The sequence below is a fragment of the Tasmannia lanceolata genome, unplaced genomic scaffold, assembly GCF_043159265.1.
Source record: "Tasmannia lanceolata isolate RefF3 unplaced genomic scaffold, GAP_Taslan_0.1 ptg000023l, whole genome shotgun sequence".
NCBI lineage: Eukaryota > Viridiplantae > Streptophyta > Magnoliopsida > Canellales > Winteraceae > Tasmannia > Tasmannia lanceolata.
In genome coordinates, this window is record NW_027518700.1 from 7,943,198 (window position 1) to 8,015,286 (window position 72,089).

The 72,089-nt window shown below is 39.7% G+C and overlaps 2 protein-coding genes, 1 long non-coding RNA gene and 1 pseudogene across 7 annotated transcripts in view; all 4 read left to right on the forward strand.

Moving 5' to 3' along the window:
• The first annotated feature begins 501 nt into the window (after positions 1-501).
• LOC143856378 (calmodulin-binding protein 60 D-like) lies at positions 502-42,103 on the forward strand. 4 transcript variants are annotated; one of them, XM_077366579.1, is made up of 9 exons: positions 502-638; positions 1,490-1,610; positions 4,695-4,770; positions 34,967-35,025; positions 38,914-39,407; positions 39,823-39,983; positions 40,069-40,272; positions 40,454-40,685; positions 41,064-42,103. In XM_077366579.1, the coding sequence occupies exons 2-9, from the start codon at positions 1,525-1,527 to the stop codon at positions 41,669-41,671; spliced, it is 1,920 nt and encodes a 639-aa protein (XP_077222694.1). In that variant the 5' UTR covers positions 502-638; positions 1,490-1,524; the 3' UTR covers positions 41,672-42,103. The 4 variants fall into 4 exon arrangements, with proteins under 4 accessions (XP_077222694.1, XP_077222692.1, XP_077222691.1 ...); XM_077366577.1 differs by lacking the exon at positions 502-638 and adding an exon at positions 1,163-1,312; XM_077366576.1 differs by lacking the exon at positions 502-638 and adding an exon at positions 1,166-1,324.
• LOC143856598 (uncharacterized) lies at positions 19,588-25,041 on the forward strand. The gene is made up of 5 exons (XM_077366862.1): positions 19,588-20,353; positions 20,438-23,704; positions 23,802-24,177; positions 24,266-24,597; positions 24,685-25,041. Exons 2-5 carry the CDS (start codon positions 22,042-22,044, stop codon positions 24,735-24,737), a joined length of 2,424 nt encoding a protein of 807 aa, XP_077222977.1. The 5' UTR covers positions 19,588-20,353; positions 20,438-22,041; the 3' UTR covers positions 24,738-25,041.
• A 15,815-nt stretch (positions 42,104-57,918) lies between the features above and the next one.
• On the forward strand, positions 57,919-59,361 carry LOC143855659 (uncharacterized). The gene is made up of 3 exons (XR_013238027.1): positions 57,919-58,203; positions 58,313-58,383; positions 58,575-59,361. It is a non-coding gene; the product is annotated as an uncharacterized LOC143855659 (long non-coding RNA).
• A 3,170-nt stretch (positions 59,362-62,531) lies between these two features.
• LOC143855724 (uncharacterized) overlaps positions 62,532-72,089 on the forward strand; it is a 12,308-nt pseudogene continuing 2,750 nt past the window's right edge. Inside the window, exons 1-7 of the transcript XR_013238074.1 lie at positions 62,532-62,925; positions 63,013-63,236; positions 65,665-65,979; positions 66,366-66,477; positions 66,654-66,676; positions 70,359-70,441; positions 71,074-71,145. The product of XR_013238074.1 is annotated as an uncharacterized LOC143855724 (transcript). The remainder of the gene's footprint in view (positions 62,926-63,012; positions 63,237-65,664; positions 65,980-66,365; positions 66,478-66,653; positions 66,677-70,358; positions 70,442-71,073; positions 71,146-72,089) is intronic.

Here is a 72,089-nt window from a genome sequence, read left to right on the forward strand (position 1 = left end):
TGTGTGAAATGGATGTAGACAGGTGATAACGGAATGTGCACCCTCCCTCTAACGTCTAGCTTTTAGGGGTGAGTTCTACCTGATTAAATTCCCTACACAAAACATAAACCAACCTTATCCTCCTAAGTACGAAGCTTTCTCCATCTCTCCTTGCATGAAGCCAACCTTATCCTCCTTGCACGAAGCTCTCTCCTTCATTTGATTTGGAGAGTTAACATGAGATTTTTAGGGCTGCAACTTGGGTTGGATCAGGTTGAGGCCAACCCAACTAGACCCCAACCCGAATTCCAACCCAGGAGGTTCAACCCATCTCGACCCGAGGAACCTTTTTTCCTACCCGAGCCCGACCCGACCTAAGTTTTTAAGCTTATAAAAAAATATCATAAAAAAGTCGGGTTTCACTCAGGTCGGGTTCCCCCAAAGCCTCAACCTGAACCTGACCTGAACTCAACCTGGGATGGGAAAACTCAACCCGAAAAGACTTAGGGTTACAAAATAGGCGAATTTCATTTTTTTTTAGTTTTTTTTACCCACCCCAATACGAGAGACTCTTTTCCTCTCTTCTTCTTTGCCAATGTCTCTCTACTTCTCACCAACGCTTCTCCCTGACGCTTCTCGCTGGCGGCTCCCCTCGTCTGGTACTCTCCCTCTCTCTCTCCCTCTCCCTCTCCCTCTTTCTCTCTATATCACTCCCTCTCTCTATTTATCTCTCTCTCAGTTTACCCTTGGGTTTACCCAACCTGCACCGGGTGGGGTCTAGGTTCATGAAAAGACTAGCTGTAGAATTGCGGGTATTTTTTATAGGTACTCGCCGGGTCTGTACCTCGTACTGCGCAGATTACCCGTTTGCCGGGTCTACCCTCCTCTACTGATGAAATTAGCTACGGCCGGGTACACCAGTACGTACGGGTGCCATTTTGCCGGGCCTAGTAGAGGGACTGCACATTATAGAAACCTTTATATGTTGGATGGTTAGGAACATCCTAAGGAGATGATATATAAGGTACAACCTATTTACGGCCCCACAAATTAACGGGTTGGATCATCCTGTTAAGTGGGCCCCACTAACCCTCCATAAAAGGATTGGATTTCACGCACACTCGCAGTATAAAATCTCTCAGAATAAACGGCTATGACACGACAATTATCCACTCGCGACAATCTCGGCAGAAATATTTATATACACAGCTCATAGTCCACCAGTAAGGCATAAAAAAAAATGTAAGAGAGATTGTGGCATCAGCATGCTTATGTTCTAGAACTCTCTTCGACTGAATTTACGCGATTCGAAGCTTCTTAGTTGAGAAAGACAGTTGAGAAACTCGTATATCTCTTCCTTTCTTTTTTTGCCCTCAAAATTTGAAATCTGAGAATCAGAAAAGCATTTTTAGATCTTTGGAGAAGAATCTTCTACATGATATTCGTTATTTTGAGGTTTTGATTGGTTCTTTTGGTTAGAAATGTTTTTGATTTCGGAAATTTCTTTCAGAACTTGGAATCTTTTGTTTTTCTTGAGGCAATTCGATGGAGAGAGAGAAACGAGGATTAGATCGTAGCGAGATCGAAGAACATTCAGATTCGAAGAAGCAGAAAGTTCCTGCGCTCGCCAGGTGATTTTCTTCCCTTTTCTTTTGATTTTTTTTTCATCATGTAATAAAAATGTAATTCTTGAAAAAAAAGCTTGCAATGAGGAAACATGTATTCTGATTTCTGAGTTAGCTCATTATTATTTTCCTTTTGTGTTGTTTCATTAAGATTTTTCAGTTTAATTTGGAATTTTTGTTTTGATTTCTTCAATAACTAGAAGTAGCTGTAAATTTAAGTTAACAAATCTAGTATAGAAGATTGATGCTTTATGTGTTTAGTATTGGAGATTTTCTGTGATGTTGTAATAAATTCGAGAGAAAAAAAAGAAACGAAGGTGAGGCAAATTCATTGTAAATGAAAGTAGGTGGTATTTACTATGTGTAATTGAATCGTTGATTCTGCTTAAGGGAGACTTGGGAAAGCTTTTGCGTAATTCATCGTAGAGTATGGAAAGCCATTGCTCTTTGGTCATAGTGTATGGAAAGCCATTGGTCTTTGGTGTGGGAGAGTCTTGAGAAGGATGTAACAAAGTTTATCTAATTTTTGTCAACCATCTTTTAGAGTCCTTTTATTCTCTCTTTCTCATGGGATTAGGGTGGCTTGCTAATGGTATTAGAGGGAAGGAATGAGGAAAGATGGTAATATATGAAAAACAATTTCCGGAAGCATAATCCTATTAGGGAAAAAGAACTGTAAATTATTCCACCAATATTTAGCCCTTAATGAACAGTAATCAACGATTTACCATAAGGTTCTCAAATAAAAGCACAACAATAAAATTGTCGCAGTAAAGCCACTTGAAAATAAGCAAAAATCTCCAACTATTTCACTTGGATGATTTGACAGACCTCAACCAGAAAATTGAAATATAACAGAAGCAAATTTAAAGTAGTTGAAGAGTGTCACACCATTCCACTAGGTCCACACCATACATAGCTTTGAGAATCACTTCTAAAATAAAAGTGATGGAATTCTTCTTTCTATGTAATTGAACTGATGAAATTAGAGCATAAAAGAGCTTAAATATCACTCACAGTCCTTCCCTAACCATGGGCTATCCTAGACCTTGATCTTGCTACCCTAAACACAAGAATCAAATAAGGAACCTCCAAACCCATCTTTTATGAAATCCATGAAACCCATTTAATTTTTATCCATTCAATTGAAATACAGTGGTTATATATAGATAGAAACATTTTTTTTGGTATGTAAACTGGGGTAGAACCTGCAACCTCAAGGTTGAGAAACAAAACCTCAATCATTGAGCTATAGGCCGAACCCCATATAGATAGAAACACAATGGGACTTGATCCTTAAAAAGGGAACTTTCCTTGTTAGAAGGTGCGCGTGTGATTATATAGTCATCTAAGCTATTGTAAAACCTACACATATATCAATCACACATCCTCTAATGGGGGGTCTATAGTAGTAAGGCTGCTATTTGTAACTTCTCATTGGCCACAATCACCTGTCTTCACTGGTAAGCTCCCCATAACTGAAAGAGAAGCATCTTTCAACGTGTTATTATGACAAGTTCTCATTCCTTTTTCACAGGGCATTGTACGGGTCTACGGACCGTGTGGTGAGCCCACATATGAAGTAGGCCTGGTGTCTTTACCGATTGGTAGGATTGTAATTTTTTTTTTTTTTTGGAATATAAAGTGTTTTTTAGGAATAAGAATCAAATGCGTAGAATTTATCTTGAACAACCTATTCTGAAGCACAAAGTAGCCTAAGATAAGGTTTTGTCTGTGAAAATCTATCATATGATCATACAACTTCCCTTACGGTTCTGACCCAATCCCATTAAAACACTCACACAACTTAAGCTTTTAACTTTGCACAGATGTTCCTACATCAATCATCACCCTCCCTCTACCCAAGTTGGGAGAAAGTTCGTCCCTCTTGAATTTGATTGATCTGGCAATTCACCATTATTCTCTTTTGCTGAACCATCCAGTCATTGAACCAAATAGCTTGCTTTATTTTCCGTGGCATTTGCTTGTGCTTGAGGTTGCATTGACTTTGTCCTTAATTTCTTGCCTCCCTGTTGAAAAGTGTGCATGTTGTCCTTTATAGAGTGCCTAATGTATTTATTGAAATGTGCAATAGGATGTGGCTATATCAATTGGAAGGATGTGCAACAACACCTTGCGTATATTATCTTTCTTGACTAGGGGTTCAATCCCATCTTGCCTACCCAAAAAAAAAAAAATCTTGCTTGACTAGAAACTGGACAAGGCATCATGGGCTCAACCATTTGATAACTACGTGTATTCACTATTCCGTACACCCCCAATTAATACGTACTGATTTCTGATTGACATACAAAGTTTAAATCAAAAGCTAAAAAATAACTTTACTTACCTAAATTACCCATCAAAACAAAGAAACCCCTGTTTTTGACATGTACCCTCTTTTATTTTCTTCTTTTTTCTTTCTTCTCTTTTATCTTCTCCATTAGATGCTCTTCCATTAGGGAGTGATTGGGCTATGAGAACATCCTTTCTAGGCTTAGGCATGCCTTGTTTATTAGATCATGTTGGCACTCAGTGGACTTTAGAATATCTTGAACTTTTGATCATTTAATGTACGATGGACTGAGGAGATACTTTCCTTAGAGGGCTTGTGAAGCTGACATTTTCTTTTTTTGATGTTGCTTTAGTTGTTGTTTGCTCCATTTTGATTGAATGCACGATTTATAGGTTTGATGTTCATGGCCATATTTCTTTGGCATCGTTGTTCTATCTCAAGCCTTCCTTTTTTCTTTTATATTTTTCTCTTTTAAATAAATCCTGTTTTCAAACTTCTGTAGATATATCTTTTATTAGGATCCATGATCAAAATTTACTTTATTTTATTTTATCTCCTTATAATCTTTGTTTTGGAGTACTAATTTCTTTGTAAACGTTGCTGTGCTGTTGTGAGTTTCATGCAAAGGTTTCTGTCATTGTTCTTATAACTTGTAATATTATAGAGATGTCTTTAATCATCATTTGTGCTGTTCTAATGAGTTCTGTTATTTAGCTTGAAGCACTATTGTGTTTTTATATGTCATTAGTTTGTATATAAGTCTCTGCTTATTAAAAGACTAATATTTTGTGTAGTGTAATTGTGGAAGCTCTCAAGGTGGATAGTCTGCAAAAACTTTGCTCGTCGCTGGAGCCTATTCTTCGCAGAGTTGTAAGATATACGAACTTACTTGCTGGCCTCATATCCTCCCTTTTCTATGGAGAATTTTGGGATACATTATTGTTGGATGCTTAAGATCTCCTAGTGATGTGTCGCAAAACTCATTTTACTGAATTCTAATGGTAATTGAGAATTGAAACACAACACATAATTAAAACATCAACAGAAAACCTTCATACCTTCTTGTTCATGTTAGTGTTGCAGATTTATTGTTTATGATGAGAATCTTATGATTCTATCCGTACTTATTGTCTACAATTTGAATCATTATAATTTTTTTCATAAAATGGTAGAAAAATCACCTTGATCATGAGGTGAACCATGTAACTGTCACATGCATGTAGCTATGTGCCTAATGTATGTCTGTTTCCAACTCTGATGACAGTGTCAATGAGATGGGTAGTTGTGGCACTGGAGGATGTACGAGCAACTACCAGGAATCATGATTTCATTTTTTAATTTGGGGATTGTATGGTTGCAATATTTATCTTTGTTTTATGTAACTTAAAAACTGTGCCTTACAGTTCTATTTTTCTTTTCAACATTTTCTTACATTTAGAGTGGAGCGTGTTTAATAATTGGTGCTTTAGAATGAAAAAGAGCAGGAAATTGAAAAATTTATAACTTGAATCTGAACTTGAAATATAATGATGTAACAAATCAATCACATTTCTGTGGAGCATCATCAACAAGATGAGTAACAATAAGAGTCAAAAGTGGACCGTAGAGGCCATGGCTTGGGATGGAAATGGTAGGATGCTGTTGTTTTTTATTTATTAGAACATCTAGTGATTTTTATTTGGCTTTATGTTAAGGTTAAAATATAATGATGTAACAAATCAATCACATTTCTGTGGAGCATCATCAACAAGATGAGTAACAATAAGAGTAAAAAATGGACCGTAGAGGCCATGGCTTGGGATGGAAATGGTAGGATGCTGTTGTTTTTTATTTATTAGAACATCTAGTGATTTTTATTTGGCTTTATGTTAGGTTAAATAGAATTTTGTAGATCTATCATGTTAAAACAATTAATTTTTATGCTTACTTTCTAAATCTGACTTGGGCCATTTGGGGACTGTAATTAGGAGTTGGGTAGGGGTCCCGCAGTCAAAGTTAGGAGAAGAGAGATAATTGTGGATTAAAGATCTTGATTCTTTGAATTAAAAACTAATTTTTGAAATTCAAGATAGAGGGTTTGATGGGGAGCATCCACCAAAGAGAAAGTCCAAAGGAAGGTGGCCCACACCCATTAGGGCCTTAAAGCCCATTAGGCACAGTTAGCCACACGCCCATAAGTGGGGCCGATCATGCCATTTAAGTTGTAAGTAGGACGCCCATAGGTTACTAGTGTTGAAGGATGAAGAGGAGAGGAAGATGAGAGAAAGAGAGAGTTGGGGTGTTCTCCCCCTCACTTATGTATTTATATAAAGAGTGAAGGTACAATGACCACTATGCCCTTAGGCAACACATACACACACATATCTAACATTCCCCCTCAAGCTTGAACAGAAATATTGAGCATTCCAAGCTTGGTACAAATATCACTAAGTTTGGCCTTACTTAGGGGCTTGGTGAAAACATCTGCAAGTTGGTTTGCCGACCAGCAGTGCATATCTCTCTCCGCTGAATCCTGTGCCATATGAAGTGGCAGTCCACCTCTATGTGCTTCGTACGCTCATGGAAGACGGGATTGGTAGCAATGTGAATAGCTGCCTTGTTGTCACAATATACGTGAGCTGGGGATGATGAGGGAAATCCAATCTCAGATAGAAGTGATCGTAGCCAGATAAGCCCACTGCCAGTATGTGACATGGCTCGATATTCGGCTTCAACACTAGACTTGGGTACAACATTTTGCTTCTTACTTCGACAGGATACCAAATTACCTCCTACAAAGGTACAATAGCCAGTCGTGGAGCGTCTATTTGCTGGAGATCCTGCCCAGTCAGCATCATTGTATCCTTCTACCCTCTGATGGCTATGTCTTTTGAAAAGTAGCCTTTCCCTGGGGCACTTTTCAAATATCGAAGAATCTGACTCACAGCTGACAAGTGGGATGTACGAAGAGTACTCATAAACTGGCTAACAACTCCCACGACATAAGAAATATCTGGTCTAATTACTGTGAGATATATGAGCTTCCCCACAAGTCCTCAGTATCTATCCGGGTCATGTAACAAGTCACCTTCTTCTGGATGGAGCTTCGTATTTGGGACAATGGGAGCAGTGGCTGGTCTGTCTAAATACTGTGAGATATATGAGCTTCCCCACAAGTCCTCGGTATCTATCTGGGTCATGTAACAAGTCACCTTCTTTTGGATGGAGCTTCGTATTTGGGTCCATGGGAGCAGTGGCTGGTCTCTTACCCCACGACCCCGTCTCCTCTAGAAGATCCAACACATACTTTGTGAGAGGGAGAGGCTAGTGCTTGAGTAAGCTACCTCAATCCCTAAAAAATATCTAAGGTGGCCAAGATCTTTTGTGGAGAACTTTTTCTGTAGAAAAGTCTTCAACTGTTGAATGCCAACTGTGTCATTCCCTATGATCATAATGTAATCCGCATGTACTATAAGAAGAACATGACCAGCACCTGACTGATGGCTGAAAACTTAATGGTCAACTGCACACTGCCTCATGCCATATCTCATGAGAGCCTCATTGAACCGTCCAAACCAGGCTCGTGGGGACTGTTTGAGACCATACAATGATTTGCGAAGCCTACACACTGGGGAAGACATCTCCCCCTGAGCAACATAACTAGGAGGTTGCTCCATGTACACCTCCTCAGTCAAGTTTCCATGGAGGAAGGCATTTTTGACGTCTAGCTGACACAAGGGTCGGCCATGATTGACTGCAAGAGAAATTAAAACTCGCACTGATGGAATCTTGGCAACAGGAGATAAGGTCTCATGGTAATCAATCCCATATATCTTCATGTATCCTTTGGCAACCATGGCAACCAAGCACGCCTTAAGGCGCTCAACCATCCCATCTGGAAAATATTTGATGGCATAGACCCATCTACAACCAATAGGGTGAGCACCAGGAGGAGGGGAAACAATATCCTAATGCTCTGTTTGGTTGCCTATTTTTAAGAAGAATAGGGGGAGAACATCTTCTCGAGATCTACTGGAAGCTGTTTGGTTGGCTTTTTAGGTCTTCGACCACCGGCGTTGTCGGGCGATGTGGCACCCTCAAGAATTTCTTGCCAAATTTTGCAAAATCGGTGAAATTTCAAGAGAAGATCTCGGGGAGATCGATTTTCCTTCTTTTTCTCTTCCAAGAATAGACATTGGGGAGATCTCTCACAGATCTTCTAGCAACCAAGGAAATAGAAGACGAGGAGAAAAAAAAAGTACGAAATGATGGGGTAAGATGATCATGAGAAACATAAGATGAAATAGGGTGAGCAGTAGTAAGTGAATGAGTGCGTTAGGCAATAGGAGCATCTACAACTACATCACAAGAAGAAGAAGGTACCTGAGAGGTAGAGACCGGTATCTTCGGCTGAAGAGACGATGCCTCGAGTGGAGGTGGAGTAGGATCTGCTCGCAGACGCCACTGATAGACTCTCTGAGTAGCAAGCGGGGGAGGAAGCCCTCGACCCGCAACAGATAGAAGAGGATTTATTCAATCACATAGTTTGGGCTCCTAGAATATTGCGCCCTTGTGGCAATCTATTTGATTGTATTGAAAGGCCCAATGAATTGGGATTTCCCTATTGGGCCAGGTCATTTCGGACTGAGGTTTGTTTGTTTGTAAGTGGGTACGTAACTGAACGAGAAATTTCTTTACCTGTCCAATATCTAATGTTTCAAGATACCCATTCGCCCCAGTATAAATAGTAAGTATTTGTTCTTCCACCATGAGAGGGGCTGATTGAGATTGTTTGAGCAACTCACGTAATCGTTGACCTCTTGCCAATTGATTCTGAGTGGCTTTATCAATATCAGAAGCGAATTGTGCAAAGGCTTCTAACTCTGCGAATTAACAAACTACCCACCAAAGCACGAAAGCCAGGATCTTTCAGAAAATGGATTCCTATTCGAAGAGTGCATAACCGCATGGATAAGCTCATACCAACCCGTCAATTTTGGATCCAATTCGGGATTTTCCTTGAGAGGTATCGGGAAGGAATTGGAATGTAATAATATTGATTCATACAGAAGAAAAGGTTCTCTATTGATTCAAACGCTGTACCTATGGGATAGGGATAGAGGAAGAGGAAAAAACCCGAAGATTTCACATAGTACGTTTGATCGAAAAATCAATCAGATTGATTTCGTACCCTTCGCTCGATGAGAAAATGAGTCATATTCTACAGGATCAACCCTATGGGACTTAAGGAATGATGGAAGGGAATAGAAAGAAAAGTGAGGGAAAGAAAATCGAAATAAAGAATCAAAGAAAATAAATAAGTAAATAAATAATAAATAAGTAGAAGAACTCAGATTCCAAATGAAGAAATTAAAACTCGAAAAGGATTTTTCTGATTCTCGAAGAATGAGGGGCAAAGGGATTGATCGAGAAAGATCTCTTGTTCTTATTATAAGATCGTGATTTGATCCGCATATTTTGGTAAAAAGAATAATCTTCTCCTTTGATCATGAAACGATTAGGAAAAAAGAAAAAATATTTTTTCTACAACCATGAGAGGGGATTTCTATATTTTGCATCTAATTGAATTGTGGGAATATGATAATCTCGTTCATGAATTATTAGAACCCTCGACTCAAACTTTACTAAGAACTTTAGTTTCTAGTCCAAAGCCAATATTTGAAAACCTATACTACAGAAATTTGATCAATTTTTGATTGAATGACACGCGGTTCCGCAAGAACTTCCAGAAACATTTGGAACATTTCGTTTCTGAATAGAAGCACTGTTTTCAAGTAGTCTTCGATCGATTACGTATTAATCAATATTCGATTGATTGGTCTGAGGTTATCGACAAACAAGATTTGTCTAAGTCACTTCTCTTTTTGTCCTTTTGTAATTCTTTACATAAGGACTCGGAAAATACCGGATCCCCACCTACACAAGCAAATTGTTGTTAAAACTTCAAAATGGCATTTTCTCTTGACCCAATCTTTTTTTTCTCTTTTTCATTTGGGAAAGACAAGAAAATTTCAGGGTAACCAACGTTTATTGGAAAAAGCAACCCCAAAGATGATCAAATTCTATTGAATCTAATTCAGTGATCATTTATCAAAGAATGACTCTGGTTATCAAATGATTGAACAACTGGGATCAATTTACTTACGATACTTAATTGACAGCCTATATCTGGCCAGTTACTAGAGATTCGCGATTGTTCCATTTCCTGATGTTAGCAATGTACAACGATCAATTGGGATCATTTTCTTCTCGAGACCTTTTACTTTTTTTCATCATGTGGGAGTTAGAATTAATTCCTGTTTACCTACTTTTATCCATGTGGGGAGGTAAGAAACATCTGTACTCAGCTACAAAGTTCATTTTGTACACTGCGGGGGGTTCTATTTTTCTCTTAATGGGAGTTCCAGGTATGGGTTTATATGGTTCGAATGAACCAACATTAAATTTTGAAACATCAGCTAATTTATCGTATCCCGCGGCATTAGAAATAATATTCTATTTTGGCTTCATTATTGCTTATTCTGTCAAATCACCGATTATACCCTTACATACACGGTTACCAGATACCCATGGAGAAGCACATTACAGTACATGTATGCTTCTAGCTGGAATTTTATTAAAAATGGGAGCATATCGATTGGTTCGGATCAATATGGAATTATTACCCCATGCTCATTCTATATTTTCTCCCTGGTTGATGATAGTCGGAACGATTCAAATAATCTATGCAGCTTCAACTTCTCCCGGTCAATGCAATTTAAAAAAGCGAATAGCCTATTCCTCCGTATCTCATATGGGTCTCACAATTATCGGAATTGCTTCCATAACTGATATGGGACTCAATGGAGCCATTTTACAAATCATTTCTCATGGGTTTATTGGTGCTACACTCTTTTTCTTGGCAGGAACGAGTTACGATAGAATACGCCTTGTTTATCTCGATGAAATGGGAGGAATAGCTATCCCAATGCCAAAATTATTTACCATGTTTAGTAGCTTCTCGATGGCTTCGCTTGCACTGCCAAGAATGAGTGGTTTTGTTGCAGAATTGGTAGTCTTTTTTGGAATAATTACCAGCCGAAATACCTTTTAATGCCAAAAATACTAATTACTTTTGTAATGGCAATTGGAATGATATTAACTCCTATTTATTCATTATCTATGTTATGCCAGATGTTCTATGGATACAAACCATTCAATGTTACAAACTCCTACTTTGTGGATTCTGGACCATGAGAACTATTTGTTTCGATTTGTATCTTTCTACCCGTAATAGGTATCGGTATTTATCCCGATTTAGGGATACTACTAATGGAGTTGAGTAATCGAATTGTATCAATTGCTTACTAGATCATTCTGCGAAGCGTTTTCAAATAAAAATATCTCGATTTCGAAAAATCTACTGGAATCCAGTAATATATGAATAAGAACCTTTTGATCCAAAAAATATTTCAATGATTTGATTCCCATATTCGTATTTCGATTCTCAAAGTAATTCACATGATAGGAAATTTTTTCCAACCTAATTATTCCTAAATATTCTATTTCAATGAACCAGCTCTTGCCAAAATTATGGATATTACAATGAGGAGCAACCAACCCCATTTTTTTTTCATTTCTTTTCCTCTTTCTTTACTTTACTGTTCAAAGAGGAAGTCGTTATGTTATTATGTAGATACATACTTTATTCTACTGGAAACGACATAGACATAGTGGTTATCCAAAGAGGTACTACGCGTAATAAGATCTTGCTTTCGTTGGGTGATTCATGCACACTTCCGTTTTATACTTCTAGGAATCTTCTTTATGCTTTATCGACTCACCTCATGTCATGGTTCAAGAATGAAAAATAGGGGGGTCCGTTACTCCTTTTCCAAATCCGAAGAAGTAATTCATTGAGCCCATAACAGATGATCAAAGGAGTTCTATAGTTAGTTAGATTTTCAATATTCCTATTTACTTTACTATTTACAGCGACGAAGAATATAAATATCACTATATTTATTCCTTTTTCTACTACTTCTTCCAAGCGCAGGATAGCCCCAAGGGGTTGTGGGTTTTTTTCTACTAATTGGGGCCCTCCCTTCACCACCCCAATGGGGAAGCCGAAACCTGAGGAGGAGGAGAGTCTAAGACAGGTGGAGGGACAGGGACACCTACGGAAGGAATAGGTGGGGAAACCGGGTCGGGTAGAACTGGAAAAGGAAGAAAAGGCATAAAGGAGAGGGAGGAGATCCATGGGCAGAAGGAGAGAAGAAGGGAAGAGTCTCAAAGAACGTAACATCGGCAGAGACAAAAAGGGGACGGAGTCTGGGGCTGTAACACTTATAACCTTTCTGAGTACGAGACATGGTTTTAAATTTCGGTTTCGGTGGAAAATGAAACGAAATTCACGGTGAGTCGGAAAAGTACCAAACTTCGCCGAAATGTTTCGGAAATTTCGGCCGAAACGTTTCGTTTTGGTAAAATTTCGGTGAAATTTCGGAAATTTCGGTGAAACGTTTCGGAAATTTTCGAAATTTCAGTGAAATTTCGGTGAAATTTTTACAAGATTTCGTCCGAAATTTCGTACCGAAACCGAGATTTAAAACCTTGGTATGAGAGTATCCCAGAAAGACACACCGCTTAGCCCGTGGGTCTAACTTATCCAAACCCGGGGTAAGGTTGTGAACAATGGAGACACAACCAAATTCCCGTGGGGTAAGGGGAGGCCCTAAGGGTGTAAAACTGAGAAGGGAGGATGACAATCGAGAACTGAAGAGGGTAGACGGTTGGCTAGGAAAGAAGCCATAAGGATAGCGTCGCTCCAATACAATTTGGGAACATGCATCTGAAAGAGCATGGTGCGAGTCATATCAAGTAAATACCTCTCAGTTACTCTATTTTGCTGGGAGGTGTACTCTCGAGCATTATCTGTACGTAAACATTTAAGAGGAAAAGAGTATTGAGTAACAATCAGCATAGAAATGGCGAAAGCAGTAAAGACTTTAGATCTATCCTTTAATAAAAACAACCATGTCATTCGGGAATAATCATCCACAAAAACAATAAAGTATCTGTATCCAGCAAATGAGGTGATCCTTGAGGGACCCCATACATCAGAATGAACTAACTCAAAAGGACTAGACACTCGACTAATAGTCCGAGGAGGAAAGACACATGATGGTGTTTTCCGCGTTCACATGACTCGCACTGAAAGGGCTGAAGCGGTGAAGAGACAACAGAAGTCCGCTGGAGACACTGAAGAGAAGGATGGCCAAGACGGCAATGCCACTGATAGGCGTCCACCGAGCTATGGAAAATGGTAGGCGGGGGTGTGCACTGAAGCTAATAGAAACCATCCACCTCACATCTAGCCAATTGTCCTCCCAGTCGAGAGATCTTGAAACAGACAATAAGAAGGGAAAAAATGAGACAGAGCAATTAAGGGCTTTGGTAATTTGATTGACAGAAAGTAAGTTAAAAGGTGATTTGGGGACACAAAGAACAGAGGATAAAGTAAAGCTCGGATGGGGGGAAGAGCCCCAATATCAGAGATGAGAGCCCCAATACCAGAAAATGGTAGGCGGGGGTGTGCACTGAAGCTGATAGAGACCATCCACCTCACATCTAGCCAATCGTCCTCCCAGTCGAGAGATCTTGAAACAGACAGTAAGAAGGGAAAAAATGAGACAGAGCAATTAAGGGCTTTGGTAATTTGACTGACAGAAAGTAAGTTAAAAGGTGATTTGGGGACACAAAGAACATATGATAAAGTAAAGCTCGAATGGGGGGAAGATCCCCAATACCAGAGATGAGAGCCATAGTCCCATCAGCAAGAGTAACTGACCTAGATGTAGAGTGAAAAGGACGAAAAGAACTAAGTGATGAAGAATTACCAGTCAGGTGATTGGAAGCCCCAGAATCAATAATCCAGGGACTCGACCGAGTAAGAAGAGTAGTAGGTGAGCTACTTGCATGGGCAAAACCAGCAGTGGGTGGACGGTTGCTAAGACGAATACGCTAAAGCTCCTCATAGTCGGCTCTGGAGATGGTGAGAGTATCAGTCTGGGCAGATGGGGGTACACTGCCAAGGATGGAGGAAGACGACGACGCATCATCAGAAGCAGTAACGTGTGCAGATCGGGGAGGGCGATGCTGTGGATGAAGTGTGTAGCAAATATCAACATGATGACCCTCTCGTTGACAGTGCGTACAATAAGAGCGGCCTCGGCCACCGGAGCCTCTACCACTACCAAGATCACGGCCACTGCCACCATGGCCCCTACCATGGCCAACTTGGCCACCACCACGGCCAGAGTGGAAACCACCATCATAGGCAGCAAGGGCTGATCCCTCAGTAGGGAGGGCGGTAGAAGAGCCACCTGGGACGCACTGCTGGGCTCGTGAGTAGATCTCAATAAGGGAGGGAAGAGATTCTGATCCAAGAAGCTGTTGGTGAAAAGGTAAGAAATCCAGTCCCAAGGAGTGGAGGTAATGAATAGCTCAGAGCTGGTCCCGCTGGCGAGCAAGTACTGTGAGATTAGAGGTGATAGGCATGAAGGCATCCAACTGCTGGCAAAGAGAGGTGAAGCGGCTGTAGTGGGTGGACAGAGAGTCATCCTGATGGGGACATCAACAATGGGCATGGATTTAAGGTTTACAAGCGTAGGCGTAGACGAGACTGATGGCGGGGACTCTAGCATGGGTCACAGGCATTGTTGTCTTTTTTTTACTATTTACTTTCTATTTCCTTCATTTTATTTGTAGCCTACTTTTTAGGCATCAAATTTCATCCGTTTCTTGTGTTTTTGGTATTATTAGAAATATTTTTCAATTACCTATCTAATGAGCCCAAGATCATATGATTTGGATGTGTTTTGAGCAAGTTATGAGTGTTTTTAGGAAGTGATATATGTATATTACAGGATTATTATTTTAGGTAAGTTTTTATGTTTACTTAGTTTACTTTAGATTAGATGAATGGTTGAGATTAGTTTTTAACTTTAAGTTATCTTCTAGGGTTTCTTTTCTTATAAATACATCTTATGAAAGCAATGTAAAAGACTTGAATATTGAATAGAATTGAGATTTTTTTGTGAGCGCTATTGTGGCTTGGACTTCTTCTCTTCTCCTCTTTGTGGCTTGGAGCCATTCTTCTCTCATCTCCTCACATCTATGCTCTTCCATTATCTTCTATTTCTTCAATGAAATCAATACAAACAAAGTTAGTAAATCAGATTTTCTATTTTCTTTGTTCTTGAACCTTAAAACTAGAAAAACCCAAAATCCATAGATCTCCCTTGTTCTCCAAAATCTTGTTATGAGACTTTGAGAAATTGTTTTTATGATTAAACCTCAGCCTAAACACCCAAGAACCCTAACTTTAAACCCCTTTTGAGTCTTATCGCAATTTTCACCATTTCAAGCCTTAAAACTAGTTTTAGTGAACCCTAGCCTAAACCTACCATCAAATCAGAGCCTAAACCCTAGATTAACCTTTCTTTTACTTTCTAAACCTTAATCTAAGATTTGGACAGCAATATTAAATCAAAATCCCAGATCTGCCAAATTACCAAAATACCCCTACAGCCCAAAACTGGACCGTTTTGAGCTTTTTACTGCTTCTGGACATTTTTTTTCTTCATTGGATATTATTTTTCTCATGCTTACGTTACATCTATTTCATTGGTACTTATATTAGCTTTTAATTCTTTTAATTGGTTGCATGCATAGGCCCTGTTTCAGACTAATCTTTCTATTATCAATTCTTCTAACGAATCCTTATCGCTTTGATTGATTTGTATAAGGTTTACTTCATGCTAATTATGTTCCTTCTAATTATTGAATGCATTCTAAGCCTCGATATTGCTGGTGCCCATTAATTAAACCTTCATTAAATCAGCCCTAGGTTAGTCCCTTTAGAAGTTTTGAGTCTTCCGAGTTAACCCTAAGCCTTTCCTAAAACCATTATCCCATTAGGAGTGTAGGATTTTCTCTAGATTAGGTATTGTCCTACATCACTTCCCCACGCTCATGTCGAATCCACTCTGAATAAGTAGCAAAGATACGTGTGAGGTTATCAACCTCAGAGTACATCAGCGCAATGTGATCCCAAATAGCCTTGGCCGAGGGCAGGCTCATCATCGGTAGGGCAACAGCAGGAACCATACTCTGCCAGAGGAGGGTGTGGATCATAGCATCGTCCTGTCTCCATCGGTCATATGACATATCTGAAGAGGAAGGAGGATCACTCTCAATAAGGGACACCCGACCCTTAGCAAGGAGATAGGTCTTAATAGCCTGGTGCTAGCTGAGATAATTGGAGCCATCCAATTTCTCAGAGGTCATATGGGGAAAAGACTGCTCCAACGAGGGAGAATAAGACATAGGAGAGTAGCTTGAGGAAGGAGCCGTAGGTAGAGTGGAAACGATGTCAGCAATAGGTGGGCTGACAGGGGAATCCGTGACAACAAAGGGATCCATGATAACTAAAGGAAAGAGTGACTAATGGCCAACCCGGTGAGAAATAAACATGAGATGAGGACGGGATACAAATCATGTGAGAGGCCCACAAAGGAGACTGCGGCTCCGGTAGAGAGGGACAAAGAAGCAAGAAATAAATGTCCAAGACATTGTAAGAGAGATGAATCGAAGAGAATGGACCTAAACCGGGGCTGCGGACATGAGAAAGAAAGGATTTCGAAGATAATTTAGGCCATTAGGGCAAGGAGGGAGAAATGATAGAAAGGAGGAGTAGAGATTTAGAGGGAGAGAAGGGAAAGAGAAGAGCTAAAGAGTAAGAAGAAGAAGTTTAGAGGGAGGAGGTGAAGGAGGATGCCGAGAGGATGAGGGGCTGGTGGGGGGGAAGGGGGAGTGGGCGAGGGTTTGGGGAGGGAGGAGAGGGGGGCTGGGGAGGGGCGGGAAACAGAGGAGGGCTGTTGCGGGGGGTTGGAAGAGGGTTAGGGTCTGCCGGGGGGTGTTGGGGAGAGGTGGAGGGGCTGTCGAGGGGTTGGAAAGAGGGTTAGGGGCTTACGGGAGAGAAGGGGGTGCCGGGAGGTAGGAGTACCTCCCGAGCGTGGAGAGGGGTGGAGGTGCTGTGCGAGAAGGCTGGGAGGGTTTTGGAGTGGTGGCGAGGGGCAGGGAGGAGGGTGATGGAGTGGAGGTGGGGTGAGAGGGGCAGGGAGGAGGTCGCGGGAGGGGTGTGGGGGGGCAGGGAGGGATAGACAAGGGTCAGGGGTACTTGCGGGGATTTTTTTTTTTGTGGGTGGGGAGCTGGGGTAGGAGAGAGGTGCTGGTGGAGGGAGGGGCTGGCAGAGGTTGGAGGGGGGGCGAGGTGTAGGGGAGGGTTGGAGAGAGAGAGGTGCGAGAGTGGAGGTGGGGTGGGATTAGATTAGGGTGGAGATTAGGTTAGGGTTTTGGGTTGAGATTAGGTTTGGGTTTGGGTAGGGGGTGGAGACGAAGTGGAAGAGGTTGAGGATGGTCCTCAATGGGTCCGTAGGGTACTACAATCCTAGGGCTCTGATACCATGCTGAAAGATAAAGAGGAGAAGAAGATGAGATAAAGAGTGAGCTGGGGTGTTCTCCCCACTTATGTATTTATATAAAGAGTGAAGGTACAATGAACCAAGGAAGCCGGATTCGCACCCGGAGTTGGGGATTCGCGATTCCCCGAATCGCGAATCGGAATCGCAATTCGATTCGATTCCCCGATTCTGGGGAATCCCGAATCCATACTATCGGAATCGCGAATCGTAATTTGGGAATCGCGATTCTGTTTACACCGGAATCGCGATTCGGAAATAGTAAAAACGCGTTTTATGGAAATAAAATCCGCGATTTTTATTCATTTGGATTCGGGAATCACATAATTGGAAATCGCGATTCCCATAAGATCAAATCCGGTCTTTTAGTGATGGGAATCGCGAATCCCAACTTTTGATGTGAAATTACTTATATAGCCTATTTTAACAGTAAGGGTTTTTTTTTTAGTGGGGTTATTTTGGTAATTTCACTTTAAAACCTATAAAAGCTTAAAAAAAAACCGTAAAAAACGAAAAAATCAGAAAACCTAAAAATCTAAAATCCCTCTTCTCCTCCTCCTCACAGCCGCCCCTCTCCCCCATTCCTCTCTCGCCGCCGCCCCTCCTCGCCGCGATTCCCGCCGGCAAGAAGAAGAAGAAGAAGAAGAAGAAGGGAGTAAGGGTATGTATATTATTTTTTCTATTTTTTTTATAAATATTAAAAAAAACGGAAGGGTTTGAGAGGGTTTCTGTGTGGATGGTTTCTGTGAGAAACCATTCTCACACAGTTTATGTGAAATGCACAATTATGTTTTTGATTTTGAATTTTTGATTATGGTTTTGATTTTTGATGAGGGCACTCCTCACGGCATGGCCCGCACCACAGGATAATCCAAACCGTGGATTATCATCACGGTTTGGAACTTTGGAGTTTTGATTCTTTTGAATTTTGATAATCCATGATTTTTTATTTTTTGTATTTTTGATAATCACGGCATGGCCCGCACCAGAGGATAATCGAAACCGTCCATTAGATGGGTGGCCTAAAAATATTTTTTTTGCCCCAAAAATCATTTCCATAATTTGATCCTAAGTTCCTAAGTCTATGGATCCGAGTTAAACTGGGTTTTTTTTTCTGAATGGTTTAACTATCTGCAATACTTTATGTTCACAGATTCAAGCAAATCCATTTTATCCCATCTGTACACTCTACTTGCACATTAATTCATTAAATCAGCACCTATCATTTGTGAGGATAATTTAAAGTTAGTTTGAACATTTCATCTTCAACCTGAGGTTGCATCCCAATTTTTTGTGCAAAGTGGATCATGAATTACTGATACGTGTGTTATCTTAGCTTAAGAAATACTGTTATATTATGGGGTATTTACAAGGGATTTATTCTTCATATGTTGTTAATTTTACCTCCTGATTTTTATGGCTAATGTGTAAAGGGTGCTTGTGATTAGAGAAAAGGCTAATATAACTTGGTTTTCTTTATGGCTGTTCTTGTGTCATACTTTGGGAGTGTTGAAGAGGAAAGTGTATTTGAATTGGAACGCCAATAAGGAAAATTTGTGCTGACACATTGATTTAAATGTAGCTATTGTTATGTGACTTGAGATTTAGGTCCCTTTTCTGATTCTTTTATCACAGTTCATGTTGTTTATGTAGCCTCTAATGTAAGAATCAGACAGTAGGAGGAAATGTTCTGAAGGGGTTAGCTTTAACCCTAATCCTAATACCAATTCATTGTTTCTTGGCCCTCTAGAATAGTATCAGCACAATTTTGTTTGATAATTTCACAAGCTTTATCTGCTTCCATAGTGTCATTTTGAAGGGTTATAATTGTTGTAGTCTGTTGATATAAAGATAGTGAAGAAGTTGATGCAAATTGTCGGAGTGTGGTTAAGGGGACATTCATTCCATGAGTAGTGACATGGTGTATGCATCTGCGTGTGAGTGTGTTAGTGACATGGCGTGTGTATATGCGTGTGAGTGTGTGAGTAACATGGTGTGTGTATGTGTGTGTGAGTGTGTGAGTGTATGTTAGTATATATGTGTGTGTGAGTGTGTGAGTTTATATGTGTGTGTGTGTGAATATGTGCTAGAGCTGTGTGGTTCTTTACCTCAATATGGTTTGTATGTGATTGGATTTCTTTTATGTTATGCGTTTACTATCCACTTCATCAAGCTCGAATATTATGCACCTGTTTGAGCTAATAAGATATTGTTTATCATTTGCCATTCGATAATAGTACGAGACTACATAACGAGCCTACGTGGGGCCTTTATGAGTGATGGCGAGCGGAATGGCTGAAGTATCCAACAATGGTTTACTGGCATGGATCAATGGGTTGCATCAAGTGGAAGGAGTTAATCTTGGCACGGTGGGCTTATGCACCTTACGCAATATTGCCACTATCTGTGTCGATTGGGGTTTACTTCGTGCCGCAATTAGTTGTTGGGATCCAGATTCGCATGTGTTTCATTTTGGAATGCAAGAGCTTTGTCCGACTCATGAAGATATTTGCATGATGCTCTGCATTTCTCCAGATGGTCCCATATTCAAGCCTTCCTTTAAGGAAGGCTATGATAAGGCATTGAGCCGTCTGATTGGCGTGCCACAGAAGTCCCTACGTCACTACCGTCAGGCAAGTAGTATCTTCGTGCATAAGCTAGTACAAGTCTTTTCACCAAGTAGAGAACTGGATATGGAGTATCGTCGTTGCCGTGAAAATGCATTAGCATTGTGTGCTTATCTAATGTTTCTCTTTCCGGGCCGATCAGAGTCATCAGACTTGATTCCATTATATTTTGTAGACTTGGTTGATCAAGTTCGCCAAGGTGCAAATCTAGCTCCTACTGTCTTAGCGGAACTTTTTGATAGCCTAGATAGTGCTCGCCGATCTACTGGATCTGACTTCTTGGGAAGTTCCGTCATTCTTTATGTAAGTATTGGATGGTTTATTAAAAATGCTTGAATGATGTACTTGGTTATGGATAATTATTGTTTCTAACTTTTTTTTATTTAGGTTTGGCTAGTGGAGAGATTACGAATTTTGGCTCCACCACCTTTGCCAAGACGAGCCTAGACGAGGAGTTTTAATACTCGGGAAGTGTTTGTTTCATTCGATGATCACGACAGTTGGGCTATATGGCTTAAGGGTCGCGAAAGTAAGGACATTGAGTGGACTCTCCCATGGGCTCCCATTTCCTCTGCAGTCCTCGAGACTTCTGGCCAGAAGTGCGTTCGGATAATGGGTTTCCAGAACAGTTCCTTTTACTTGCCTCTTCGGATCCTCCGACAGTACTTTGGAGCCCAACATCACATAGCGATGATGAATGTTTCGGTACCAGACTCCATTCGCCCTCAATCCTTGAAGAAGATGACAGTGAATGCGATTGATAGAGACTGGAATCGGCGAACCATCGTTGTCGTTCAGAACAACCCCACCCCTGGAGAGGTGAACAACTATTTTTGGGAATGGTATGGGACCGGTGAGGCAAGTGATGCTCCTGAGTCAAGTGCTGCTTCTATGAGCGGTGCTTTTGAATTAGTTGATTGAGTGATTGACTGGTGAGGCACAGTCAAGTGCTGCTTCTATGACTGGTGAGGCAAGGGGGTGATTTATTTGTATTTTGATGATGTATTTTGTTGAATGGATATCAGATCTATGTAATAGTTAATTAGTTGATTACTATTTTGTATTCTCAAATACGGCTTATGTAATGGTAGTTGGATACAAATTCAATGGATTCGACACTGCGCCACGGGAAACCCAACCCTGACCCTACCCCTGCAAAATAGTGAACACCCTCCTCGGGAATTCCCACGTAAGACGGTCTGTTGGATATAAATCCAATGGATTCGACACTGCGCCACGGGAAACCCAACCCTGACCCTACCCCTGCAAAATAGTGAACACCCTCCTCGGGAATTCCCACGTAAGACGGTCTGTTGGATATAAATCCAATGGATTCGACACTGCGCCACGGGAAACCCAACCCTGACCCTACCCCTGCAAAATAGTGAACACCCTCCTCGGGAATTCCCACGTAAGACGGTCTGTTGGATATAAATCCAATGGATTCGACACTGCGCCACGGGAAACCCAACCCTGACCCTACCCCTGCAAAATAGTGAACACCCTCCTCGGGAATTCCCACGTAAGACGGTCTGTTGGATATAAATCCAATGGATTCGACACTGCGCCACGGGAAACCCAACCCTGACCCTACCCCTGCAAAATAGTGAACACCCTCCTCGGGAATTCCCACGTAAGACGGTCTGTTGGATATAAATCCAATGGATTCGACACTGCGCCACGGGAAACCCAACCCTGACCCTACCCCTGCAAAATAGTGAACACCCTCCTCGGGAATTCCCACGTAAGACGGTCTGTTGGATATAAATCCAATGGATTCGACACTGCGCCACGGGAAACCCAACCCTGACCCTACCCCTGCAAAATAGTGAACACCCTCCTCGGGAATTCCCACGGAAACCCAACCCTGAGCCTACCGCTGCATACCCTTGCATGCATGCATGTAAGAGTAAGACATTCACAGTAGAAAATATCTATCAGACTATTCTAATATTTTACAATTTGATTTTGTCAGAGGAAATTGAGGAAAGATGGATGAGACTGTCGACCAACAATTTCAAGGCCAAGGTGTAGGTGATGATGACATAGTTTTTGAAGGGGACCTGGAATACAACTATGAGGAAGAATATGTGAAAGAAGATTATGACGAGGACATAGTGTTGACTCCGAACGCAAGGTCAGCGACAATTTTATGGTCACACGTAGTCAAAGGAAAGAAAGCTAGCGAAGGACATGGGGGAACCAAAAAGTGGAAATGTAAGCACTGTAAGAAGGTTTACACTGGGACTTATACAAGGGTGCACGCACACCTTGTGAAAGCACCAAGAGGTCAAGGTCAAGGAATAGCATATTGCAGTGCGGTTGCAAAAGACAAACAATTACAAGAGCACATCAGAAGCCAAGTCCAAAGAGCAGAGAATTTACCTGGGAGACTACCACTGAAGAAATCACGGTTAGACATGCTTGGCAAGTCTTCCAGCTCCGGTGCGACTTCTTCAAGTAAGGTTGGTGAATCACCACTTGGCAAGTCTTTTAGAGCAAAGGATAGAGACGATGTTGATCATAAAGTGCTGAGATTTTTGGCCGCCAATGGGATTCCCTTTAACGTCCTCCGATCTCCATATTTTCAAGAGATGATAACTGCCGCCAATTGTGTGCCTGGATACAAGTTGCCTTCTTATGAGAAAGCAAGAACAACTTTATTGGACCATGAGAAAGATAATGTAACAAAAGATCTAGGTGTTGTGAGAGAAAAATGGCCTGAACATGGGCTTTCTATTGTCTCTGATGGATGGACAAACGTGAAGAACAAAGCCCTGATCAATGTACTGGCATCGAATATGTTCGGTTCAATGTTTCTCTATGCGCACGACTTCTCTGCCGTGGAGAAATCAGGGAAAAACATTGCAAAGTTTTTGTTGAATGCCATTGAAGAAGTAGGGCCTTTTAATGTTGTGCAAGTGCTGACAGATAATGCAGCCAATTGCAAGCTTGCTGGGACAGAGGTTAATAAAGTTTATCCCCACATATTTTGGTCTCCTTGTGTGGTTCACACATTAAATCTGATATTCAAAGACTTGACCAAGCATAAACACCTAGGTTGGATTGGAGAGACTTACCGTTCCTGCAAGGATGTCGTCAAATATATTACCAATCATTCGCAGGCTCTTGCTATATTTAGAAGCAATTCGAAGTTTGAGTTGCTGAAAGTTGCGAAGACGAGATTTGCAACTCATTATACTACACTTAAGAGACTTCTTGATGTAAGGGAGGCGTTACAGATGACAGTATTAACAGATGCTTGGAAAGATTGGTTGAATGCTTGCACCGACAAAGTGATGATAGAGAGGGGCGAGATGACAACTACTTGTGTAGTCTCTGATGAATTTTGGACGAACATAAAGTTGGCATTATTAATTACGAAGCCCGTCTATAAAATGATTAAGTTCACTGACCAGGAAGGCTGTCTGATATCAGAAGTGTACGAAGGCATGGACAATATGTTAGGACAAATAAAAGATAACTTGAAAGATGTGCCTGACATGTACAATCATATTCATGGTATTGTGGTGGGACGATGGGGGAAGATGAATGTTCGAATTCATGCCTTGGCTCATGTACTCACTCCAAAATATTATGACCCTGCATATCTCAATATTCCAGCACCAGGCGGTGGTAAACGAGTAACCCCAGGTATGTAATTGTTTCTCATATTGTGAATTTTCATAATGTAATTGTATTTATCTTCATTTATGTTATCGACTGATCGATTATTCAATTTTATTTTCAGATAAAGACCCTGAAATCATGGATGCTGTATATGAAGCCATTATGGATCTCTCCCCTGATGATGAGATGAGTGGTATGATTAGACGCCAGTTATATGATTTCATAGGAAGGGTTGGAAGGTTTTCCAGTAAATTTGCCAGGGACGATGCGAAAGATCCCAATGTGTGTGTCACCAAATGGTGGAACTTTCATGGAAGTCATGTACCAGAGTTACAGTCAGTGGCCATCAAAATTCTCTCACAGCCTATTAGCACATCTTCTGCAGAGAGAGTATGGAGCACGTATAGCTTCATTCACAATGTAAAGCGTAATCGCTTAAATTCACATCGTGCTGATACTCTTGTGTACATCCACTCAAATCTTCGACTCCTATCCAGGTTTAAAGTTTGTTTCGTTTTTGCATGCAATAATTGTTTTTTATTATTTATGTCAGATTATTTATTTAATTTCGAATCTATTATTTAGATTTAATGCGGCTGCATACAAAGAAGGACAATATAGAAAATGGGACATCAACCCAGAGCTCCCACTTATGGATGACTCCTCTATCAGAATGGAGGATATGCGATGGCAAGATCTCGATGATGATTTCCTTAGACCTTCTACATTTCGTGCGTCATCTCAGTCATTACTTTCAAGTCCTTCACTCACTATTCGTGACTTAGATGACAATGACGAAGCTGCAGGATCTGGGACTCCAAGAGTGGGCAGTAGCTCGGAACTTGAAATTGGACGACCATCCAACACTCAAGGTCGTATTACTAGTTTCCTGGGGCGTGGAGAACGTACAAGGGAAGGTACAAAATCTTTAACACTTGCAATTTCCCAGTGAAGATATTAGTCTTATAAATATTAATTCATTTATTTAAACTTTTCATTTACAGAAAGAAGAGGACGAGCTGATCATGCTTATTTGAAGGGAAAGAGAAAAGCCTAACTTTATTTCTTTTTATTTGAAAGTACTGGAGAAATTATGTAATAATTTTGATATTTTGCTTTTTGGAAACTGAATTTTTTGTTTAATGGTGGAGTCCTGGTTCCTGAGGACCTGAACTCCTGGCCTCCTGGCTCCTTAATGAAGAAAAACTGTTATAATTTCAGTATTTGGAGAATCATGTTTATGTTTAATGGTGTATAGTTGAATGCTTAGATTTTGATTTTCAGGTATTTTTCCTTAAATTTTATCTTTTATTAATTTTCTATCGCTCTCCGACGACTCTCCGGCGAATCCCCGGCGATCTCCGGCGACTCCCCGACGAATCCCCGGCAAATCTCCGGCGAAAAATCGAATCCCGCTCCCAGCCATCCCCGGAACCTTCGAATCCCGCTTTCGATTCCCGAATCGAATCCCGACCTGGCAACCTTGCAATGAACACTATGCCCTTAGGAAACACCTACACACACATATCTAATAACTAGCAATCTAATATTTACTCTATATTCGAGATCCAAAGGTCAGTTGGCAAACATATTTACGAAAGCTTTTGGTCGAAGTCAGTTTGGTATAATTTGTTCCAATTTGGGCATGGATGATATCTATGCTCCAGCATGTGGCTGAGTGTTTAAGAATTTGATGTTTTAATTTCTACTGTGTTATTGACTGGGCCAATCATACATAATGACATTATTGTCATCATTGATTAGTGAAAATACATATATACATTTCTTGGGAGTCGTGGGGTTTAGCTTTTAATCCCCACATATTATTCCCTTTTTTCTTTTTTGTTTTCTTTTTTCTTCTCTTTTCACACTACATCCTCATAGGTTATCTTGAAGATCTATTGTTCTACTTTTTATATTTACAAGCTTGATGCAAACCACCAAGACGTTTGTCTATGAGAATGCCTCATCCCATGGTCATCATCTTGTTTTCAGTGCAAAAAGTTTGATTGGAAAATTCCTCACCACGCACACCCATATGGCTATATCTTCATAGACATGCATGCTTGCAGGCAGCTCTTATCTATGGATCTATAGATGAATTTGAATTGTGGGGACTGAATGAAAGCTTAATGTGTAAACATAGAGTGCTTGATTCACATTCCTCCTCAATGGTTGGTCCTTTGGACCACCGATCAAATACCTCATCAAATTGATTGATGTGGTCATTGATAACAGCAGAGTGGTATCGGGAGCATTGATTTCTAGGCCATGCTCACAGGTGTTATTTGTATACAAATTAACATGAGAATATGGTGATGGCCACACATGTATGGCATTGAGATTAGTGGTTCAAAACTCGGTTACCTACCAAGATTTTAACGACGGCAACACTAATAATGGTGATGATGATGATGATAACTATGTAAATTTGACATTTATGTGTATTTTTGTCGTGGCATTTTAGTGTCAGTGTCACAAAGGGTTTTGTTGGATATAGTTGGATATATGTAATAAGCCTGAGGGCATAGATGTAATTATGCTTCTCCATTATTAGTAAATATATTAGTGAGGAGGAGATCATCTCTCTAACTCACTTTCTCTTCTCTAATTCTTTCTCTCAACATGGTATTAGAGCCCTAGGGTTTTTGATCCCTAGGGAAACCCCTTAGCCTCCATCTTCTCCATTCCTCAACCCTAACCCCTTTCCTCATCCTCATCTTTATCTCTCCATAACCCCTTCCTCATTCTCATCTTCATCTCTCCCACGCCCTAAACCTAACCCTAACCTTCCCCATTTCCAAAACAGATTTCATCCTTTTGCCCCCTCTCAAACCCACTCGCCCCCCCTGAAAACCCAAGCAGCGTTTGGATTTCTTTGTTAAAAGCCTTATTTCTTACCCTCTTTCTTTGATGTGTTAGATTTCTCTCTTCTTACTACGTCTTCAGAATCTTCCTAGTCTCTATATGGGTCTCTCTTTGCACTTGGTCCTTTCTTGTGCGCTTCTTCTATGAGCTTCCTGGTGGATTAGTTAGTTCTTATTCATTTTCTCTACGTCTCCTCGTTAGCGCCCTTGGTTGTGGTTTCTTTGTTTCTTGATCTTTGTTGTCTTGATGGAACCTCCTGCCATCTCTTGGCATGACCACTGAGACTCATGCTTCTACCACACCGTCGGTTCCTTCTTCATCGTCTCACCCTACCTTGGCACCTGTGGAGGGTTCATACCCACAGTTGAATATTCCCAAGTTTGATGAAACTAACTACCTTCCATAGAAAGTTGCAATTGAGACCTATCTCCTTGGGAGAGGTAATGTCAGTTTTCTTCGTCAGGACCCCCCTCCACGTATGGACCCGTCCTTCACCCGTTGGGAAATGGAAGATGCCTTGATTCACAGTCTTCTATGGCAGAGCATGACGCCTGCCATTTCATCTACGATTATTCTCCTTCCTACTGCGAAGGAGATTTGGGATCATACATGAAATATAGGTGTGACAATCCAAGAGGGGGGTGAATTGGTCAATTAGAAATTTTAGGCTTAATTAAGTGGAAGATTAAAAGTTAATCCATTAATTAAGCATTAATTAATCTAACCCTTGTTCAAATAGGCATATTAGTGAAAGCTAGGGTAAAGACATTCTAATCAGCACATTTGCTAACCCTTGTTCAAATAAATATTATAAAGCAATTAGGGTTTAAACATTTTAATCAAGTGCATTTACTAACCCTTGTTCCATTAAAAACATAAACGAGTTAGGGTTTGAGATTACCAATCACCACACGTGCAAGAGAGAGAGAAGAGCAAACATCCACAAGGCACAAGATTTATAGTGGTTCGGTCTATCACAAGACCTACTCTACTCTACCAAGTTGACCTCCTTGAGATATCCACTAAAATGATGAAGCCGTACACCCGACTCCTCCATCTCCAAAGGGAACAAACCCTTTCTGCACGAAGCCTTGAGAGGGGACACACCCTCTACCTGATTCACCTTTCTTAACGGGTCGAATCGGAGACCCTCGCCATGCCTTCTCAATTCTTAACAGGCCGAAGAGATAGCCCTCGTCTTCACAACTCTTAACGGGCCGAAGAGAAGACCCTCATGAAGAACAAAAATAAAAATAAAAACTCTCAATGTCTCTTAATAGGCGGATTACAACATTGTACGCTCACATTCACTCCAAAAGATGAAAAAAGTAAAGCCCTATGGAGTGCCTCTTGAAAGAATGTAGAAATGAAAGCTCAAAGAGGTTTTGCTTTTGATTTTCAAAGTGAAGCTCAAAGAGAAATGAGATTTGGTCTTTCTCAAATGTTCAAAAGCCTGTAGAGATAGGTTTTAATCATGTATATACAGTGTATTTGAAAATATGACCGTTTGGGGTAAAACTGTAAATAACTGGCTTGAAAAATTCTAGCAGAAAACGCCCCAACGGCTAGTTTTGCCCGACCGTCGCGGTCGACCGAGCCACCGTGGTCGCCCTCCCCTATCGGGCGCCGTTTTATATTTTCAAATTCCTTACCGTGGCGGTCGACCGGCTCCATGGCGGTCGCCCGGCGAGGGCTACCTGTTTGCTCAAATTTTAAGCTCAAAAACCTATCAGCGGTCGACCGACCCACAGCGGTTGCCCGCCCAAACCCATGACGGATTGTTCCTGGATGTCCAGGGACACCTCCGCGGTCGCTCGGCTTGACCCGGTCGACCGGCCCGCCAATATCCGGCAAGTGCTGGATTTCCAGCTACCTTGTCGCGGTCGCCCGGGAGACCCCCGGTCGACCGACCCTAGTTAAAATTTCATTTTTACTTTAAAGCTTAGGGGCTTTTGGGCCATGGTCTTGGGCTTAAGTCCTAGGTTTTCAAATACATTTTTGGGTGTGTTAATGGTTTTCAAAGATGTAAAGTGTTTAAGTATAAAAACCATTTGAAAATCTTTTCAAAGTGCATTTAAACATAAAATCAAGATGACTCCAAATACATTCTAAAAATGAATACCATGAGTCTTCTTGGAATGTGTCGGCTCCTTTGCACTTTCTAGGACTTCTTGAGCTTGAGTGAACATCTTCAACTTGATATGGCTCATGTGACTTCTCTCCCAATCTTCAATGCATGTTGAGGTACATGAGTAGTCACCAATGGCTAGTTCAACTCCAAGCTCCTTCTTGACACTTGCTTAGGGAACTTGTGAGATCTTCATGTTGAGCTTCTTGACTTGATCATCTCCAAGTGAGGATAACTCCAATGTAGGTGCAAGCTCTTGGTTCCTTTGCTCCTTGATCCACAAGCCATGTGTTGTGAAGAGTTGTGTAATGGCGATTATGACATGAAATTCATGTATACAACACAACACTCTAAAGCAACACATCAGTCCATAAATGCTAATCAATTTAGTTTGCTAGCATCAAAACAAGAAGGTAAGGTGAATGATTAACCCATGGGAACCCTTGGGCTTACAATACAGCCGACACTTACTCTGGGGTTGAGAATCTTCGACGTATTTGCTCTACTTACTCTGAGTGGATGCGTCTTCGCCGTGGTGTTCTGTCCCTGGAGACTCATTATGGACAGTTTCTGTCCTTATGTCAGCAGCTTGACATCTACTTACCCCTCACGTCTGATATCAATGTTCTTCGCTGCCGGCGAGAGCAGATCCGGGTTGTTCACTATCTTGAGAGCTTAGGCCCTGAGTTTGCTTCCTTCCGTCAGCAGATCCTTGGCTCGGGCACTATTCCCTCATTACGGGAGACTTATTTACGAGCACAACAGTGTCTTGATGATCCATCTCCCAGCCTTCCGTCTGAGAGTGCAGCTCTAGTTTCTTCTGACAGTTCTAGTGGGTCTTGACCACCTGGAGGAGGTGGCTACTCTACTCGGGCTCGTGGCGGTGGCGGTGGCAGAGTTGGTGCTGGCCGTGGTCGTCCTTATTGTACTCATCGTCATAGGGATAACCACCAGATTGAGATATGCTACACACTACATCCAGAGCTTCGCCAAGGCCGGTCAGCTCATCTCACTGCGACCGGTCCTTCTGACAGTGTGACCTCTTTGCCTGTCTCTACTTCTGCTGATGAACCTTTCACATTCACGAGATCAGATTATGAGGAGCTGCAGCGGTTCAGATAGAATGCCTCTCATCATACTGCTGGGTTTGCTCAGCCAGGTAGCTCACCCACGACCTTACTTTCTAGCTCCGGGTCCTGGATTATTGACTCGGGAGCCTCCAATCACATTACTGGTAACTCTTCTCAGCTTGCTTCTTTTCATTCCATTCCCACAGGAACTCAAACCATTACTCTTGCTGATGGGTCCACTTCCCCCATCACTGGTATTGGCACAATTTGTCCTTCACCTAATATTTCTTTATCATCTGTTTTATGCGTTCCAAAATTTCCTCTTAGCTTATTGTATGTTAGCCAATTAACGAAAATCTTCAGTGCTCCATCTGATTTTATCCATTGTATTGTGTTTTTCATGATCTTTCGATTGGGAAGACGATTGGATCGGGTCGTGAGGTGGATGGTCTCTACCGCCTTGACTGCAGTCGTTCTCCTACAGTCCTGCATACATCCGTCGATGCATTTCAGTGGCACTGCCGTCTTGGTCATCCGTCCCTTCAGCACCTTCAACAGACGTCTTATGTTCCATCTTCTATTTCTCCATTCCAGTGCGAGTCGTGTGAACTTGGGAAGCATGACCGGGTGTCATTTCCTTCCCAACTCCTCAGTCGTGTCGATAGTACTTTTAGTTTAGTTCATTCTGATGTATGGGGGCCCTCTAGGGTCGCGTCCAATAGTGGTTTTAGGTATTTCGTTGTTTTTATTGATGCTTATTCACGTATGACATGGATCTATTTGTTGAAAGACCGCTCCCAAGTCTTTAGTGCTTTTCAGAAATTTCATGTTGAAATAAAAAACCAGTTTAATTGCAATATCAAATGTCTCCGTACTGATAATGCTCGTGAATATTTCTCTTCTACACATGGTTTTGAGGATTATCTTACAGGTCATGGAATTATTCATCAATCTTCGTGTGCCTACACGTCGCAGCAAAATGGTGTCGCAGAAAGAAAATTGAGATACTTACTTGAAGTTACTCGCACGCTCTTGTTTCAAATGCGAGTCCCTAAATCTTTTTGGGGAGAGGCCGTATTGACGTCATGTTTCTTACAAATCGTCTCTCATCTTCTGTCCGTTGTGGTTCATCTCTTTTTCGTCTGCTGTATCCTCAACAGGAGCCGTTTCCTCTCCTCCCTCGCATCTTTAGGTGTGTCTGTTTCGTTCACCTTCTTGGACCTAGTAGGGACAAACTTGATCCTCGGTCAGAGTGGTGTGTCTTTCTGGGTTATTCTAGGACTCATAAAGGTTACTGCTGCTGTAGTCCTCATTTACGACGATGGTTTGTCTCCGCCGATGTAACATTCTTTGAATAAGAACATTTTTTTGGGCCTCGACTCCTGCTCCTAGTTCCATCCCGGATGAGGTACCCTTGTCTTTTCCTTCGCTTGCTGACCCTGTACAGGTACCACTCCAGCCTGTGCCACACTCAGAACTGGCACCCTCTTCTTCAGTTTTAGTGGTTCGTCCACCCGTTACAAAAGAATATCAGCGACGAGTGCAGAAGACGAGGCCTCCACTTCCTTCTCATCATCCATCGTCTGCTACAGTCGAGGTCCCACTCATGCCTACTGAGGTTTTTTCTTTACCATCATCTGCCATTACTTCTGATTCTCCCATTGCTTCTCGTACTAGGTCTCATTCTACAGCCCATCCTATTTCTCAGTTTGTTTCTTATGATAGACTAACGCCTTCTTTTCAAGCCTTTTTTTCTTCCTTGTCCTCTGTAGAGTTACCAAAATCATTACAGGAGGCTCTTAAACATCCTGGCTGGCGAGCTGCTATGGATCTGGAAATGGGGGCACTTCGATCCAACCAAACATGAGAACTTGTTTCTCTTCCAGCTGGGGCTCGACCAGTTGGTTATCGTTGGGTCTTCTCCAATAAGTATTTACCTGATGGAAAGGTTGAACGGTTGAAAGTTCATCTGGTTGCTAAGGGGTACACTCAGACCTTTGGGGTTGACTATCATGAGACTTTCTCCCCTGTAGCCAAGATTCCTTCAGTTCGTATCATCTTATCCATTGCAGCTAATCTTGGTTGGCCTCTGCATCAACTTGATGTGAAGAATGCCTTTCTGCATGGCGATCTACAGGAGGAGGTTTACATGGAGCAGCCTCCAGGGTATGCTGCTCAGGAGGAGATGTCCTCCTTTGTTTGTCGCCTTAAGAAATCCTTATATGGCTTGAAACAGTCTCCAAGAGCATGGTTTGGTTGCTTTAGTGAGGCCGTTATTCTCTTTGGTCTTAGACAGTGTGCAGTAGACCATTCAGTATTCAGTCATAAATCCTCTGCAGGGTGCATCCTTCTGATTGTGTGCAGTCGATTTAGATACTTTCTAGGGATAGAGGTGGCCTATTCTTCTCAAGGAATATCTCTATCACAGAGAAAGTATGTGTTAGACCTACTGGAAGAAACATGAAATCTTGGAGTAAAGCCAATATATGTGCCTATGGATCCTAGTGTGAAGCTTATTCCAGAGGAAGGAGATCTGTTGGAAGACCCTGGCAGATATAGACGATTAGTTGGCAAGCTCATATATCTCATAGTTACTCACCCAGATATCTCCTATGCAGTTGGAGTAGTCAGTCAGTTCATGAGTGCTCCTCGTACTTCTCACTGGGCGGCATCAGTTCAGATTCTCCGTTATTTAAAAGGAGCACCAGGGAAAGGACTACTATTCAAGAAAAATGGACATGTCAGAATAGAAGGCTATTGTGATGCAGATTGGACAGGATCTCTAGCAGATAAGAGATCAACCACTGGCTACTGTACATTTGTTGGGGGCAATCTGGTGTCTTGGAAAAGTAAAAAGCAAGAAGTTATTTCGAAGTCAAGTGCTGAGGCAGAATATCGAGCTATGTAGTATACTAGTGGGGAGCTCCTTTGGTTACGTTCCCTCGTGGCGGAGATTGGTTTTCCTTGTTCTTCTTCAGCTCAGCTTTATTGTGATAATAAAGCTGCAATTCACATAGCCACCAATCCTGTTTTCCATGAGAGAACCAAGCATATAGAGGTGGATTGCCACTTTATTCGTCAGAAAATTCATAAAGGAGAGATACAGGTTTCTTTTACTCGATCTGTGGACCAGTTAGCTGACATATTTACAAAACCCTTGCCTAAGTCAAAGTTGAATGATATTTGTAGCAAGCTAAGAATGTACAATATCTACATTCCAGCTTGAGGGGGAGTGTTGGATATAGTTGGATGTATGTAATAAGCCTGAGGGCATAGATGTAATTATGCTTCTCCATTATTAATAAATATATTAGTGAGGGGGAGATCATCTCTCTAACTCACTTTCTCTTCTCTAATTCTTTCTCTCAACAGGTTTGATGCAGCATCTGTTAGAAAACTGCCTTATATTGTTTTTCTTTAGGAGTTGTCATTTTACTATGACGAGTAATTTGTCCCATACCCTTCATTTATTATTTCTCTGCAAAAACTGCTTCAGATGTTGCTTTTATAAAATAGTTTTATTTTCTACATAGCTTTGGCGACCAATTTAAATAGCTATAAGCCTATGACTGTTAAAAGCTAGTCATATCTGGCCCTGTAAAATAAGTTTTTTTTCAAATTTGTCAACTTGTTAGAGGCTTAGAGCAACCACACTTCTATATGTGACGTGTACAATGTTTTCTGAAATTATATTTCCCTAATGTTCAGAACTATGTTACCTGGTTCATCGGTTCGATCGGTTCAGGTTCAGGTTCAGGTTCAGGTTCACTGCTTGTGGTTCACAATTTTTGTACGAACCGGTTCTTCACGGGTGGGTTTCTTTGTTTCACTTCTATTCGCTAGGCGTTACCCTCTTACACCGTCTTCGATTGTATTTAGGAAACCACCCTTAAAATCCTTCTGAAATCCATTAAATGCATGGAAGGCGAGAAGTATTTACTCAAACAGGAAGGTGAAAAATATATACGAGAGCTCAAAATATGGAAGTTGAAACTCAAAATAAGGCATCAAACTGCATATTTTTCATGCCGGTTAGGAATTTGCTAGTTTTACCATGTTATTGAGCAAACCAGGTAACATAGGCTCAGAATGTGCTTATGAAAATCATTATCATGAAGTTATTGTTGAGACAATCTGCTGGGATAATCCGATTTGATTGTGCACAAATTAATGGAAAAGTAAAACAAGATCCCAAGCCACAAGATAAATACTGAGATTTTACGTGGTTTGGCACAAAGGCCTACATCTACGGGCAAGAACATGATCTTCCACGAGAAAAACAAAATACAAGGATTACAAAGGATTAAACCCGCAAACCCACAACCCTTTCCTTGTTTCTCTCACCCAAGACCGAACACCGAGAGTAACCCGAGAGAGAACCCCAAGGATACCCAAGAGGAACCCGAGAAAACCCAAGAGAATTCCTTTCTCTCTTTCTCTCTCCCTCTCTCTCTCCTCTCTCTCTCTCTCTCTCTCTCTCTCTCTCTCTCTCTCTCTCTCCCACTTTCTCTAGCCGCTTAGAGTTAGCCGGCACGCCTCACCACAAGCCTCCTCTCTTGCCGCAGCCCGCTTTACGTTCAAGAGTATTTTATAGTTAGGTTTCCAATAAACCTAGAAATTCTGCTTTCCTATTTTGCCTTTTGCCTTTTGCCTTTTGCCTTCCCACGCTAGCAACCCACGGTGGTGGGAAATAAGGCAATTTTCTCAACAGTTATCGTGTATCATTATTCTTATTGGTAATATCTAAGCCTTCATAATAAATATGTATGTGATGTGTGAGAAGAAAATTTTACTCATGTTATTTGATGAATTTGGAACTCAAAGTTAGGCATCAAATTGCATATCTTTCATGTCGGTTAGTAATTTGCTAGTTTTAGCGTATTGTTGTGAACCACATTGCAAATCAGTCCCTGCATACCGGTTCATAATACGACATGTTATTGAGCAAACAAGGTAACATAGGTTCGGAATTTGCTTATGAAAGTCATTATCGTGTATCATTTTTCTTGTCGGTAACATCTGAACCTTCATAATAAATGTGTAGTATGTGATGTGTGAGAAGGAAATTTTCACTCATGTATTATTTGATGAATTTCCTAGTTTTCCAGATAGTAGGTAAGAAAACTGCACACTGCTGAGTTCTCGAACTGACATTATGTTTTTTCACATTGCTCTGTTATTTTTCTGAGTCATATTTATTGCCATTGAATGCTTTTGCAGGTTAGTGAGGAAGTTGAGCGTGCTTTAGTGAAGTTAGGCCCTGCTAGGCTTGGTGGGAGGTGGGAGATTACCTTAATTCAAAAACTAAACTATATGAATGAATATCTCTAGCTTTCCTTTGCCTCCTCAGAATAGTAGAATAGTATATTTCATCACTTATTTTGGACTGTTCTGTTTATTCTGTTCTTTTAATGTTTCTGTTCTAGTACATAATAAATTTGATAGGACCAAAATTTATTGGTATGTTGATGTATTCTTGGGACCATGGCCAACCAAGAAGTCCACGTGCAAGGGTTTCTTTTATTAAAAGCTTAAGAGTTTAGTAGTTTACTTTTATAACCAAGGGTTCTACTTAAAAGGGCTTTAGTTTTTCTTAGCTAGAGGTAAGGGAGGTGTTTTAGTCGTTTTCTATTTCATTATGCTGAGTGGTTTTGGGGTTTAGGTACATGGGGTGGTCTCAAAAAGATAACGGCGTTAGATTTTTATTTCCTGAAGGGACGTTGGGTTTTGTCTTAGGTCTTTCAATCTCTAAGGGACTATTGTCTTGGATTGGAACTCATATGTGCTTGATTTTGATGATTTTCCTTCTAGTATGAGTCTTTTCACTCTCCTTTCCATTATCTTTAAATTTGTTTTTTGTTTTATTTGATTATTCTAATGGATTCATTAGCCGACCCCAACTAGTTTGGGACAAAGGCTTAGTTGAGTTGAGTTGATTTGAGTTGATTATTCCAGCTTGAATCTCTTAAATATTTCTTAGGTCTGTGCTATTGCAGATTACAAAAAAAGGGCGGCCCAGTGCACGAGGCTCCCGCCGTTGCGGCGTCGGGGGAGGGCTAGATGTACACAGCCTTACCCCTGCTTTGCAGAGAGGCTGTTTCCGTGACTCGAACCCGTGATCACCAAGTCACAATGGAGCAACCTTACCGTTGCACCAGGTCACAATGGAGCAGCCTTACCCCTGCTATTGCAGATTACATTAAATCTAAAATTTTGGGCAGTTCGAATACTATTTTGAGCTGTTCAAAGAGTGAAATCCTTCACGGGACTGCATCACATCTAGGGTAATCGCACAATGAAACTCGGTATCAGGTTTTATGCAAGATTTGGGTTTGCTTAGTTTTCTGTTTGTTGTTGCTTCATAATTTAGCATGCAGTTTGACACCCAAAAAACAATATTTTACGGAAATTTGACCGAAATATCTCTCTCTTCGTGTTTTCCTTAAAAATTCCCATGATCAGCTACAAAAAAACTTATTTTTTACAGAAACATCTTTCCATGTTTACCTTAAAAAGTCCTACAATCAGCTACAAAAACCTTGATTCTGGAACACCCATACATCTATTTGCATAATCAGTTTATATCACTCATATCTTGTAATTGGACATTTGAATCAGCAGCCTTTGATTGATTGAAATCTGAAATCTGAAATCATCCCTTGCCCTTCTTCAAACTCATTGATTAATCTATTGCTTTGATGGATATCCTCTCATAGCGCTTGAAGTTTCACTCCAACATAACCTTTTTTTTAATGGTGTTTTTTTTTAAAATCAAAATGCAAACCCTCGACCGAGGTGGTCTAGCGCAACAAACAAATGGCAAAAAGAAAGCACGACCCCTCAAGGGGGCAAATGATCAAACTCCTCCATCCCAAACCCGCTACGAGCCAGAGCATCCGCCTCACGATTAGCAGATTAATAGAAATGCTAGAAAGAAGTTGCATTCCCCTCGATCAGTTTGGGAGGGTGGTTCATGGAGACCTAATGGCTTTCTTTAGAGAATTTTGCGAGGGCATCTCTTTGGATAGGAGCATAAGTGCCAGTTTCATTTCGCTTTTCCCCAAGAGGGATGGTGTGGAGAACTTGTATGACCACAAACCCTTTGTCTAATCCCACTTAAAACTCATGGCCCACATGACCCACTTTTAAAACCCAAAACCCTTGTAATGTAGTTGAAACAAATGATATGTTATTGACTAGGGCAAGTCACATTGACACGGACCAATTTAATTACTTCTATGAATCTGTTTGCGGAAGAGCAAGTTGGCAAACTACAAGCAATTTAATCATTAAGTTTGTAGGAACTGACATAAGTAGAATTCCCTATTTGCTTATGCCGCAATGATGACAGTATGTTAAAGTTTGTTGGAACTGACTTAAGAAATTAATTTTTTTTTTCTTTCTAATGTTGATTTTAATAATCTTTCGAAGTCAGAATTGATATCTGTAGATTATTAGCTGCTAAGGGGAACTGAACTAATGGGATTTTGCTGACATGTTTGTTTTTTGTAGTTCTAGGGCCCAATAGTGAACTTTAAATGCATTTTTAGGTGGTTTGAAGCAATGTAAGATCTCAATGTGAATTTTCAAAAGAGCTCTATAGTGGGGCTCAATGTGGATGTGACTACGAGAGTACATGGTTTTAAATTTCCATTGAAACCAACGTGAAACGACCGATTTTTTTTACTAAGCCGGTAGGTTAGCTACAATTTCTTTTTTATTGTATTTTTCTTAGTTTCAGTAATTTGAAAAAAAAAAACATACACTTTGAGTTATTTTTGTTATCTTTCAAATGTCAAATTTGATATTGTAGATTATTGCCGGCGCATTACTTCCAACTTGAACCAGAAGCCTATCAGCATACAATGATTGAGGGAATTTGATATCGCTTGGCCCACTTGTTTTTTTTATAAACGTTTACTTCATTAAATCTCAAAAAAGAGTACATGTCCGAAAAGGCACATGAGACAAGATGTTGCCTAACGCCAATTAAACCTTTACATGTGTTGTTCCACCCTAAACATCACCAAGGGTATTGATGTTCACTTCCATCCCCAACGTCGCCACCCCCTCTTTGGCAAGCTTGTCCTCCTTCCCATTTGCCGATGAAGTATATGTGAAAATTGGGGATGAATTCTCTTACAACAGTCTCGAATCTCCAAAATGGTGTTTGATAATCTCCACCGACCTCGAGTTAAGCCATTCGCCCATGCTATAACATTAAAAGTGTTACCCTCCACTATCAAGGGTGAGAAAGGTGTTCTATGAACCACCGAAGCCCCCACAACTAAGGCTTTGGCCTCCGCCTCATTAGAATCACAAATGCTGATTGGGCTAGAGAAGGACATCCAAACCGTACCTTTTGAATCACGGATCAGCCCTCCGATCCCCGCCGGACCCGGTCTTCCTTTGGTGCTACCATCAAAGTTAAATTTTAGCCAACTTGAAGGAAAGGGCTTCCAACGAGGAGCGGGGAGGGTGTCTGCTTCTCTTTCCCAAATAATCACCCACCAATTTCGAATTATGTCCGCCGAGGAATATGGACATGCGGGGTCTTCCGATCTGGCCCCAGCAACCATGTCCACCTTTATGTCTGCCACTAGCCTGCCAGGGCACTTTTCTTTGCCATCGAAAATCCTTTTATTCCTCTCTTGCCATATGTACCACAATATTGCGAAAGGGACAAGTCTCCACAAGACCACTTGGCCCTATTGTAGCCTAGTTTTGAATAGAAGAGAAAATTGATCCAATTTCTACCTATTATTATAATATTACGATCAGATTAGATACCAGAAGTAGATTCTGGATTTAATCTGCTCTCTATGAATGATACTAGCGACTGACATGTTGTGATGATATTAATGTGCTGCAATGTGAATTAGATGCAACCACAGAACATTAAACTGCAAATAGTGTTGCCTATGTGGATGTGTTTTGAGTAAGTTAAGGTTGTAGTCATAGACTAATTTTTCATGGTCATTTTCTATTTTGCTTGGGAAAAATTCTACTGACTAAATATCTGTTTTTTTTCCGACTTTCTGTTGGTCTTCAACATCACTCTGTTAATTTTCTCATTGTTGTGTTTTTCTTTTTTGTTCATTCCTTAAGCATGCAACTTTCTAAAAAACTATATTTGTGGAGTTTTGTTATAACTCTTGAAAATGTAGGTCGTCTCCGAAACGAATAGAAGGACCCGATGGAAGAAACTTGCAGCTACATTTCAGGTCAAGGTTGTCTCTTCCCCTCTTTACCGGAGCAAAAGTAGAAGGGGAGCAAGGAGTCACAATTCATGTGGTGTTGGTTGATGCAAACACGGGCATTGTCGTAACATTAGGACCAGAGTCATCTGCGAAACTAGATGTCGTCGTGCTTGAGGGTGACTTCAACAATGAAAATAATGATGACTGGACACAGGAAGATTTCGAAAGTCATGTGGTGAAAGAGCGTGAAGGGAAGAGGCCGCTTTTGACTGGAGAGTTACAAATCTCTTTAAAGGAAGGTGTAGGAACCCTTGGAGAGCTTTCATTTACCGACAATTCAAGCTGGATAAGAAGTAGGAAATTTAGGCTTGGCTTAAAAGTTGCCTCGGGCTTCTGTGAGGGCATTCGTGTTCGCGAGGCAAAAACAGATGCTTTCACCGTTAAGGATCACAGAGGGGAATGTAGGTTTGCCACATCCATACCTATGTCACAAATATCTCCGATATTTTCAAAATATAGCAATTTTATCACGGTATTTTGATAAAACGATAAAATCCCGAAATAATCCTGAGAATTTAAGAAATGTAGCGATATTTTCATTTACCGCAGTAATATCCCGATAGTATCATGATATTTTTATGATTTTTTTTAATATTTGTTTATTTATATATTTTTAAATAATTTTATTTTATCGTTTCTTCCTGATATAAACCCGAAAAATAAAATAAAGAAGATTAATCTATCCCGAGATTTTCCCTTGCTGAGAAATTCACGAGAACGATATTTGTGGCATAGATCCATACAATATTTATTTTTTCCTGTTACACGTGTCTGGAATCTGGTGGTAATCTGTGCCTTTTTCTTATTGTTTTACAGTATACAAGAAACACTATCCACCTGCATTAAATGATGAAGTATGGAGATTAGAAAAGATAGGAAAGGGTGGGTCTTTCCACAAGAGGTTGAATAAGGCCGGAATTTACACTGTTGAGGATTTTCTTCGGCTTGTAGTTAGGGATCCTTCAAAGCTGCGAAGTGTAAGCCTATACTATTTGATTTTTGAATAGGAAACTCCTATATTACCACTTTTATCGCTCTGATGTTCTTATTAAATGATTTTAGATCCTCGGAAATGGAATGTCAAATAAGATGTGGGAGATCCTAGAGGAGCATGCTAAGACTTGTGTCCTCAGTGGGAAGCTTTATGTTTACTATTCCGACAATACAAGGACTGTTGGTGTTGTTTTTAACCATATCTATGAGTTTAGGGGCCTTATTTCAGGTGAACAGTATTATTCTGCAGAGAATCTTTCTGAAAACCAGAAGGTGGGTATAATATTAGACTATTAGTATTGAAATATTTGCCATTTCAAAAAAAAAGTATTGAAATATTTTTTTCTTTTATCTTCTCTGTCTATTGTTATATATGTTGAACTGTAAATTCTAGACTTGAAGAGACAATGGAGAGACAGAGATGCTGAGAAAAATGGTGAACACGTTTTGGCAGGTCTATGTGGATACATTGGTAAAAAAGGCATACGATAACTGGAGGCAAGTTATAGAATATGATGGCAGGGCGCTTGTGAACTCAAAACAGAGCAAAGGGATGAGTTCAACCCAGTCCGAGGTTCCAATGGGCACCACAGATTATCCTCCTGATCAAGAAGTCTCCGTACCACACCTTCCAGTCCGGGTTCCTCAAGAGCAGGCTTCAGTGGATTCAGGGCTGGCTGTTGTTGGTGAGTTACAGATGGTAGTGTCTGATATAACTGTTTTGAAGGCAAGGATTTAAATGTTGGTTTCGTCGAAATCATGTAAAATTCGGAAAAACAGTTTCTTTATTTTACAAGATTTCGGTGGAAAATTTGGTAATTTCGACAATTTCGATGGAAATCTTGTAAATTCTGGCGAAATTTCTGATTTCTCGTGAAATTTCGGATTAATGTACTTTCAGTGTCGGTCCCGGCCGAAATCCGAAATCGGCTGAAATTTAAAACCATGTTTGAAGGGCCATATCTAATAAATAGATGTGCTAAGCTTTTTCTTAATCTATTTATCTATCTATTCCCCTGCCGATATGAGTCAGATGTCATACTGATTTTTTTGTGTTTTTTCAGGAGGAACTGTTTCTTCTGGCTATAATGAGAATTCTGCAATCAGATACCCAATTCATTCTCAGCATCTACCATCCAATGCCCAAATCCAGTTTGAAAGCTCTTCATTCGCCCTGCAGAAGATAGGCTCCTCCTACCAAACTCAAGTCACAAGAAATGATAACACGGTTGGGCTGGCTCCAGGCCCACCACAATCAGCTAACATGGGCTACCAATCCATGTTCCCATCTGTCCAACCGTCAAATCTTAGTTCATATGATGACTGGTCCCACCATCGCGACAACAGAGGGGTTGATGACTACTTCACAGAAGAAGAAGACATCCGCAATAGAAGCCACAAATTGCTTGAAAACGATGACATGCAGCACCTTCTTCGCATCTTAAACATGGGTGACACTTCTGTAAATCCATCCGAAGATGGGTATTCATATGATCCATCATACATTCCATCACCATCACCAAATTACAGCTTTGATGAGGATCGTAGCCGTTCATCAGGAAAAGCCGTTGTGGGATGGCTGAAGCTCAAGGCTGCTATGAGGTGGGGCATCTTTATCAGGAAGAAAGCGGCTGAGAGGCGACGAGCTCAGCTTGTTGAGTTGGATGATTAGCAGATTTTTCAGGTTGATTCTCTGGTTTTGGGCGTCACTGTTCTCCAAATCCCTACTAAATCTCTTTGATTCAAATATATAAAAAAACAAGGGTCGTAAGCTCTACATTGTTGGAATTCTGATAGTGTCAAGAGTCTAAGGTTAATGCCATCAGATGCTGCCAGGGATCAATCTGCCTGTACAATCTTGCATGTACAGTAAGGTTCTTTCTTTGTTAACCCTTGTGTTTTACTATTAGGATTATCTTGTTGTTTGCATTCTATTTGGGTTTTGTGAACAAAGCAGGAGTTGGGGGTTGTTTTAATGATACCCAGCATACAAAATTAATAGACTCTTGAGGAAAGAAGGTATGGTGACTTTGGGTCTGATATCTGTTTGTTAGGAAGTCATAAAACAATCAACAGAAGAGTCTAGTTGCTGATTCATGTCTCATATATGTTATCATGTGATACTTTCTCATATTACCTAAACAGTGTCTTCAATAATTTGCCAAAATATTTTTGGAATTTTCTGGAGAAGCTTGGAAAGGTAAAATATTTCTAAAATTTCTTATTTTTTTAGACACGAAAAAAAAGATAAACTTCAATCAACCTTGTTGAATTATTACCTCAGAGGAACCTTCAATTTATGATAACGTCTCTCTGAATTAACCAAAATCAATATATGTTCTCTATAGTGTCGTTTAGGAAGGAGAATAACAACACCTTTTTTTTCAAAATTTCCAATGAATTAGAATCGGTTTGTGCATGGTAAGTTCAAACTAGCAAACCTAATCTAAAATAAAAGAAACTCCACTAGCAAACCAGGTTCATTTGAAAGGTTCGAACCTCGAATCTGTACCAAATTGAATGAATCTCGTAGAAGAGAACCAATGAACCAGGTAACATAGGTCCCTATCCTTTTTATGCCTAATAAGCATGATCATGAAGTGAATATTTCCATCTTTTTAATGTTCTACTAGGATGTCAGCTGACATAGTGGGTGTAAGAGTCTAGGTTGCTATTTGTTAGACATTGGTGTGGCATTTTAGTACCTTCTATATGGATATGTTGAATATATAATAATTTATGCATATTAATAACTGTGATTATATTTAATTGATCTATAAAATGTTACTGCTTATTAGTGCGTACTTGCGATTATGCACATTATAAAACTAAGATAGTTAGTTAACTTAATGATCATCAACAAGTTGTTCTGTTACTCATACAAGAAGACCAACCGCTGTTGAGCAGAATGAGGGGCTGATCACGTGTGGGTGATAAGTCGCCGTAACTTATCCGAAGATCAAGATGAAGGTATGCCTATTAATCTACTTGGATTGAATATATAATGTGTCAGATAACCCAAGTTGATGACACTTATCCTGTGTGGTATTTTTTATATTTTTTTGATGGGTAAGCTGGGTTTAGGCGGACCCTATATTAAATAAAGAAAGATGATACAATAGCACGAACAGGACCACTACCCAATAAAATGTATCATACCAATAGGTACAAAATTCATCTATTTTATTGTTACTGTGGGACGCTGGTCTTGTAGGTGACTCTTGTGCCCTCTTCAACCCTTTACTTTGTTAGGAAGTTGAAGTTTTGGCAATTGTTACTTTAGTATGCTTACTTATGATTGCGATTGATCGGACTCACTAGGCATTGTTGGGAAAGTGGCTTGACTTATATGAAATGACAGTGTGCTTGGAAAATATTATTATCTTTATAGGTCTGATCATTAACCAGAGTTATTGATTGTGATCAGATGGTCATGATGCACACTTATGTTTTTTTATCTGTGGGTGATGTAGAGTGTTTTATAAAAAAATTATAAATTATTTTTAAATATTTTTATTTAGTAAAATATATTTATTTTTGACAGAGTAGTTTGAGAAAAATATATTTATGTGATAAATTCATTAAGTGCATATTAGAGTGAATAGAGGCTTTGAACTACTAAGGTGAGATTGAAGCTGATACACTATGATGTGTATATCATGTGGTTCTAGGACAAGCTAGATGAAGTTGGAATGCTAGCGTACTACTTAGATGGAGACCTGATACATTGCTCTTGGTGTTGTGATTTGTGAAGGTGCTTGAGATCATGAAGGTCTTACCTGTTTAGGTCTTCGTATGCTAGATTAGAGTTAGATGCTTGTTAGACCCGGAATTTTACTCTTAATTATGAATTTCACAATAACAAGTATAACTTTAAAATCTTTGCCATTTATGGATTATTAATTAATTTTCCATCTTCTCAATAATTACTAGTATGTCATCAATGAAAAAATGGCATTAAATTTTATAGGGGTGCAACTCGGGTCGGGTTGAGGGCAACCCTAACCATGGTTTAAAATTTTTGTTTCGGTAACCGTTTCGGACCCCACCAAAAACAGAAATTTCGGTCCGAAATTTGGTAATTTGGTTGGAAATTCCAGACCCAAATTTTGAAATTTCCGAAATTTTGTAACACTTTTTTTTTTTTAATAAATAATGTCATTAAACCGAAATTTCGGACTGAAATTACCGAAATTACCGAAATTTGGTAAATGGAGAAAAATTGAATTTCATAAATTTTCGGTTTTGGTCCCCACCGGTATCTGAAATTTCGGATTTCGGTCCGAAATATCGGATTTCAGTCAAAATTTTAAACCATGACCCTAACCCAACCTGAGCCTCGGGTTGAGGATGGTCAACCCTAACCCAACCCGCCTCCAAATCGGGTCGGGTTGGGATTGGGTTCATCTACGGCCAAACAGAAAAATACAAGAAAGAGAAACATAATCCTGAGAAAATAGTGATAAAATTAGAGGATGGAGGTCGGTTCGGGTTGCCAAGGCCTCAACTCTAACCCAACCTGAATTTAAATCGGGTTGACTTTTCCCAACTCTAACCCAACCCATCCCAAGAAAATGCCAACCCAACCTGAGCCAAAATTGGGTTGAACCCGTCGGGTTTGGGTTGAGCTCAACCCAAGTTGCACCCCTAATATTTTATATGTTAAACATCAATTTACTTGACATTGAAATTGATTAAACAAATAATATCATCAAAATCTCAATTATGCATCTTACTCCAATCTGATATGTTAAGACCAACGCATATGAGACCTTCGTGATTCAGTATTTTATAACACTGAAAGTGCCATACAAATACTATTCCTCAATTGAGAAATAGGTTTCATACCACTTTGGATATTTATTTTTTCACAGATTAGTGACTCAAATCAAGTTTCCTGATAATTATGCTTAAAAGTGGCTCACTTTTGAGTGTTCTAATAGAAAGTCAGGCGCAATGTGTCACGAACCCGATTCAGATCGCAACGGATTGATCTTCTCATAGGGAAGATCGGCCTCTTGACCCACTTCGAGGGAAGGGTCGTTCCTCCTTTCTATGCAGAAAACACAAATTTGGGATTACTTTCTTCATTCATTCCAATGTTGTTTACAAGATTTAAATAAATGTTTACAAACGTGATGCTCCCTATGAAAGTAGGCGCTCCCTCTCAACGAAATAGGCTAGTCACCTATTAAATAGGTAACTTCGTTATCAAATCCCTATCAAATAGCAATTACTTCTATAGCTATCATAACGCTAATTATTATCCTACCAAAATAAGAAAAGATTTACGCAAAGAAAATGTAGCTAATTTCTAAGGTTACCATGCCTATGTGGGACTATACAAGCACGTAACACAATGTGTGCAGTGCCACACGGAGAGAGAGAGAGAGAGAGAGAGAGAGAGAGAGAGAGAGAGAGAGAGAATCTAAAATTAGCAAAAGGACATAAATGACGAGAGAGAGAGAGATTTCATAGTCTAAAATTAGCAAAAGGACAAAAATGACGATAATCCAGTTGTCCATTTACTTCAAAAAGTAACCAAGATACAGATTTCATAGTCTAAAATTAGCAAAAGACATAAATGACGATATCCAGTTGTCCATTTGCTTAAAAAAGCAACCAAGATACGCAACACCTAACACCATCAAGTATTGGGAAAAGTAGATTTTTTTACTTTTAACTATCACCAATTATCATCATCTCAGCTGTACAATATGTCAATATGAGATACAAGGAATTGTTGCCCAAAGAGTTTTAATAATCAGTATTATCAATCAATAATAAAAATAAAAATAAAAAAAATCAAATTTACAAACTCTTCTATGATAATCATCATATATTGTAGAAAAGAGTTCCAACTCCCTAGAGTGAATAACTCATCTACTCCCCGGGCTTAAAATACAGTGGGGGCACATTGTTTGGGTGCTCCAAAGTAATCATTTGATGGGCTCTCACATAGATAGGGTGTGCCAAAAAATCAGCCCCACAGGATCATCCTAACCCTTCGAAGTGTGGAGGAAAAAAATTGACAGATTTTTGAAGGTTTATACCCGTCCATTTTTACCTCCACAAGTCGAAGGGTGGAGGCCTAACCCTTCGATGGGCCCTCACATAGATAGGGTGTGCCATATATTTCTTATTTCTCAACCTATAAATCCGAAGATATATGATATGGATATATATTAGCAATATGGGCATGTTACTGTCCTAAGTGGGGCCTACCAAGGTATGAGTGAGACTAGGTGGGACCCTGCCTAGTATGCAATGGGTTTAAAGGGCTTAATCTAATGCGCCACATCAATCCTCTGGCTTTTAGTGTATTGGTTAGGTACCTAACCTTTGGTGCATCATAGCACCCACCATGTCGAACTGCTCATTGCTCAAGTAGAAGAAGAGTTGACCTGTGGAGATGACTACTTACCGTGGAAGGGGCAACATGTGAAAATGACTATTTGGAAAAAAAAAAAAGGCCAGAGTGAAATCCTCCACCCACAGAGTAGAGTGGACTGCCTAGGAGGGCAGATGTGGAAGCATATTGGAATATTAGAGTCCTAAGTGGGTTCCTAGGGGTGCAACTCGGGTTGGGTTGAGGCCAACCCGAACCCAAACTGAGGAACCATTTACTCAACCCGAACCCGAACCCGAACCCGACCTGATTTCCAACCTGACGAAGTTCGACCCGCCCTAGGAAGCCCTTTTCCAACCTGAACCCAACCCGACCCGAGTTCAACCCGACCCAACCTGAGTTTCTACGCTTAAAAATAAAAAAAATCATAGAAAATGTCGTGTTTCACTCGAGTCGGGTTGCCCAACCCCTCAACCCGAACCCTACCTGAATTCAACCTGGGCTGGCAAAACTCAACCCGACTCAACCCGACCTTTTTTTCGGGTTGAACCCGACCGGAGTTGCACTCCTGGTGAGGGTTCCTGACTAGCTAAGTAATGAGACTAGTAGCAACTCAGCCCTGTTAGAGTCATAAGTGGGTGCCTGCCTAGGTAGGGGACTAGTTAGGAAGGTTTAAAGAGCTTAATCTAAGATGTTCCATCAGTCCTTGTTAGGTACCTAAAAGGCCCCATATAGGATAGGACCCAAAATCAGCCCTTTTTATTACATTGCCATCTCCATCACCCTCTTAGTAAAGTACCATAAGAGGGTAACCTTAGCCATTTGTGGAATACTCAGGTTGATGCTTAGTCACTATCAACAACCGTTTCTCAAGGCTTTGTTCTTTTCCTCAGCTAAGCGGCACAAAAGCTTTAAGTCCTTTTGCCACACATATCAAAGAATCCTAAAGGTGACGTCAAAAGATACCATTCTTGGATAGACTTTGCAGCCACCTATCGTCATTGAGTAATCAATGACCTCCACATAAATAGCAGATTTTTGGCAAACTTTTCTTGTAGCACATTAACTCCTCATTCATGCATAGTTTAAGCCTATAAATAGAGAGACCCTCAAGGCCATAAATGGTGAGACCTGAAGAAAAAAATGTGAGGAAAGAAAACTTGTTCCAGGGCTTTTCTTTCCATGGAATAATAGGAAAGATGGTTCAGGTCTAAACACCCAGGAGCTCCCTATATCAATCCAAATGGTCGCTACTTCAGTAGTGATGGTTCTTTTTTTCTTTTTTTTCTATGTTGTTTCTCTGTTTTTCCTTTCTCAGTTTTGATAAAAGATGGGGATGAGAATGTTACTTCCACCCTTTTCTTAATAATCCTGGTTATAATGTAATAAGGAGAGGTGGGTTTTTGAGAACTCACTTATCTCATTCTTCTATAGTACTATATTTTGTCTGTCTTTCTTCTGTTGATTGTTCTTTATTTTGCATGTGATTGTGAGAGGGGGATGCTCAAACACAGTGAAAAGAATATTGCTTCAGTAGTCCCATATATCATTATCTCACAGATCCCAAGCGGTCCCATCTTGCTTCCACCAACATGAGCAATGAAGGGTCGGCTAATTAAAAAAGTGTAAAACAAAGTGAGTAGTGCCATTATCAAAATATCGTAGTGTGGATGTTAATCCCTTTTTTTGAATGTAAGCGTATTCTCATAAATTTGAATGGCTGATTTTTGTGCCATAAAACTCCGGTCAGATGGAGTTAGTCGTACCAAAAACAAAAGATTCAGAAATGGCCGATGCTGGCCTTCCTTACCCTTTTTTAGCCCGTCTCATAATTTTAAATGGCAGTTTTTGGTGGGATTAAACTCCATTGTGATGGAGTTGAAGTTAGTCGCACCAAAAACAAGGGTATGAAAATGGCCTTGCATACGCTTTTTTAGCCCTTCTCATAATTTTGAATGGCTGTTTTTGGTGCGATTAATCTCCATTGTGATGGAGTTAATCACATAAAAAAGAAGGGTTTGCAAATGGCTATTCTTGCCATGCTTACCTTTTTTAATGTCAGCAGATTCTCATATTGAGAATGGTTGATTTTGGTGCGATTAATCTCCATTGTAATGGAGTTATTCGCACCAAAAGCAAAGGGTTTACAAATGGCTGATGCCAGCCTTGCATACCCTTTTTTTAGTGCCAGCGCATCTTTAAATTTGAATGGCTGGTTTTGGTGCGATTAATATCCATTGCGATGGCATTAGTCGCACCAAGGGTTTACAGATGGCCGATGAAAGCCTTTCTCACCCTTTTTTAGTTTGAGCACTTCTCATAATTTTGAATGGTTTTTTTTTTTTTTTCGGGTGCGATCAATCTCCGTTGTGATGGAGTTAATCGCACAAAAAAGAAAGGCCATGTTTGGCAACGATGAATTTTTTATGGAATATTAGTTTATCAAGTGGCGAGAGGCGTAGAGAGCACAGGAGAAGGAGAGATTTGAGAGGGCATGAATAAGGAGAGGGTGAAAAGTGGCTAAAAATAGGAAAAAAATAAATCATATTTTGAGTGGAGTTTTTCCCCTTGATTTTTAGCCTATTCTTACCCTCTACTTGCACAATCCCCTCTGAGCTCTCTCTCACTCTTGCCCTCCCCATTTGGTAAGCTGGTATTCTATGGCAAATCAATTCATGGTTGTGAAACATGGCCGAAAAGTTGACAAATGGCGAATGCCAGCCTTGCTTTTCCCGAGAGGATTGGACGAGTGCGGCGAGGGACGCGAGGTCCCCACAGCAATCCTCTAAGATCTCCACAATGTGAAGGAGAGCTCTGCCAAGGAACTCTCAAAACGGATGCCACCCTCATTGCATAGCACGAGTGGCGATATAAAAAGAAAGGGATATGTCTTGATTCGGAACCGAGGTTCGAAACCGAGACATACCCAAAATAAACTCAGAGTCGCCATCCATGGATAGGCCATGGAACCCTAAAATCAAATCCTCTGTGCAATGGATAACCAGAAATATATATGGGTTCGTGCCTGGTTACGAATGGGGAAGGTCTGAGAGCACCCCCAATTCGTCCGAGTGCAAGCACTTGGTCTCTTATGCCATTTTCATTAATTCCAAAGAAGTTTGAGTAAAAATCATGTGAAATGGGAACAATCCTCAAGAATCGTCTACCTAAGCATGCATTTCCTGAGAATGGAGAAATAAACACGTAAAATGAAATGAAAAATGTGTCACCTAAGCAAAGCTAGGTTATGAGTGACATGCCTAATGGGTGTCTAAGTTTCTGGTGGACACGCACATGCAAGCTACAACCAAAGGTATAGTATCAGTACAAGAAAGTAAGAAAACATATCAAAACATGAGACACAAATCTATGCTATGTATGACGGGACAAGACAAGTCCTAACTCTAATGCAGGACTGGACTCGGACCAGAATGGCCATCCATCCTAGCTGCGCTACGTATCCCGGCCTCGGGAAGAATCGGAGCCCACGTAGTTCGATGCCCTATTCAAAATTATGATGCCTAAGACACCTAGACCTCTATCCTAGACTCGATCTAAAAGACCGGACTAGTTATTAAAGCTTCTTGAACTATTATTTAAATTCCAATGAATGGTGGATTTTAGGACATCCTATATGCCCTAACTAAATGCAGATTGATTAGCCTTAAGCTAATGCAGGTGGTTCCTACAATCCTATGTGTAACTAGGCCGTGCAACCTAATGAAAACCACGGGATGACTATATGCCTAGTCTAGCCATCGGTTCGACTAAATATCTAACCGATCGACTTGAGGCCTCCTAACTCTAGGGACACTCACACGACAGGACACACCATATCAATACAAATCAAGACACACTCCTAACTCTAGAACACAACCTAAACAGCTAGGACACACTCCTAACTCTAAAGGAAGATCTTTTCGAAAATGGTTTGAATATTTTTGTAATTTTCAAAGGTTTAAAATGTTTATTTTTAAAAGTTTGGCTGGACTTGGGATGTGGATCCCAAGCTGCACTACGTACCTCGTGGAAGAGGATCAAGCCAACGTAGTTCGGAACGAACTCTCTACCTATCAAACACTTACGGCAAATCAACTATGCTCTAATAATACTATTATAAGAGCAAATGAGTCAAAGACTCTCTAATGACAGTAACTGGAGAATAAATGAGTCAAAGACTCTCTAATAAAAGCGACTAAAGGATAAACGAGTCAAAGACTCTCTAATAAGAGCAACTGATAACACCGAAATGAGATAACGAAGTCAAAGACTCTCTAATAATACTGCAAATAAAACAGATTAGTCAAAGACTCTCTAAAAACGGAAACACGAGTCAAAGACTCCAATGACACCAACTAAAAGATAAATGAGTCAAAGACTCTCTAAAGGAAAAGAAACACGAGTCAAAGACTCCACTAACATTAACTAAAGGATTAATGAGTAAAGACTCTCTAAAGAGATGAAAAACACGAGTCAAAGACTCCACTAACACCAACTAAAGGATATATGAGTCAAAGACTCTCTAAAGGAAAAGAAATACGAGTCAAAGACTCCACTAACACCAACTAAAGGCTAAATGAGTCAAAGAATCTCTAAAGGAAAAGAAACATGAGTCAAAGACTCTACTAACACCAACTAAAGGATAAATGAGTCAAAGACTCTCTAAAAGAGGTGAAAACACGAGTCAAAGACTCTACTAACACCAACTAAAGGATATATGAGTCAAAGACTCTCTAAAGGAAAAGAAACACGAGTCAAAGACTCCACTAACACCAACTAAAGGATAAATGAGTCAAAGACTCTCTAAAAGAGATGAAAACACGAGTCAAATCAGATAATATAAGATTGAAAATTTATGATCAAGATGAAATGAGATAGCATAAGATTGCTTTCAACGGATGGATCATGAATGACTAATCCTATGAGATCTTTGGAAATGAATGGGATTTACATCCTAACCCCAAAGGAAAAGTTTTTTAATCTTCGCACATTTTATCAGTGTTACCTGAAGGCATCAACCCTAACCATAATCTAGCGGAGTGGAGAGAGGATCTCGACTCATGACTTTGTTTGTGTACCTAGGACCGATCGTAGCCATTGGAAGATGGATTACGGCCTAATCTAGACACAAATGGGTAGGATATCCTAAACTAGGCTCACACACGTGATGCACATGTGTTCGTATACTACATGCATGTGTGGGTTAATCTAGGGGTAAGGCCAAGAGTTCCCTTAGCGCGAATCCATGTTCGATATACTGTACCAGTGTCCGGCGTATCAGTACGTGAACAAAAGATCCGTTTACGTACCATAAAGGTACTAGGCTAAGGGTGGAATGCTTCTCTAGCACAGAGGCACCAGGTGATGAAATCCCAGTCAACCATGCTAGATAACACTCCGGGTTCCTAAAATAGGATGTGTGTGCATGTGAGATGCAGGGGTTTAGATGAAAGTGATGTAAGTGTGTGCAATAAGTTCGCGCAATCTATGATGCCTTCAGGTTTTGTTAGATTAAGTTTGAGTAAATGTGATGAGCAAATAAAGCATACAAAACTACTATTTATAATTACTATTCAAGACTACTATTCACAACTACTATTCACAACTACTATTCAAAACTACTATTCAAAACTACTATTCAAAACTACTATTCAAAGCTACTATTTATAAGCTACTATTCAAAGCTACTATTCAAAGCTACTATTCAAAGCTACTATTCAAAACTACTATTCAAAACTACTATTCAAAACTACTATTTATAAGTACTATTCAAAGCTACTATTCAAAGCTACTATTCAAAGCTACTATTCAAAACTACTATTCACAGTAGGACCTACCAAGTACTATTCATACATCGGCGGGCCCCACACAAGCGGGCCCCACACAAGCGGGCCCCACACAAGCGGGTCCCACACAAGCGGGTCCCACACAAGCGGGTCCCACATCGGCGGTTCTCACATCGGCGGGCCCCACACAAGCGGGCCCCACACAAGCGGTCCCACATCGGCGGGCCCCACATCAGCGGGTCCCTCGGTAATTGGAAACGAAATAACAATTAAATATTCCACCGAAAGGAAAATAATAATACTTAATTAATAGTAATCATCTCGGTCAAAAAAATTAATAATTTAATAATATTAATAACCGACAAAAATAATAATTTAAATAAAATAATCATTACGGTCAAAAAACAATAATTACTCACCGACAAAAATAATAATTTAATAATATTAATCGACGAAAATAATAATTTAATAATATTAATCGACCTAGTACTGTTCACACAAGCTTTACTATGCACGAAAATAAAAATTTAATCCTATTACTATTCAAACAGCTGTTACTATTTCAACAATTTTAATATTAATAATCTTCGAACAGTCAAACATGCAATGATGAAACGATAAAAAAAATTAAAAAATAAATGAATAAAAAAATACCTGAGCGATGCTGGCAGATTTGTTCGGATTCCCAGCCGAATCTCACCGGAGATGATGATCTAATTGCCGGATTCCGGCATAAATTGCCGGAAAAAGTGAAGGCCAGCTAGTTCTCAGATCTCAGATCTCAGATCTCAGATCTCAGATCTGAGATCTCTCTACGAAGAAATGAGATCTAGGGCCTTGGATCGGGAGGTGGCCGGAGCTTGCTCGGAGCTTTGATGAGGATGATCGGAAAAGAAGAAGGCGGAAATCGACCGAAATCCGGCAGATCCGATCGGAGAAGAAAACATGAAGACCCACAGTTTTTTTTTTTGTTTTTTTTTTTTTGTTTTTTTTTTTTTTAATAAATGAGCTCTTCTCTTCCTCTCTCTCTCTCTATCTTTTTTTTTTTTTTTTTTTTTTGCAAATGAGCTCCCCCCCCCTTCGTTTTTTATTTTTTTTTATATAGGTTAAAATAACCTGTTGATATCCGCACCCCCATTTGATGGGCGCACAAAAATGGATGAGTCGCGCCCGCCATTTTTGTCTTATTCGGCCTGGGCGCGACCATCACAGGATAACTCACCCCCCTTTTCAACTGGATATCCCATTCTGCAGATAATTCACCCCCCTTTGGATTTGTACTATGCACCCTCTCCCGGCTCGTCTTATTTGACAAATCGGGTCGGATTTCAATGAAATTTTACGGGGACCTATGGGGGACCCTAACCTAGCTTAGGGTGCAATTCGGGATCCTAACTTGGTGATTAGATGGGGCTTCGCCCAAGCACAGCGAACTTGGGTCCGGTCAAAATGGGGTGTCTACAACACATGATAGTGGGTTCTCTCTAGCGTCATTACAGAGAGGAGTTTTTTACGCATCCAGGAGAGTCTTCGGTCTCCCAGCCTCTAGCAGACCAGCCGTCCACCTCAGCCCCGGATGCTCAGGAGCCGGGTCCTACAGATCCTCCGACTGAGCAGTGATCTTTCATTTATTTTCTTTTTGTGTCCTAATTTGGGATGAGATGTATTTTTTCTCTTTTTGATTTGATCAGACATGTATTCATTTGACATATGAGATATATGGATCATCTTATTGCTCTTATCTGTAATTGTTTGTATTGTTGTCTGTTTGAAATAAAATACATTTTGTGTAAATAGTCGTCATTCTATGAGAGTATTTATACAAAATGCCCCTAGTTTAGTTCTTTAGACAACGTTATTGAGATTGTGCATTGTTAGCGAAAAGCTAAGAATACAAAATGCCCCTTGCATGGTTTCTTTAATGATTTGACCAAATATTTTGCATTATTAGTCATATATGACAAATAATGCAAAATGCCCCTAGTGTATATATTCCCATAGACAAGAGAAATTTAATACAAGATAAGAAACAAGGGCAATTTCATTACAAATGAGGAGAGAGCATATTCTGAACGCCTATAATCATGAGATTACATTATTCGAAACATCCTTCTTATGTACCCGGGGTACTGAATTGTATCCTGATTCCTTGTAAAGGGGGAGAGATTCGCTGCGATTTTCCTTCAACATATGATTACCTTTGCCGGGTAACGGCTTTGCTGAGGAAATGTGCTTTTCTTTTCTGAGTTTCCCTGTTGGGGAAGAAAGGAAGGAGACTCGAACTTTGCTGAAACAAATGCTTTTGATTTATTTTAGGTAGGTCGAACTTTAAAGGATGAGTTTGAACATATTTGTATGTGGGCAGTGTTCCATGCCCCTGGTTTTTCAATCATGGTCGAAAGACCCTTTAGATTGTCAGAAGTCTTAATGTATTTTGCTTCAAACCAAAGAGTGCTTCGCTCGATCTTTTCAAAGGCATGCCTTTCCAACAACTAAGTCGTCCTTTTGCAGGTTTTCAACTTAGCAGACCGTTTGTACCCTGAGTTTTGCTAGAAATGTAATCCATTTTCTTTGTTTCTACGGGCACGACCCTAAATTTTGCCTAAGTCGCATTTTCAGGTTTTCGACCCAGCGGGTCTTCAGACTTTCTTGTTCTGAATTTTAAGAAAACTTGCTTGTGAAGTCTTAAAGGCTTTTGGGTTGGTTTTGCAGAATGTGACCGAACCTGAATTTGCCAGGCCGCCTAAGTATCTCGAAGAGGTTGAGATCGGGTCCGCGTAGCTTGAGGCTTTTCTGTTAGGGGATTTGAGAAAATATTTGACGGTTTTGTAAAAGGTGACCGAACCTGAATAGGTCAGGTTGCCTACGTGCCCCAAAGCGGTTGGGATCAGGTCCGCGTAGTTCGAGGGTTTTCTGTGTGAAAATGATCGAAGAGGATAATACGAAGGGTTTTGTTGGCTTAGCCAAAGGGTGACCGAACTTGAGTTTGCCAAGCTGCCTACGTACCCCAAATAGGTTGGGATCATGTCCGCATAGTTCAAGGTTTGAAGGTATCTTCAAAGGATTTTGAAATTTGTAGGTGAGTCATTTTAGGCTCTGATCGGCGCATGGAGACCTTTGATGTTTATGAGTAATATTTTTTGATTTGATCGAGGTAGGTAGGTTCCGACATTCTATCTCCATTTTGGTCAAGAAGTCTGACGGCTTTTCCAGACAAGATTTCATCAACGATGTAGGGGCCAGACCAATTAGGTCTAAACTTTCCCCTAGGATCGAAAACAGGAGCTCGGCTTCTCTAAGCATCATATCCCCCTCTCTGAGTTCTCTGACTAGAACCTTCTTGTTGAAAGCTCTTTCTATTATGTGCCGGTAGCCTTGTACATGGTACGCAGCTTTCAACATTTTTTCATCCATCATGCATAACTATTGATGACGAATACAGGCCCATTCAGATTAAGAAAAGAATGGATACCCCGGAGACAAGGAAGCCAATCAACAGATCCTTCATTTTCCATCTATTCTGGCAGATTGCTTTCCATCAGGATTCTGAGCGAAGGGATTTTCAGCTCGATTGGCAAGACAGCTTCCATACCATACGTAAGTGAGTATGGGATGGCACCTGTGGATATACGAACCAACGTTCTGTATGCCCAAAGAGCAAATGGAAGTTTGTTTGACCAATCACGGTATGATCGAGTCATTTTACAAAGGATCATCTTGATATTCTTATTCGCTGCTTCGACAGCACCATTAGTCTGTGGTTGATACTGCGATGACTTATGGTGCTTGATTCTGAACTCTTCACACAACGAGGGTACCTCTTTCTTGAAGTGAGAACCGTTGTCTGATATCAACTCATGTGGGACACTATATCTGCAGATTATGTTGGCCCTAATAAACTTGGCAACTAATGCCGATGATATCGAAGCATATGACTGGGCTTCGATCTATTTGGTAAAGTAATCAATTGTGACAAGTATGTACTCGTGTCCGCTGGACGACTTGGGAGAAATCTTGCTGATAATGTCAATACCTCACACTAAGGATGGCCACGAAGACGTGAGATAGTGAAGTTCTGAAGGTGGCACTGTGGGAGCCGGTTCTTTCCTACGCGCGCGAGGCATCAGGGGATCATCACGTCGGGTTTTTCTGGGAGTGTTTGTTGATCTATGTTTCTTGGAAACTCGGGACCATGGTCCGGACTTCACAAGAAAGAGAAACTCAAAGTCGCCACCTAAGTTAGGACCTAGGACCCATGCCTATTCTTCCGATGAAAAGGGGATAAGTACCCGAGTTTCATTGGAGGAACAGTAACCAAAAGGGTTCCTTTTCTCTGGGCCTAGAACCTGTTAATTCTGCTTTGTTTGTTAAGGCATGGTCCATACAGATATCTGGGTAAGGGTTATGGTCACAATCGGGGAAGGTGTTAGGCACCCCTCTTGCCCGGATGAATCCGGTCTCTTAACTTGATTTGGCAATTTTGAAGAATTTAATAAGGATAACTTATCAGTTTATCCTTTATTTGGATTATGCTTAATTCCAGAATGTAAATAAAATGAATTTACAAAAATAAAGAAAATAAGCGGTAGTTATCCTGATTAAGATCGTATGCTGTGGTATGAGTCCCGAAAGATCTCGCAGCTAATTACAATCATGTTAACTAAATCAAACGAAAAAGAGAGTACATAAGGAAAAAGAAACTCTGGGTTTATGATTCCCTTAGTTTGTCCAACACTGTGGAGCGCCAAGTCTCCTTTGTCTACGGTAGGACCGGAGACAGAGTGGTGGGATAAGGAGAGGGAACGTATCCCTATTTACAGAGAGGAGATGGGTTTATGTTACAGGATTTATGGTAAAAGGAGCCCTGAACCCCGTAACTACCCTGCACTGAATTTTATAATATAAATACAGAAAGCCGGGAAATAAATTTAAATTTACCGGTGGAGCGAGAGAGCTTGTCTAAAAATTGGCGGCGTAACAGCACTTGTTTAGATGAGAGAACTTCGGTTTTGCTGAGATTTCGGCAGATTCATTTATATCCCAGGATAGTCCTAGTAGATGCCATCTCATGGCCCATTTGGACGCTAGATGGCCACTTGGCCTGTACCCTATAGAGGGACTCCCACTCCAATGGCCCCACCTTCACACGATTCAACCTCACAGACGTTGCCCAACCACAGAAAAAGGCGCCCAACACGGCCCAATCCTTGCATCTACATCTTGTCCACAACACTTGATCAATGTTCCTAAAAGGGAACATTACAAGATCTCTTATGGTTCCTACTTCCTACCTCTAACTATTTCTGTTGCTTTTGATTCAAGATTGCCTAAATTTGGATCTTAGTTGCCAGAATTTTCTAAGGCGTCATTCCTATTCCACTTCAGGATCTCTTATTATTCCTACCACTAACTATTTCTGTTGTTGTTTAATCAAGATCACCTTTAAGGTGATCCATTCCGTATTCAATTTGTAGTTTCTTCCCAATTTATTAATCCAAATTTTCTAACTGTGTATAATCTTAACGACTGAATTTGTATAATCTTTCAAAAAAAAATTTGTTTTGCATATTTATTGGTTATGAATATATCTTTAAATTTGTTTTTATATCTTACTAGAGGGAACTAAAATGCTATTGAAAGCTCGATTTTTTTGAATTTCCCGTGTATATATTTTACATATTTTCAAGAAATCTGGTAGAATTATGTGTACATGGTACACCAATTATGAGTAATTGGTTGTTTACGGTGGTTGGCATATTTGGCATTCCAGGGTTGTAGTTGAAGTGCTGCTTTATCTACAGTTGCATGGCTTTTCTACTAGGCTTCTATAGATGCTTTCTTAAATAGCTTATTTTTTACTTTCTGTTAATATCCTTGCCTCACTGCCTGTTGCATCTGATGACTAAGGCCTGTTCGAAGGAAAGTAATTAGGCATTTCTAACTTGATACTGGGCTTCTGGGTCCAACCTTTGGTTCTTGCAGGGAAGGGGCGACCAACCATGGATTGGCCTACCCGGCTAAGAATTGCTTTGGGTTCTGCAAAAGGACTTGCATATCTGCACGAGGACTGTGAGTTTCCCTCTTATTTAGTTTCTTCTATTTGTAAACTCTTGGTGGACTGTTTCTGATAAAAGGTGTGATGCATAGAGGCTTATTCTTTTGCAATTTTAATATGCAGGTCATCCCAAAATTATTCATCGAGATATTAAGGCATCCAATATTCTTCTCGATTTTAAGTTCGAAGCAATGGTAGGACTCAAATCTTTGGCTGCTTGTATGTAATGATAGTTTGGAAGTGGATTTTTTAAGTATTTTCGTAATATATGGCACATTTCAATCATGACTCAAAAGCATGTCTTATTTTAATGATTCAATGTCAAAGAAGGGTGGGTTTGATGTTACTTTATTAACTGAATACATCAACTGGAATTCGTATGCAGGTTGCAGATTTTGGACTTGCAAAGCTTACTTCAGATAATGACACTCACGTCTCCACCCGGGTAATGGGTACCTTTGGGTAAGTTACATCCCTCTTCTCTTTTCATGAATGGTGTTGCTTTCTTATGCTGTCTATTCTAGAGTATTTGCATGTGTTTCAAGCTGAGAGGGTCAATCTCATTGGTGCATAGCTGGTTTGGACTGAAAACAGATGAAGAGGGTGTGTTTCTTTTTTTCTTTTTTTTTCAATCTCTTTTCTTTCATTCAATTGTTGCATTGGTGACTGAGCAAGATTTGTTACATAGTTACCCAACTAGCTTCTGAAGCTAAATCCTGCTCACTTCTAAAATGTAGAGGACCACATCGCTCTTGCATCCTCTAATTAAGAGTTAGCTTCCTATTTAGGTGTGTTTTTTTCCTTAGAGGAGTGTTTTTTTCCTTCTGGTAATGCAAATGTAGTGTTCTTAAAACTTGAAATACACCTATATAAAAGAATGCATTTCAAACTTAAAAAACTTGTATTGACTTTGAAGTAGAAATTATGTAAAAAAAAATTCAAAAACATATCCTAACTCCGAAAGATAATTCTGGAATAAAGTTTTTGCTAAAGCAGTCTTCTACTTTGGTATATTTGCAAAAGTCTTCTAGTTTGACATTTGTAAAATGAGTAATCACATTTGGTTCGATTTTACAAATTGACTCATGTGGTAACAGGGACTTAAACCTCTTTTTAACATATCAAATTAAATTTTATCTTGTATTAAATATAACCAACACGAAAGCCTTTTTGTCCTTAAGTTCTGATTAGTTATTTATTTTTAGAAAAAAAGATTGTCTCTTTTCTCCCGCTTGTCTGCAACTCCAAAACCTACTGATGAACGAATAATCTTGACCTAACGGCCTTCGCCTAATTGAAGAAATCAATGATTTAATCTTCATTTTTATCGAAGGAAAGTCATTCTTTCTTCATGTACTTTTCAGCTGATAGCAATTGAAATGGGGAATGTTATTGAATTAGTGCATAGGGTGAGTTCTGAGTTAATTCTCTTCTTGGATGAGGGAGCTTCGGGTTTGCCGAGATTTCTGCAGAACAACGGTGCTATTTAGATAATAGGGCCTTGCGTTTTCTGAAATTCAGCAGAGTAACTGCGCTACTTGGACGAAGGGGCTTCAGGTTTGCCGAGATTTCGACAGAACAACGACGCTATTTAGATAATAGGGCTTTGCGTTCTCCAAAATTCAGCAGAGTAATGACGCTATTTGGACGAAGGGGTTTTGGGATTGCCGAGAGTTCGGAAGAACAACAATGCTATTATAGAGAAATAGCTCGTAGTTCTGTAAAATTCGACAGAATAACGACGCTATTTGAAAGACGTCGCTCCGAGTCTTCAGAAATTCGGCAGAATTTGGTTTGGATCAAGTGGAAATGTATTGAGTTTGGTTTGGCCCAGGAAGAATTTTCTACCTAAAATCCTAGGAATTCGTTTATAGTTGGAATATATTCATGAATCAGGAATCATTGACCAACTCCTCACCAATCTCGGTTAGCAAGAGACCTAGTGGACAGACTCAACACAACAGATATCCTATTATGCGTAGTACCTCTTTGGACAGCCACTGCGTCTGTGTACTCGTAACTAGGAAAATGCAGATATCGTCAGATGGTAGAAAATTCTCTTTACTAAGGGGAAGATGTGGGTCCAACTCCCCTACCACCTTTGTACTCAAGGGCCAATCTCCGTCTAACTCAAGGAAACCTTTGTATCCGAAGTAATTTTATAATACACCGGAACAATAATTTATGGGATTTAATGGTTCCTAAGGTACATTGGTCATTCTATTCTTTCAAAGTAATCGGATCCTTTTCGTGAAGCAAAAAACTGAAAACAATACAAAGGAAATAAATTCATAACCTCGAGACTTTGAAATTGTGATGAGATCTTGATAAGATTAGGGGGTGGGTGGGGTGGGGTTCGAGTCGGGTCGGATTGCCCAGCGCCTCAACCGTAACCCAAACTAAAAGTAAATGTGAGATCCCACATTGGAAATGGAGGAAAAGTGACTGGACTATATATGTGGATTTCCCCTCTCCATGTGTAGACGCATTTTCCTGTGTGAAAAATAAAACTGGGGCGGGTTGCGACCCAGAACCGGACAATATCTGTTGGTTATTCTTAAAAGTATTCTTGTTTCAGTTGGATTACAAATATTTTTTGATATGGTGATATGGATGATTCAATATTTTGTTTGGACATCACATTACCTATCTGTTGGATTGTGCTATATGTAGAATATAGGAGGAGATTGTTGGGTATATGATATAACCCATGTATGTTCTAATATAAGCCCAATAAGATAATGGACCGGTGTAGTGGGCCTACATGGGCTAGAGTCCATTACCCAGTCAATAACTCTAGTAGTGTGTGTGTGTGTGTGTGTGTGTGTGTGTGTGTGTATATATATATATATATATATATATATATATATAGGGGCTGGAGGCAACAAACTAGGTATTCCAAACTAGATACCTAGGGTGTAATGCTTCAAGTACTCTTTGCTTGATCTAATAATATCTAAACGGTGTGGGGCCGCGGCGTGACATAATGGTATCAGAGCGGGACCTCCCATCCAGTACGGAGTGCCAGCGAGGACGCTGGGCCCTAAGGGGGGTGGATTGTGAGATCCCACATTGGAAAGGGAGGAAAAGTTATTGGGCTATATATGTGGATTTCCCCTCTCCCTGTGTAGACGTGTTTTCCTGTGTGAAAAACAAAACCAGGGCGGGTTGCGACCCAGAACCGGACAATATCTGCACGGTGTGGGGCCGGGGCGTGATAGTAAATCAGGTTGGCTTTGGCTTTTTTCTGAATCCTAACCGAAGCTAACCAGAGGAAAAGCCAACTCAACCTGAGTCGAAATCCTGTTTAAGCTACAGCCCTTGGAAATGCTTGAAAGGGGGAGGGCTGGAATTTTATGGAAAAGTTTAGAAGGAATGACTTCTTTTCAAATTTTCTTATTTCTTATTACACATAAAAAAAAGACGAGTTACAAAAATGGGGTTCAAGTTTTCTTTAGAGTTACCTTCAATATATGATGATATCTCTCTAAAATTTTCTTTTGCATGGATTGGAATGGCCTCCAAGTGATACTCACTTTTTAAAAGGATTTCCCTTTGGATATGTTGGTGCCTAACCAATACGCCAAAAAGTTCAGAGCTGATGGAGCATGTTAGGCTAGGCCCTTCAAACCTCTCCCATACCCAACTGAGTCCCACCTAGTCCCATACCTAGGCATGCCCTCACTTAGAATCGTCACATACTATCAATGTGACGCCTATTACTTAAGCTCTTTTTAAGTAGTCCTTTCCACAAGTCACCCCTTTCGTTAGGGGTGTTCGTTTGGTTATAACCGAATCGAATAGACCGAAATTTGATAATCGAAATAATTTCGGTTATCAAATTTCGATAACCGAAACCAAACCAAAATTTCAAAAAACCGAACTGAATAGACCGAATAGCGAGAGAAAAAGAGGAAAAGAAACCAAAATCTTGATTTCGATCGGAGGGCTAGGATCATCCTATCGAAATGATTTTTTGAGCACAACCTAATTAAGTTGTGATAAATCAAATGGACGGTTTTGATCATCCTACGGAGTGACCATATAGCATTTTTTCTGAAAAAATAATGGTTTTTATCCATAATTTTGATTATTCGGCTAACCAATTTATTTTTTAAATAACCGAAACCGAACACGAATAACTGAATTTAAAAAAAAAAATAACCGAAACTAAACTGAAAAGAAAAAAACCGAACCGACCAATTCGATTTGGTTCGGTTATTCGGTTATAACCGAATAATGAACACCCCTACCTTTCGTGACTCGAACATGAGCAGTGGTTGCAGCTTTGATACCAAATATTAGGGAACGTATCGGGCTAGGTCCTTTAGTGGGCGCTAACACGGCTCGTTTAGTCTAAACCTCGTTTAAACGAAACGCAGTCCCAAAAATTAGGGTTGGAATTGGCCTAACCAAAATTAGTCCAAACCTCGCCCATTTTCCTTTTTAGAATTTGAGTCAAGAAGAAGCTCTATTACCCGGTTCGTATCCAGTCTCTATTTTTCTCCTTCGTTTTTCCTCCTAAAACCCTAATTTTTTCCTTGTTCGTTTACTCATTCAGTGAGTGAGTAGGTTTTAACAGACGAAAACAAAATCAGAGGAATATGGCAAAGAAGAAAAATATTAGGGTTTCTTCAGACGACGGTGAAGAGCTCGCTCACGTCCCCTTACAGGCCATTCTTTTAGCCGATAGCTTCTCACAGAAATTTCGCCCCATCACTCTCGAACGCCCTAAGGTAAAAAAAAAAAAAAAAAAAAAAACCTAAAACAAAAACCTCTCTTATTTTTCCCTTCCTAAACCTTCTTTTTAATTGTTATTGAAGGTGCTTTTGCCGCTTGTCAATGTCCCAATGATTGATTACACCTTACCGTGGCTCGAATCTGCAGGCGTTGAAGATGTATTTGTATTCTGTTGTGCTCATTCAAAGAAAGTCATTGATAGAATTCTCGTTGGATGAGCCAACCCTCGTTTTCTGTCACAACGATTGAGTCACATAATTCTATCAGTGCTGGAGATGCTCTGCGTTTGATCTACGAGCGTGATGTGGTATGTATGGTATTAGCACTCTGTTCATGTAGCTGATTTGTTTACAATGATTATTGTTAAAGTATGCTGTTGGTTAATTAAATAGTGAAAATTCGATAATTATGATTAGAAGTGGCATGTTGAAGTGTAAACGATTAAATAACACCAACACTAACAGCTTAAGCTTTTCGAATAACTAGTTGCAGACCCGTGGGATGCACTGGCCGAGGAAAAAATATGCTTTAAAACTGTTTTAAAATTAAAGATGCATTCTTAAAGAGATCCATGTGGATAAATCCTAAAGATATTCCTTTGAAAAACAATGAATCAAATGAAGTGAACACAAAAATATATATTTAAAAAAAAAATGATGCGTGGAGCTCGCACGGGTGATGGGACAACAAAGAAGATAATAGAATTGTGCAGCACTAAAAAAATCAAAACTCTTACAATCAATCAAATTTGCATCCATATATCATTCAACATCTTATTGAAATTGCAAATAAATATTGCATTTTTACGTTGTTTTCATCAAATATAAAGAAAATTATTAGAAAGAAGACATCGTTTTTTTTTTTTTTTTACAGACATCGTTTTCATCAACATCTATGGAGCTGATTTTTTGTGGACACCATATCTATGTGAGGGCCATTCAAATGAATGGTTTGGATCACCCAAACAATGTGGGCCTCCACTGTATTTTAAGCTAGTGTGTAGATAACTTATCTACACTTGTGTGTAGAAACCGTTCTCTCTCTCTCTCTCTATATATATATATATATATATATATATAGAGAGAGAGAGAGAGAGAGAGAGAGAGAGAGAGAGAGAGAGAGAGAGAGAGAGAGAGAGAGAGAACGGTTCCTACACATATGTGTAGAGAGTTCTCTACACACTAGCTTAAAATACAGTGGGGGCCCACATTGTTTGGGTGATCCAAGCCATCCATTTTAAAGCCCTCACATAGATAGGGTGTCTACAAAAAATCAGATCCATAGGATCATCCCAACCCTACGATTTGTGGAGGTAAAATGGATGTCTTTAAATCTTCACAAATTAGTCCATTTTTTGCCTCCACAGTTCTAATGGTTAGGATGATCCTATGGATCTGATTTTTTATGGACACCCTATCTATGTGAGGGCCTTAAAAATGAATGGTTTGGATCACCCAAACAATGTGGGCCCCCACTGTATTTTAAGCTAGTGTGTAGATAACTTATCTACACATATGTGTAGGAACCGTTTTCCCATATATATATATATATATATATATATATATATATATATATATATATATATATATATGAGGAAAGTGTTGGTGAGCTTAAGCTCACCAAACTTATGGTGAGCTTAAGCGCCCAATCACATTGGGGCCTACTTTGTTAGGATGATCCAAAGCATTCATTTGAAAGGCCCTTACATAGATGGGGTGTGTACCAAAAATCAGCTCCATAGGATCATCCTAACCCATCCATTTGTGGAGGTCAAAATGGACAGACATTATTTGTCCACAAATCTGCCCATTTTTGTCCTCCACAAATGGAGGGGTTAGGATGATCCTATGGAGCTGATTTTTGGTACACACCCTATCTATGATAGGGCCTTGCAAATGAATGGTTTGGATCACCACAGAAAATGTGGGACCCATGTGATTGGGGCACTTAAGCTCACCAACACTTTCCTCATATATATCTATATATATATATATATATATATATATATATATATATATATATATATATATATAAGCGGGAAATACGAAAAGGCAGGAAATTATAAAAAATATTCAACTTTTGGAATCTCGATGATCTTGAAGATCACGGGAAATCTCTTTACATATCAACCACAGCTTATTGACCATAAACATCCATAAAAATCAGGAGAAAGTTTGCAGTGCGGTGGAGTAGAAATAAATATTTGACGTATAAACTTCCAAAACGTAATGGAATTATTTAGGCTTTTTAAAATTGCGTATTGGACTTCTTTGACCAAAAACGGGATACAATGGCGGGATAGAGGAAGGGCTGACACGTGGCAGCACCACAGCTTAGAGGATTCCTACTTTGTTCGCATCTCTGATCTGTTCACAACGATTACTGTTAAAAGTATAAATGATTAAATGACACCAACTCTAACAGCTTAAGCTTTTGGAGTAACTGTTAGTTTCACAATTATCTATTTCTTTTATATCTGAATTGGGTTTAGCTCTCTCTTCATATCTCTGGTTTGCTCTGATTTGGTCACAATGATTATTGTTAAAAGTATAAAGGGTTAAAAATCACCAACTCTAACAACTTAAGCTTTTGGAGTTACTGATAGTTTCACAGTTTTCTATTTCTTTTATTTCTGATCTGTGTCTAGCACTCTGTTCATATTTATTACGATTCCACTTACAGAGCTTTGCAACTGAAATATGAAATCTAATTTCTCAATTTTCTTGTTTTCCAAGGTACACGGAGATTTTGTTCTCATAAGCGGTGATACTGTGAGCAACATGTCCCTGACAGAGGCACTTCAAGCGCACAAGGAGAGAAGGAAAAAAGATATGCTTTCTGTAATGACCATGGTCATAAAAAAGTCTAAGCCTTCTTCATTAACATATCAAAGCCGGCTCGGTAACGATGAACTGCTTATGGCGATTGATCCCGGGACGAACCAACTTCTTTATTATGAAGATAAGGCAGACAATTCAAAAATGTTCATATCTCTTGACAAGACAATACTAGCTGATACTCCCGCTGTTTATTTTCACAATGATAAGCAGGTTGTTTTCTCTTTACGATTTTTGCTTTTTGTTTACCTTCTATCGTGTTAGTGTATGAGTGACCGTATGACGCTTGAGGGAATTTTTTTGCATTAACCATTTTTGGAATTGATTTCTATTGATCTTTCTTATGGTTTGTGAAGTTCTTAATGAATACTCTGAGAATAAAAAAACATAGAAAAGATAATAGATTAAATGTAGCTTAATTGTTCATGTGTTTTAATAGAAAGATGGTATTTTTCTTTTTTCTTTTTTAATATAGTGGTGGTTGCCACCCGGACATTAGTGATTTTGAACTTAGGGAAATAATTATGATGATACTCATCTAACCCTTGACATTTGCGCATAAGATGTTTTTTACCAATCAAATTTACTCCTTAATGCAGGATTGCTACATCGACATTTGCTCTCCGGAAGTTCTTAGTCTTTCACCGACAATTTTGACTATCAACTTCTTCGCCGACATTTTGTCAAGGGATTGCTTGTTGATGATGTAGGGTTTGTTATACATCTGCAAGGCTTTTTTTTTTTTTTTGATGACGTAGGATGTCCCCACCCCCTTCGGGAGTAAGACTAGTCCCTACGGATACACGCAACGACCCACTCACCACGTGTATTAGGTAAGTCGGGGGCGGGATTCGAACACTCGTCAACAGGGAGCAAACCCGTGACTTTATGCCGAAGAGCCAACGCCTCGGTGGGTAATCTTCAAGGCTTCTTTGAGGACAATTCATAACTATGTGCATTTGTGTGCGCATGCATGAATGTTTTGCAATTGTTTGGAGTAGGTTTTAACCACTCTGATTTCATTGCATCAGTAATGTAATGAAGCCTGCCTCAAACTTTAGTATTGTTTGTTTCGTTTTATGAATTCTATTTTCAGTCTTTGTTTTTGAATGAGCATACACTGGAAACACTCAATTTTTAAATGTAGCCATGTTCGAAACAAACTAACTGTGCCTTCAGTGCTTGTAATTTACTTGTCTGTTAAATGTAGCCATGTTCGAAACAAACTAACTGTGCCTTCAGTGCTTGTAATTTACTTGTCTGTTAAATGTAGCCATGTTCGAAACAAACTAACTGTGCCTTCAGTGCTTGTAATTTACTTGTCTGGGTGCGTCCTACGTGCATTATGGTATTGATATGTGTTTTCTGGATTTTTTTATACAAGCAACTAACTTCTATAGAAGAGCTTGATCCCAAATGACTGAACTTATTCTTACAATTAAATTATTGAACATTTTACTTATAAACTATGATTTGGCCGACACTTTGAATTTATTGCTGACACGCGTGTCGTGTCCGACACGACACCCTTGTCCGACACGACACCCTTGTCCACACTCCTTTAGACACTTTTAGGTGTATTGCTAGAAGTGTCAGTAACTTATAAGTATGTACGTGTATGACTGTGCCACTATTTCTAGATATTTAGGGGTTTCCATGTTAGATACCTCGTATCCGTGTCGAAACTCAAAACATGAATCCGTGTCAACAAATCATGCCTATATGTACTTTCTATTTTAGCCGTGTCCCCGTTTCCAAATTTTGGGAGTTTGCCGTGTCCGACACTCTGTGTCCGTGTCGACACGCGACACTCGTGTCCGTGTCCACAAATCATAGCTTATAAAGCATACCCGCGTTCAATTTTTTTGAATGAATATGTCGTTGTGACTATGTTAATGCCAGAATATTTCACTTTTTTTTTCCTTTCAGCGTGTATCCTAGATGTACCAGCTGAGGTATTTAATTAGTTCATATTTCATAGCATTCCAAATATTTTGTTTCTCGTCCAGATATCGAAGTAAACACCTCTTTACGTTTGTGGTAGTATTATTAATATTTTGCCGACCTAATTTCTTAGAAACTAATCAGGAGGCTGCAAAATTAGCTAACGAAGGAGTGTCTCATGCTGGTTTGATTAGCAGGGACTTTATGCCAATGTAGCAGCTGTTTTGCAGTTTCCTTGCATGCTATGTTTTTTGTTCTGGTCTATATCTATTTCAGATTTTTTTTTCAACAGTCTAGTGCCTGATCATCTCGATCAGGAGTATAGTGTAATTGGAGCTCCTTCTAATAACGTTTACTGGTTTTAAAAAAAAGTATAGGTTGACATGGCCGATGCACCTCAACATAGTTGATAGGCTACCATTACACCTGTGACTTTTCATGATTCAAATCGTATTGAACACCCAAAAAATTCGATATGCATCATTTTAGTGGATTCTTTATTACATAACATTATACAAAAGAGTCTGAGAAACAATTTCCATTCTTGTAGTGCCCATCAAGAGGGAAATGGGTCTACATGGCTTCATTTGGTTTGGAATTAGAGGGTTTGCTTGCTTCTGTTCATTGGGAATTATGGTGGTTTTGACTGATTTTTATGATATTTTTTTGTGGGTTTTGAGTTAAGTCTATTCAGACTTCAGAGATAGTGTGAATGGTGCTTTTCTCTTTCTAATATTAGTCGTTAAGGGTAATTGACTCTTTGTTTGGGCTAAAACTTAGAGATGTGTAGCTATTTTTATTGATTTTGAATTGAATGTTAGAATTGGTTGAAGTATGGTTTTGTCATTAAAAAAAATTATGGTTTTATGGACCTTGTCAAGAAAAAACAATTAAGAGAGAATAGTTGAGTCCGGGTCAAGACTTATTGTTCTTTTATAGAAATTTATGGAGGAACTTTCTTTACTTGTTGAGGAGTTGGGACATCTCGAGTTGTTAGATCTATTGCTTTGATCAAGAGTAGGTTCAGAAGAGTCTTGCAAGTTGGGTGGATGGTCTTTTGAAGTTATAATTAGTTATTGATTTTGGAATAAGGAATCAGTTCTTTGAGTCTGATGCTCAAAGCCTCAAAAACCCCCAGTGGAATGATTCTACGGGGCACATTTTTTGGTTGCTACATAGTTCGAATGGTGTGATGCCATTCTATTGTGCTTTCTCTACAACTTTCTTAAGTTTCTGTTTGTTAATTCATGAGAATGAAATAGAAGTGCCTCCAACTATTAGATTGGTGATTTCTGGATCTGTCTTTTTTATTGCGATTATATTTTGAGTTGCCGGAATGTACATGTGTCACCTCTGCTCTTGTGTTGCCTTTGTTGTGGAGGATTTTAGGTTTCTTCATTTTATCTTTTTTGGGTGGCATGGTTCCATGTGGATAGTCAATTAGATCCTTTGGGTGCTTAGGTAAGGCAGCCTATCTCCATCTATGATACGGATTCTTTGGAATATATACATGTTGCAGCCGTGATATGCTCTATGAAAATCATGCAGTAGTAATGATTTTAATGGGAAGGAGCACTTTCCTAGTATTAGAGACAAGATACAAGTTATATGATTTGGGCATTAGTTCGTAAATATCTCCATTTGATTAAAGGCCATGAGTTGTGGAGATGTTGGAAGTAGTTATGGTAGCAGGGATGCTGTAGAAAAGCAAGTTGAGAGACACAATATCTAAACATATGACTTATATTATATATTGTTTATTCTGGTCTAACAATAGTGAACATAAATATTGGATCTGATAAAGAGAGAGATGAATGTGGGGTTCTCAGAACGTGTTGATGTCAAAGACAATTTATACTGAATTACTGGCCCTCCTTCGCAGATTCATTTTTTGGGTACTCTTATTCCACGCCTCTTATATTAGAAGGCAACTCACTGAGTATTAGTAGGTTATTGAGACGAATCTTAAGACTTGCAGACCCAAGAGCTGGCTGACCACGAAAAATGTATTTAATACCTGGTTTTGGCGATTGAATAGGAGCTGCCATAGCTTAATGGGGTCCTTTCCTTTTTCCGCATTATTGCTTTTGCCTTTTCTGGTGTCCTTTTTTTTTTCTTTAGTTTTCTCCTTTCTCTTTTTCTTTATACTGATGTTGAATTGCTTCTTTTTAATACAAGGGCTGTTGCTGATAGAAGGAAAACTTTTGTGAGAGGTTGATATTTTGAAGTAGAAATATAGCTCAATCAGAGTGCTACTAGTATTTATTCCCATGCTTCAGTAGATGCCTTTGTCCTTGAACACTTTGGTGGAAAAATTACTAGAAGTTGATATAATTTCAGAATGAAGATTTGTATCAATTCTACTTGTCCTTGAACACTTTGAGGAAAAATTACTGAATGTCGATGTAATTTCCTAATGAAGATATGTATCAATTCTATGGTATTAGTTCTGCATTATCTTGTACTTAATAATATGCAGTGGCATATTTCAATTATCATTTCACCACTTGTAAATATTATACAGTTTTTTTTAGCTTGAAATAAATGTTCATGGTACTATTAGAACTTCTCTCTTGAGAAACTTTTATGATTATTCTTAGTTCATAGACATTGGAAATTAATTATTCTCTAACTTTCCAATCTTTCAGGTGAGCTACTTAGTAATGCCAAGAAAATAATTTTTAGGTGGAAGGATCTTTTGAAGCATTTCCTTCAGACTATAGATGAGGAGGTCTGTATCAATGAATTTCTTAAAATGGTTTTGTGATCATCTCATAAGCACTGTTTCATAACATCCCCATGCCATCATTGACTCGCTTGAGTCGAGTTCCTTTTACCTTTACCAAGTTCGTGTCCGAGTCTGTGTTTTGCCCCAAAAAGTGAATCAAAACTCCTTTGACTCGCCGATGATGAACAAATCAACCAAGTACTAGATCGTGTCAATCAAATACCAAGTCCCACGGTGCCAAGTCGACTAGGATTTGCTTTGGCCACATCTTAGTCCACATTTGCATTTTGAAACACTTTTCATAAGCAGTACTGCATTGAAATTTTGATTTGGTTCTCTTTGCTTTGATTCTTTGACTTTTGGATCTATCAAAATTGACATTTCTTTCTTAAAAGTCATTATGCATGGAAAGATAAGTTGTGATAGTCACTATCTATTATTCTTATTGAATATTCACTCCTTTACTAGTTTGTATTGGTTACTAACCATTTCTAAGTGCTATTTATTGAATTATGTTGACATGTTCTTGTGCTTGGCGATATTTCAGATTGAAGTGATGATGAAATTTGAGGAGATGTGCTAAGTGCTATTTAGTGAATTATCTTGACATGTTCTTGTGCTTGGGGGTATTTCAGATTGAAGTGATAATGAAATTTGAGGAGATGTGCTTGGAGTCAGCCACCGAATTTTCTCCATTATTTTCATTGGTATGTGCATTGCTTGATTGAAGTTGTGAAACTTTTCAATTAATGGCATTTTTATTAGAAATACATAAAAAGAAATTTTTTTGGATTGAGGAACCATACATTGAATCAACCTCGCTAAGGACATGTCTTATTGAGGGCATGGAATATATGCCAAGACTCTGGATCATAGGACTAAAATCATGGCACTTTATGAGGCAGTTAGATCCGATCTTAATATATAAAAAAATATAATGTTGGTCTAATAATGTATGTTATGCTATGATTCAGCTGACACTTTGAATTTATTGTGGACACCCGTGACGTGTCGTTTCGGACACGACACCCGTGTCCACACGTGTCAACACTCCTTTAGACACTTTTAAATGTACTACTATAAGTGTTAGTAACAATAGTAACTTTATATGTATGTATGTGTATGAGCGCCACTATTTCTAGATTTTTAGGGTTTGGCATGTCAGATACCCCATATTTGTGTTGAAACTCGGCACACAAATTCATGTTCACAGATCTTGATTATATGTACTTTCTATTTAGCCGTGTCCCCGTTTCTAAATTTTGGTAGTTTGCCGTGTCCGACACTCCGTGTTCGTGTCGACATGCGACACTCGTGTCCGTGTCCACAAATCATAGATGTTATGTGGGCCTACAATTGAAGAACAAGTAGAGCAGCATCATACCATTGGGAGAAATCTATCACTGGTAACTGGATTCAATTAATTTGCATTTGAAAGGAACTTAGTTAATATTTGTTAGGTGTAATACACATTGGAAGTCTTTAGTTTTAATGAGGCACAATCATTTCAATAAAATCATATCTACCTTATTTCATCACTCTTATTAAATGTCTTTAATAGGTCTATTGTACACTATTATATTCATTCTGTTGTTTATAGCGGAATAATAGGGTGCTTTATATATTTTTTAGGCATCAATCCTAATAGTTT

Coding starts and splice junctions, on each gene's coding strand:
- LOC143856378 (XM_077366579.1), top strand. CDS start 1,525: ATGGAGAGAGAGAAACGAGGATTAGATCGTAGCGAGATCGAAGAACAT. Junction 39,984..40,068: donor ATCCTTCAAAGCTGCGAAGT/GTAAGCCTATAC, acceptor AAATGATTTTAG/ATCCTCGGAAATGGAATGTC. Junction 40,686..41,063: donor TTCAGGGCTGGCTGTTGTTG/GTGAGTTACAGA, acceptor GTGTTTTTTCAG/GAGGAACTGTTTCTTCTGGC.
- LOC143856598 (XM_077366862.1), top strand. CDS start 22,042: ATGGATGAGACTGTCGACCAACAATTTCAAGGCCAAGGTGTAGGTGAT. Junction 23,705..23,801: donor TGGTAAACGAGTAACCCCAG/GTATGTAATTGT, acceptor TTTTATTTTCAG/ATAAAGACCCTGAAATCATG. Junction 24,178..24,265: donor AATCTTCGACTCCTATCCAG/GTTTAAAGTTTG, acceptor TCTATTATTTAG/ATTTAATGCGGCTGCATACA.